Genomic DNA, 64,017 nt, shown 5'->3' with positions numbered 1-64,017 from the left:
TTCAATGTCTGTTCTCTAGCAACTGAATCAAATCATACTGTATCTTCATATATTGTAGCCCTTTTCCAAAGTGATATGCATTCAGATTTTTATTTAATGAATAAAATGACAGGTTTGGATTGAAATGCCTCTTTAAGGCATACACCTCTGAGGTAAAGGTAATTAGAGCATGAAAGCCCTGCTGTATTGTGGGATAGATGGGGGTTGCTGCCACTCACCAATCAAGAGGAAGCTCTCCTAACTGCTTTAATTGACTGTTCTTCACAGGTCAAGCTTACCAAACGAAGGCCTGTCCACTTTGATTTCCGCCAGGCCTGTTCCAGCAGTTTCACTGGATTGGAGGAAAAGGAAGTGCTCAGTGGACTGCTCTCATCATGTTGGCATGTTTGGGAATACAAACTATTAACTCAATTCAGCTCTGCCTATCTTTTTTTGCTGCAGATGTGTTCAAAGGAGTGAGATGATAGGTGACATTACAGTCTCATTAACTAATAAACCTGTATATTCATGTGAATCGTCATACATTTAAAGTAAGTAGCAGTGAAAGTAGGCCTACAGCTCCACATAGTATTATGCATGCTTTACTCTTTCATATATTTATATGCAATTCTTCCCTGTCCGAAGGTGGAAAGGAAAAGGAATTGACCCCCCCTCCCCGTCTAAGAGACATCAACTACCCTGTGAAAAACAACTCCTGGGATGGACATTCTTTCAGTTGGATATTAGGGGTGACAGGTGGGGGGGGACGCGAGTTAATTTTGGCACAAATCTTCCACTAGCATGTTGTATACAATAGATATAATATTTTTCACCTTTAAACACCCATAATATCATTTGGTTACCAAGTGGCCTTTTTGGAAACCTGCCTAGACAATGCAGAATGGTCATTTTTGGTGGTAATGTCGATTTTGAACCAGGATTTGCCCAGTATTGTGATTGTGGCTCCATTGTGTTTCTAAACCTACCAGTTAAATCTAAATTTCTTCCAGGAATATTTAAAGTAATTCTGACACCCAAGGGTTATCTTTCTGAAGAGACCAGGGTTATGCCTGCAGTCAAAAGGGTTCATGATTTATTTTGGGTATGTCATTTTCAGGCAGTTTAACTGCAGGGGTTAAACCACTGGTGCCCCATTACAGGAGGAAACTCTTGATCCACCTCTGAGGCAGGTAACTACTACTATAGAGCAGTAATAAATAGCTAGCACAACTAAACAATTAAATGCGACTGTGTTTTTGCTTTACAAGCACAGTTTGGTGAGTTCAGAAAATTCCAAAATAAACACAACAAACAGTGTTTGTGAAGAAAAAAGTAATCCCAACATTTATTTTCTGGTCAAAGTTACACACACACACACACACACTCACACACACACACACTCACACACATATACGCACACACACGTACACGCATACACAACGTGTCAGTTAATTGTTCCGCCTTTCTCAAAGACAATCAGCAGTAAATCGCAGACAATCTATCGCTAATTTTTTCTTTTTAAAATTTGGGAGCTCTAGCTTTCAGACGAACGCTCTTAGGATCCCCCAATACATGTTCCTATCATGCACCCACATTTCAAACTCATGAGATCATAGAGGTCTGATGCTATGTTGGGCCCTGTACAAAATGATGTTTCCTGTCTATCTGACTTGAGACACTCCTACTTGAAGCTCAATAACTCATTAAGGATGGCTGATACCATATTTACTTAAAAATGTACATAAAGAACAGCATCAGTTTACATTTGAATGTAGTGAATACAGTATAGACCTAGAGCATCAGAATATGATTGGTTGGGGATCATTTTTAATCAAATGATAATTTAACTAAAGAAACTTGTACATATGATCATAAACAACGTACAGGTTTGGTGACACGTATTATAACTTGCAACATCTTCACTCAGGAAGTGAGTCAGTGTAGTACAGCACTGCAGTTGTGAAAATGGTATAATCACAGGGTGAAATCATCAGTGTTTATGTTTGCCTTTAGGCAATTTTATGAAAAAATAAAAAATCCTATGCCTTCAGCGAAATGTAAATGTATATTTCATAACACCCAATCCCCCCCCTTCCCCTGCCCAAAACACACACACGTGCATGCATGCACACACACACACTATATGTGCTATACATTTACATTTTATAGAAAAAGTATTTTGCTGCTATGAAGGGGTATGTGAAGCTGTGGTCATATACAGATATTTTGTGCATATTCTATTTCAGATGTAGTCCAGGAAGAAAGCAGATACTTTAAAACCTTATACTTTAATGCAATTTCACCATAGGTTGACAATAATTTAGTGTGGTCCAGCTCGAGGGTACAATACAACACAGTCCACAACACACATGCAATACTCAGTCATACAAGACAATACTAAGAAATATGCAGTAGAATGCCCATGAAAAAGATGATGCTCATAATTCATCCACATTGTAACAACTCAAATAATTGTTAAAATTTCAGGACCAGTTTGAGTAATATTAATATGACAACTGAGTGTACACAATCTCAGGTCAGGCTACAATCCTTAAACGAGTTTAGAATTAATTTTTAATTCCTTGCACACCATGAAACACTGTGCTGAGCCTACCCATATCTGCAGAAAACCATATTTGAGTAAGGTCTGCAAACCCTGGACCTGCCTTACTGTGGTCTTTAGAGATCCCATGGCTCTTATCGCAAACAGTATAAGTGTTTCCTTGGTTCTTTGCCAAATTCTCAATCTGGTCCACTGAGTCTGCCCATATAATCACCTCCAGTTCTTGCAGCATAATAAGTCTCTGCCTCTCCACAGCTACTTATGTGTGGTGAGTGCTCTTGTCTATGTGACTGATACACATTGGTGTCAAATGAGGGAAATCCAGAATAGTTCCATGTGTGGAGACAATTATATATATATAAATACCCGCTATTCACTTTTTCATATACTGTAACTTGATAGTGTACCTGAAAGAATATATATTTTAGCAGCATGCAAGGGGCAAATGGGGAGAAACTTCTCGAGTCCTTCTCTTGTTTCCTCTTTCAAGTTCAAAGAACGCAGAACAATTTCCTCGGCCAACTGTAATATAATGTACCATTTTGTTTGCATTAAGCTAATTTGCTAAGTTTAGATATCAAGGAAAATGTTCTTTATTTTAAAGTGCATATTCAGGGTTAAGCCATGAAATAAGGATACCGATGAGACCAGAGTTTTAATTAGCTTAAAGGTGCACGTCATGTATTCCGCTGTCCGGTGTGCTCCTTCCACACAGAACCACCACAGGTTTTGAATACTCCCACGGTCTGAATATCGATGATTTCCTGGCGCATGCTCGAAAGACAGGGTTCATGCAGCTTTCACGGTCTGTGTGGGTGTGGTGGTCGTCCTCCTCCAGGGTAAAAAAAGAAAAAAAAGTAGCCAATTTATGGGCACACTTCATACGCTGCACAGTAAAACAAGCATAAGGGAAGAGAAGTCATTGCATCGACGTCAGTTCGGTGATTTCCTCAATTTCGCAGGAAGCAGAAATAACCTATATATTGTTTCATTGCAGCAGTGGTTCACATGTATGACACTGGGCGGTGTGGAAACGGTGTTGATCCTCGTGGTACTCGGCTTTATTACAAAGCATTCATTGGTTGTCTTCGTACTGTATAAAAACGCGGCTTTGCAGTTACTTGCTTAAAATCAGTGATCTCTTCAATTAACGACCGTCATGAGCGAGAAAACAATTCGCGAAAAGAAAAGATGGACCAGAGCGACAGTGGGACTGTTGCTTGTAACTTTATTAAATGTGTCGTTTTGTATAGCAGAAGAAGCGTCTTGCCACGGAGCCTTTGATCTATATTTTGTGTTAGACAAGTAAGTACAAAACCCACGTGTTGCTTTGTTGAAAAACAACGTTATGTTAGAAACCGATTGTGTTAGATTACAAATTCATATTAGTAATATGTTTTATATTTTGAACACCTCAAGGCTATAAGCATTAGTGTTTGGAATTTTCGCTGATAATATTCTTTACTTCCACTGCCTTGTATGTCATTGTTGCTTCAGCAGAGAAAAGGTTAAGCCTGAACAGCATTGACTTCCGAATGCCCGGATATGCTAGTTCAATTAAATTAGACGTTCAATACGTCATTGTTAAATGGAAGAGGATGCTGAAGTTCTAGTTCATGTTGCGGTCGAGGGGAAGTTAAGAATAGAAGTACAGCCAGTAATAAACAATTAATTAATTAATTAATTAAAATAATATTAATTCCTTCGTTAGTTTGTCTAACCAGACCGTAACATTACTTATGCTGCTGTTGATGATGATGATGCTGATGATGATGATGCTGATGATGATTATGATGATGATGATGATGATGATTATTATTATTATTGTAGACCAATATTACCCCAGTAAACTAATTTCTAACATTATGTGGGCTGTAGGGCTACTTCGTGCATATTTCATCCATATAGAAGCTCTCCATATAGATCATAGTTATCCTTACTGTATGTTGCTTCAGAAAAATTGCTTTTATAACCCTAACAGATACTAAATGCACGAGAGGTTATGGTCTTCATGATCTTCTAGTTATGAACTTCTAGATTGTCCATGTCTTTTTGCTGTTCAAAAAATATGATTTTGTAGATTTGATAGATTTTGTACAAGGTATGGAATACCATTAAAAAGTAAGCTTAGAAATATATATTGTCCAAATGACTTAGACATACTTTATTGTTCATCAAGCCATTGTTACTCATTTTATTAACCCCAATATCATATTTGATATGCAATTCCCTGTGTAGCACCCTGTGACTAATGGAGTTATGAGTGTGACAAGCTATTTCAACAGCACCTAACCTGTCTGTTGAGATAATAACATTGCTTCACAGCCCTGCAATGCTTTCTTATGGCATTCATTCAGTATTTTACAAATTATTTGAATGAGTGCCGTTTCTTTTCCGGTACCAGGCTTAGCAGCAGTGCATGCAGGTGTTTGTTTTAATACTTAACAGGTGTAAAGTCAGGTGTACCAAAATCATTCTGAAGCCAAATGTGAAATAGCACCCTTAGCACTTAGCACCCTTCAGCTTGTCACTGTACAGGACTGGACCAAACACTGATTCCTGTGGGTGTCCTTTGGAATGACAATGTGAAGCTGAAATTGAGCCATGCCTGGTTATCTGATTGTAATACCCCTAGATCTATGATGAGATTGAGTTGAAGGCAGTAACCCTGATCTCTGTGCTCTATCTGAGATGATAAGAGGACCTCCTGGTTAACTGTGTTGAATATACTATGCAGGCAGTAATGGGTAAATCTTGTCCTGCCAAGACATGGGGTGTGCTAAATTGTTTTCACCTTAAAATTGGCCACCGATTTCGATCCTAGAAACCAGGTCAGTTGAATTAACTGTGTCAGTATTAACTGCTTTAAGTAAAGGACACTTTGAAAGTCTTTTTTCTTTTAGAAAGTCAGTGCACTTCAAATAGAAACCACATTTGATTGGTTATTGCTTGTATGTATGTGTAGCAATGTAAATATAGCTTAAATTGTACCTTTTAAAAAAGGCTGTCATGCTCAGCAAAACCAGTCTTCCAATTTGGAATAGTAATTCAGTTTCCATCAAGCGTTTAAAACCAACATATCATAGGCTTGATAATAAATGGCTTTGCAATGAACCATGGGAACTTGAGGAAAGGAAACAGAAATGCCTGTGTAGGCTTTCCTTCCAGAGTTTTATCGATTGTTTTGACAGAGGACAAATTCATGTAAAATAGATTATTTATTTGTAAATTGTGGCCAAATAGCTGGTTGCATGACTGTTGACGTCAATTTTTTTCTATTAAATGGGTGCAGAGATCTTTCCACTGACGACATCAGGAATAATTTGTCTCGTCTTGTCAAACAGGATATTACACGTTTTGTGCTCTGAGTGTTGGTCTTGACATCTGCAGATAGAGCAGCAATTGCTCAGCACATTATTTCATTTAATGCACAACAAACTGTAAAAGTTTCTTCTGTATGCTCTCCCAGAGTAAGAGAAGTACATTCGGATTTGGATTGGATTTAGCAATCTGTAACACACAGTCTGTCTCTAAGAAAATCTTTGAACAAAATATAGTTCAGGTCAAGCCTCCCATTGTGTCACACACTCTGTATGACAGTATCAATGTTTTCCAGGTCTGGAAGTGTTACAAACAACTGGGGGGAAATATATGGATTTGTTGAGCAGCTGACCAATCGGTTTGTGAGGTAAGCGTCTTCCATTTTGAACAGGTACAGGTGCCCGTTCTGAGACATTATTTGGAAAGTACTATTTCCATGTGAGACATTCTATACTATTAAATGTGTTGATTCTGTGTGGACAGAAAAGATGGTGACCACAAATAATAATAATTTTAAAAAGTTATGTTATTTTTTAAGGTAGTCATTTGTACCAGGGGCACATCCCATCTACAGTACCAGGACAGTTACAATACATTCTTGAACCCAGTAATCTCTTCATTTTTAGTGTTTGGATTGAGTATTCCAGCATAAATTAAATAGCTTTGTGGTTTGTAATTTTTCTGTTTTTGTGTCACACAAATGTACGCAAATAAATAAATAAATAAATAAATAAACAAACCTTGACTACTGAGTGAACTGTTTTCACCTTTTGCCAAACAGAAGCTGTCTTTGTAGTTCTCCTGTGCATTTAATTGAATTCAGGTATTGCACAATAACGATAATAAATGTCTAATTGCTTCCCACTGAATGATGTACATGTGCTTGTTTTATTTTCCAGCCCCAGGATGAGAGTTTCTTTTATAGTTTTTTCAGTTAGTGCAGAGGTGATGCTGCCTTTAACCGGAGACAGGTACTGAAAAGATTTCCTTTTGTTTATTTGTCTGATGTTTCTGCCATGTTTGATCACGTATCGTAACAATGGAGCGCACCAATTGAATTGAATGTTAAATGTTGCCTTTGCAACACCTAAGGCGGAACAGTTTTTGCCCGTTTAATCTGGGAAAGTAATGACTATTTCGCAGTGCCTGAATTCCAGTATCAACCGGTTGCTTGATTAAATGTGATTTAGCCAGTGTTCATTTATTATGCTGTTGCACCTCTGTGTTCTGCAGTTATGAAATAGAGCAAGGCCTAAAGCGACTGCGTGACGTCAGACCAACGAGTGAGACATACATGCATGAAGGATTTAAGAAGGTAGGCCACCAATTGCGGCGAACAATTCTAATTACGATTCTAATTATGTAAACTCTAATCACACTTGAAATTTTTTGTTTCTTGTTTAGGCAACAGAGCAAATTGAAGAACAAAAAAAAAGATCCTCAAGATCATCAAGCATCATCATAGCCTTGACTGATGGACGTCTGGAAGGATATCTCTTTCTATACACAGTAAAGGAGGTACGGGCATGCATAATACTAGTCTGATACGTTTTTGTATGCTTTATGCATTCATTTTGTGACTTGACTGTGCATTTTTATCCGTGTGTCTTCCATGCACTATAGGCAAACGTTGCAAGACAACTGGGTGCACGAGTGTACTGTGTTGGTGTAAACAACTTTGACGAGAAAGAGGCAAGAGACCTTCCAGAGTTTTCATGTTTTATCATCTGTCATTTACTACTGCAAAGGCCGCATGTTTGAATGTTTAAAAAAAAATAATATATATATATATATATATATATATATGACACTGTATATATGATGAGGGATTCCTGTCTGCCCCTTTTGTGAAGGGAGTATCTGTCATTCAGGCTGGTTGTTTATCTGGGTCGTACCATCTACACTTCCTGTTAGTGTTGCATTAATTTGATTAAAGATTTAGATTCCGGACAGGAAGTTGTTATGTAGATTTCAGGAAGTCTCAATAGCACTTTTCTTGCTTTGGCAAAAGTTCTAATGCAGGTCATCTGAAATATTTCATTTTGTTCTTAGTTTTTAAGGCTAATATTTAAATATTCACTTTTCTACAGCTTGCAGCGATTGCTGACAATAAGGATCAAGTATTCCCCGTTTTAGGTGGATTTCAAGCTCTCAGAAGCATAGTAAATTCGGTAAGCATATACAAGATCCTCCATTCGCACATTTAATACTGCATAGTTAACTAATTCTGAAGAGTTTGTTGACATCATGCATGTTGTTGTACTCTACATCACATTATTAGTTAAACACATCTACAGTCACTTAACCTGAAACAGATCTTTTTTAAGTTTATGTTTTCTCTGGGCAGTACTTTAAGATGTTGCAGAAGGCACAACGCATAAGGAAAAAAGGTCATTGCCCTGCAGTTTATTTTTGTTCTAAAATAGATTTTATTACCTTTAATCTACCTTCATCTTTAAATGAGTTTACAGGTAGACTCTCTCACAGCTTTTGAATATGGGTTTATGATTTATTAAAATGAACAAATCTATAAAAATGAATAGTCTTGGATTATACACTTTTTCCATCCTATTTGATCCATGGGGCCTCCTCCTGGCCATTGTTGCTCTGCTTGTCAGTTTTTATAAATTTCCCTTAGTGCAGATTAATCACTTAGGCATTGTTCTCTCAGTTTTTTCAAGCATGTCATAAGGTTAATCTACAATAGAGTCCTGCAATGGAGACCTGCTGCAGATTTGCATTCAAAGGTTAAACTTATTCTGCTGAGAGTGGGAACTGGAAGCAAAATAATACTTCAGAGAAGTCTTGGCAAAATAAATTCTGCAATGTATACAGTGGATATCAGTGGAATTATATCTTGTAATAATATTGCTTCTTCCTTCATCTTTGATCAATCAGGGTAACCTACATTGTGTGTTGTTATGTAGTCTCTTAATGTAGTTGAACCATATCTTTTTATACATTCATGAAAAATTATATGTTTGCCAAATTCAAGTATGTTCGATACTGCTGAACATAAAGTCAAAACCACAAAACTAAATTGTTTTGGTCCAACACTGTGATGCCCGTTGGGCTCCTTATTTTAATATGGGAGTATATCAAGACTGCATTGCCCAAATATCCATAGAAGTAGCGAGTAATTATTAGAAATGTATCTTTGCTGGGATGGAGATGTAGTGCAGTGGGAATATTTAGCAAAATTCTTTAGACGCAGGTGGGAGCAGGACACATTTTCAGGCCAGGCAGATGATGGAGTGGTCTGGGTGTAAGGCTGAAAAAATGTCCTCAGGGCTCGACTGTATGCCCTATTGCCCACAGAACTCTATATGTACAGTCAGAATAAAGATTAACTCTGGCATAGAGTAGCATTCACAATGTTGTATTAAAATTACCATTTTCCAGCGTAGGTCCTTCAAAAGCTCAGAAATTTTTTTTTTAAAATCAACACCTGTATGATTGATTGGTTTTTCAGTTTAGATTTTTTCAAACTTTTTTTTCCATGTTATGCTCTTTAAATACTTACACTTTTTCATGGCACACCATTGATTTATACAGTACATTGAGTGCTAACTGTGCACATGGGGCAGTGCAAGGCAGCCATAAACGTTGTTAATACACATTCCCTAGAGGTAGGCAGTAAAGACCCCACTAGTCATACTGAAAAACATCGCTGAACTTGCACACAAGCACCCAGTGTTTACAGTGACTCTAACTGAATTAAAATCTGCTACAATTCTGTGTGGTAGCCAAACGCATTGCAAGCAGGGAAATTATACATCCGGTTGATGATACACTAAGGTTTGCAATGCTATGATCCTGCTCAGATTGCTATATTCTGTGAGAAAGGCATTTCACTCATGCAGACAAAAGTTTACAAAATACAGCTTTCATGCTCTTAGTTAGCATATGGTATCATTTTACATGGAAGCTAATATAACATACAGTATAGTGTTTGCTGAACCTGTGACTATTTCAGAGCTGAGGTTAATGATCATAAAGTTATACAGTAGGGTTGCAGACCTTGATCCCATGCTTGATTGTCTCCCTACTGATAACAAGGTAATGGACAGTAATTAAGCAGTGATGAATTAGGATAGATCAGACATAATGAGTTTTGTATGGTTTAATAAATTATCTTGTTGACTGGACTGGGTAAGGGATTTTTGACCGTGGTATGTAGTTGACAAGGGTGTTTTTTGTTTGTTTTTTTAAAGTGGATATCCTTAATTTTTCCATTTTGAGGGATTTGGCAACATCTGTGGTGGTAACAAAAGTTAGTTTTCACTCTCCAGATATCAGAGTTCCACTCAAAACAGTGCTGTTATGAATGCATTGAGTGCTAATGGTTTAGGAGGTTGAGTTGATGGCATTGTTTGTCTGGATGTGACCTCGATTGACCCACCCAAGTCAGTCTTAAATCTCAGTGGAGAAGCACCCTGTTAATCAGGAGGTGGATTGCACTCCGGGCCCCATTTATTCTTGAGCAAAGCATGTTATTTAAGTCTGAAATGAATGCAAGGCGTGTTCTCTGTGTCAGAGGCAAAATAATTCAGTCTTAAAGTGATTATTGAAATGCCAGCACCAGAACTAACTGTTGAAAGATTAGGTTGGAAGGTTCAGAGGGAGTGTGTCTGATTCAGATCCCTAGAGATCACATCTGTTTCAGCCTCATTGAACAATGTGATTTGCTTTAACTTCAGACACAAACGAGTTTTTCCAGACTTTTTAAATCTTGAAATTTTGCTATGACAGATGTACCCAGGAAAGGGCATCTAAAGTATAGACACCATCTAGTTCGTGCATATTTATTATGAAGATAAATAAGAATGTATATGTTTTTTGACCCTTTACCAAAAAGCACATGTATCTGATTAAGACTAATATTGAGTGCATGCTCACTTGGTAATTTATCACTTTGTGGATGAGTTTCCAGGATTTGAGATCATTTATGGGCAAGTGTACTGTAATACTTGTACATGAGATATGACCTTACATTTCTGTCTGTTTGATTATTACAGAGTATTTCAGTTACTTTAGTTCATTACAAATTATCAGCCTGGATTTAGTTAGTATATGTCTTTATCTTGAGAATAAATAATATTCTGTCTCTTTCTCACAGTTCTATCAAGGTGCATGAAAAAAGGCATTAGTCCAAACACAATGATTCACTTAATGTAAATGCAAGTTTCACTTAAATACATGTGTTTGTTTCAGTGTAAAGGCAATTGTTTTCAGTGCTTATTTACACCTTTAAAAAGGCTCTTTTCAGCTGTCTGGCTTAATGCTCTCCAAGGCCTCATTAGGGATATTCAAACATGTAGGTAACAAATGTACCACACACACACACACACACACACACTCAAGATCATATGCTTTTTATTGTAATATTACTTGATGTTTTACTTCCTCTTTCCATCTCTGCTCTCATAGATTTTAAAGAAGTCTTGTACAGAAATCTTAAAAGTGGAGCCCTCCAGCATCTGTGTGAATGGTATGTAAAAAAAAAAAGCTGTGATTCTTTCAAAGTTATTCATATTTCTACAAATAGTAGATCCTAAAGTTTGGGTATTTGTTATGTTTTCATCCTGCAGAAACCTTTGAAATTGTGCTGAGAGGAAATGGATTTACACTGGGCAATGGCACAGAGGGAGTGGTCTGCAGCTTCATCATCAACGAACAGACCTACCGTAAGCAATTTGCTTATATGGACTGGCCCAGATTCATTCTAACTGTAGTGTATTCTGTCATTACACTTGTGACTTACACAAGTATTGCAACAAGTGTTTTGTTGTAAAAATGAAAAAAAAAAAAGCCATTTGGAAAAGTAAGCCATTTGAAAAATAAACCGTTTTTATAGATATTATTTTAGAACATGGACTGATTAGTGTGTATGGGCCAGCTTGTTGGGTTCAAAAATGCCCACCCATCCTGGATGCCTTCTTTATTAGTACATGATAGGCTAGTGTATTTGTGTAATCATGTTGTTATGCCATTACTGTTACTAGCGAATGTTTATTTTAATCAAGAATTCCGAGTCTACTTCAAAATGGGTCTTATAATGTACAGTGTCTTGAAAGATGACCCGCGTAGTTTGGTATAGTAGACAAAACTGCTTTACCTCATTGCTTGGCATGAATTTCCTTCCCTATAAAAATAAAATTAGACCATTGAAAGGTGCAGGCATTTGATTTATTTTGGACTTGGGCTTATTATTGCTCTTAAAATAAATAAAAATAGCTCACTTTTAACTATTTCATTAGAAGACCACATGAAACATGGACATTGATCCAGATGTCTTTCTTTTAATTCTATGTGGTCCCACAGCCTGTGTTTTAGATGCTAAAAACAGCCTGTCTGCTTGTGCCCGCATGGGTGTAGGGATCCTCCCTGGATTTGTGGTTTTGAGGGTTCCTTATAATTGTGGACAGGCCACACTGTAACTGTTAAACAAAAAAAAAAAAGTTTTTTAAAATTGCAATGTGGTGATACGTGTGGCATGGGGCAGCTGACTTCTAGGAGGGTGGGGGTGCAGTCCCTGCTATGGCACATTCTCAGCTTTGGCACTTTCTCTGTTACCTTCTCTGCTCTCTGTCTCTGTCTGAAAAAAAGCAAAAACATATGAAAGGAAATATGAAAGGACTGTCCCACCCTTTAAAAAAATATTGCATTATATGAGGAGCATTTTTTTTTTCACTTTTCATTGGAACCATTCCTCGAAAGAGTCCACAGCACTGAAAGAAAAAAAAAACCCTGGCAGGTCTGCTGGGAAGGGGGTGTCTACTTGAACCTGCGGATTTATTCTTGGAGTGCTCTCATTATTTGCATTATGTACGTCAGCACTGTGCCACGGTTGACTGGCCCTTACTCGTGACGAGGTTCTCAGCTGTTTATACGTGTGGGAAGGTGACTCATTAGGCAGTGAGGCACATGGAGCCCATCTGATCTCTTATTTTCCAGATGAGAAGCCACGCGTGGTACAGGACGATTACCTGCTGTGTCCGGCACCTGTGCTGCATGAAGTCGGACAGTGAGTACCCATTGAGACCTCTGTTTCTATGGCTGTTACTGGGTGGATGTCACAGAGTATCTGAGTGGCAGCTGTGCAGGCCCTGGACCACAGTCATGACATGTTTCCCCAAATAGCCGACCACGTGCACCACTTCCTTCCTCTGAACCAACAGACTGTGATGGAAAATGACCATAATGGGAGCATTGAGCCCTTCAAACAGACACTTTTTCATTGCATGTCCCATTAAATATATGACCTTTACTGACCCGTGGTGTGTTCTGGTGGATTTATTCCTCAAGCTGAGCACTACTACAGTGCTCGGGTGAAAACTGGACAGCGCAAACGCTTGCTGATTTGATTTAGTGCAACATCGTAATCTGAAACATCAAGTCGAAACATGATGCGGTGGTTGAGGTCGTTTCAAAAGATTTCCTCTGTAAGCGTTCGATGTGATCTTTTCTGCTCACTGCTTGCCTGCTTTCTTGGCACAGGACCCGGCTATAAAGGTTTTGCCAGAGCGGTAATTACACAGAGAATGACCCACTTAAAAGACTCCCCTCTTGATCAGGCACTCCAAACATTATTTTACCTGCCGTTATTTGTGATTCCTTTATTCCCCCAAATTCGGCAATGCTGTCTCAATTTGGAACGTCCAGTTTGCGAACTGTGGCTAAGCATGCTCATGCACGCCCCCTGCTGCTGGCTTGGGAGATTGAAGACGGCTCACGGTTCTCCTCCGAAACTCGTTCGCATTCCCCGACAGCCGCTTCCTTTCACACCGCAGCCACAAGCCGCGCGCGTGCAGAGCGGGGGCGGTGGAGACCCAATCGTACGTGTGCCCAGAGAATAAACTACAGGTGCCCAGACCTCCGACAAGGGTCGCTCGAGCAATGAACACTGCCGTCGGCTAAATCCCTCTCATGTATCCCTTGGGCAATGCAAAGCTAACTGTCCGCCACCCCAGGGCTGCCGGCTACAGTAGGCACTGGTCAGATTCAATCCGAAACCACGGTGCTAACTCATGCACCGCAAATGGCACTTTTACCAAATGAGTTATTGTTTAGGTTGGATTTCTATGCCAAGTTGCTAACGCAAGACTTTGATGTACTATAGCTGCATAATGCTAATCTGTCTTTTGTGCCACAGTGCTTGAACAGTGCATGTAAAGCATAGGCACATTTTGCAGAGTGTCTTTTTCTGAGATGTGTTTGTTTTCTTTCGTGCTTTTTGAACCTCATTCACGTGGGTAGCATCCTCATAGCGGCTAAGCTTAGCAAAGAGCCTTTCAGTTCTGTCACACGTAGAAGCTGCCGTCAGATGTGGATAACATTTCTCATCTCTATTCACATCTCTATTCACTTAGAAAATATCTTCTGTTTGTTACGTCATTTTACATCTGTTTTGGTTTTCAGTGCTTCAATCTAGGCTACAGATTATTCTCAAATGATTCCATCCAGGAATAGAATGAGGTATACATCACACTATGAATGTTCTGGAATGGGATCCTCCCCGTAAATTTGTTAAGCAGTGCACATCACATATCTCTGTCTGTGCTGACTGCTGCTGAATCACTTTAGGGCAGGGGTGTCAAACTGAATCCCAAGGGGGCCACAGTGTCTGTGGATTTATTGTGGTTTCCTGTTAGTCAGTAGCCAGTTAAAGCCTTGAAAACAAGGTGTATGGGGTCCATAGCTCATCAATGACTTGAATGAAACACTACACCCCAAAAATTCCAAGATCACCCCGAAGACCTGCAGACACTACGGCCCTCCAGGACACCGGTTTGACACCTGTGCTTTAGGGTCTCAGCCATGTTGTTGGCACCATCTGTCCACAGATTATGAAATTTGCACTCCTTTAAAAAAAGAAAACAAAAAAAAAAAAACAAAGTTTTCCAACATTTCTTCCCCTCAAAATTATTACAGCAGTTGTGCCCCTCAGGTAATCTGAGAAGAGTTGCATCTCTCACTGCTGATAGCCTGTGGGTACATTACTTTTTTGTTTTGTTGCAGAAATAGCCATTCCTGTACACCTTCTTCGATTCCATCCAGATTTTTCATTTTGTCACGTTTCTTCATGTACAGCATATAAACTCCCTCCATACCAATGTAACATTATATCTGAGGATACCTTCTGTGATTCATTATATGCACCGTGTGCATTATATCATTAAGCTAATCTTATATTTAAGTGTTCCAATAGAAGGGGGCATTAAATCTCTCCTGTGTCCCTGCCTGTTTTTTTTATTTTTATTATTGTGTCTGGGATTTGGAGTGTTCCACTGCTTATTAAAGGTCCATTTATGGCCTGTTCCTCTCAGACTTCATTCCTTTCTTATGGTACTGGTGACCCACCATTTCAAGCAGAAAGTCACGTTGTTATACTGGATGGTTTTTTTACTATATAGAATACTGTATCATAAAAGGGAATTTAGACAGGCATTGTCCACAGTGAATAGTGTCATCTTATTAGACTTAGCAATAGATTGTTTTGAAAGCTATTAATATTAGTCAGTGTGTTTAAAGATTACAGCTGGTTGACTGTCTTTGTGGCCTCTGTTGCCATGCAGGTGGTTGGATGACTGACTCCCGATCAGTCCTTGACCCCAGTGCATCAGTTTATCACCAACCATTATCACTACGCAAACAAATGCTGAACAAGAAAGTCTAGGCTTTGGACTCACCTATTTGTGATGTTGTGTTCCTGGTGGTACCTTCAGTGTGTTGACTCGAGGACAGTCCAGTCATAGCTGTTTGCTTACCAAAGCTGGTGTGAGAAAGTTCCAGTTAATCACTTTGCCATGTCATCTTGACATAGAGTGGAAGATACAAGTTGGATTTACATGTGCAGTTATTGCCAGGAAACCACATAAACCATAAAATCCAGTGATGCAGGCCAGGTATTAAGCTATACACTTCATCTGCCACTGAGCAAGCCCACTGTTGGGGAACATTGTTTGCAGTGATGAAGTGCACTTACAGCACTGTCCTTATTTGTGAAAAATAATAGAACAGGTGATATATGTATTTTTAAAAAGGTTTTGAACAACCAAATGCAGGAACCTCTTATCCATCTGTTTCAAATGGACCTCTTCCATCATCCAATAATGAGGGTCTCTTACATAGAATGCTGGGATACAGAACTAGAGTACGAACTAAGTGCTTCCTATAATAACCTGGAATACAGTAGTATGAACATTTTCATTTACTCGCTGTATGTTTTTCAAAGTAATTTCAAAGTATGTACTGTTTTCTCACATTCAATAGGTCAGTGGATGTTCTGATCAGCTTGAACAATGGCCAGTCCTTCATCACGAGTCCCGTTACCATTTCTGCCACGGCATGCGTAAGTGATGCACATGATCTTCCTGTATTTGATGGTAATGACTTCATTTCCTGTTGTGCTCGCCTTGCAGTGAGACTGTGGAGGTCTGGTGTCTGTCCTGTGCCAATGTGACCTGTCGTTCTCTCTCTCTCTCTCTGGTGTCAGTCAGACGGCACAGTGGTGATAATCGTGTTCCTGGTGCTGCTCCTGCTCCTGGGTCTGGCTCTCATGTGGTGGTTTTGGCCACTCTGCTGCACCGTGGTAAGTGTGTCACTCGGTCATGGGGGTGGGGGAACCGTGGCAACCCACACCGACACGCCCATCTCTCAGCCCTCCTCTAGTTTCGGAGTGCTCCCTGGATTTCCATCTCCATTTTTTTTTTTTTGCCTCTGCATCTGGTACGAATTCTTACATATTTTAACATGCATTTCCTATCTTTTTGTTTATATTTGGTCTCCTTTCTACATACATCTCGTTTTGCAATGTCCTGACCTGGAAATGCTCCCAGTTGTTTCGAAACTTGCCAAACTCAGTACTTTTGACTTTACTTTCACGTCAAAAACGAACGTGAAAATAGAATAAACAGTTTTGACCTAAAGTTCACGATCAGGACGCTGCACATAAAAAGCCCATAAGGACATGTCTTCCTCTGGCTACACCCTACGCAAGCTTCGCCTCAGTCTGCAGTGTGATAAGAAGTAGTAGTGACACCAGTCAAAGGAGAACTGTGGATGCATAAACTTTCTGAGTTGCCTGTGGGGTTTTGAACCTGAACCTGGCTGCAGTTGCAGATAATGGGGAATTCTAATATTAGAGTGGGAAGTTGTTAAATGTAGCCTGGTGTTGGGTGCCAAAAAAAAAAGATTTTGGGACAGTTTTTTTATGATGGTTTGGCATAGTGTTTAAGACAAAGGATCAGGCTCCATGAAGACAAGGACATGGCTCTTAGAGCATTTTCCCTGTGATTCTATTTTGTCTGGATTTAATCATGAACCCAATATAAATTCAACACCTCTTAAGTCGGACAACTTTACGAGCCACCAAGGAATTGAAATAGCCAATGTGAGAGGAAACAAATACAATAGCATTTTGGCCTATTGAAAATTTGTATATGCAGTATGTTACATTGCACATGTGGATTCTTAATCTCAGGAAAGAACAGAATTCTTAGCATTTAATATTTGTCAGAATTTTAAATAGTGAGAATAAATAACTAATGAAATTGCTGAAACTGTTCTGAAAATGTTTTTTGACACTAGTCGTTTTTGAAATCCCTGTAATCGTGTCCGTTCATCATTAAATCTCAAAAAGGATTGACGAGGGTGCACATAAGGAAAGACTTAAGGAGTAGCCATAGTAACCACCCTCACTTTTTGGTGTGTCTTTATTAGATTACAATTTTGGCAAGGATAACCTGAAGGAATCATGTGAAAAGTGAGGACTTGCTGTCTGGAGAGCTCAATTTTAGCATATGTACCTGATGCAATCGATCATTTGGTGTCATTGGGATTTTCCTAGATAAAACTTTTAAAAAAGTTGAAAAAGTCCTTGGCTAAGTTTAATCACAGTTACTAAGTTTAATCATTGTTACTCTTCTCCAAGTAAAAGTTCATTGTATGAGTTTTGAAATATGTCAAATATTTCAAAATGTCTGCATGTGTAATAGAAACAACTTTAAGGGATTGTGTATTGAATTTTTGACAGTGGCTGCATAGAAAAGGGTATCAGCTCAAACAATTAATAGTCCAATGTTGTGTGCAGCTCTGTACGGGTTCTTGCCACCTGTGCGCATTAGGAAAGGAGATGTAATGCAGATAACATTTTATGTATCTTAAAATATGTCCTGGTGATTTGACTCAGCTGTTTAGTTACTTTAAACAGGAAATTTTTCAGCTGAACAGTTGACTAAGAGTGCTAATGTGGATCAATTTGCTGAGCATCAGCTGGAAGTCAAATTAATTCTCTAACTGATAATTCTCTATTATTATAATATACATTATAACAGCAATATATCAGGGGTGTGACAGGATCCCCATTCTTTAATGTGAATGAAACAGCTGTTCTGCCTATGATATGTGCTCATTCTCTGCCAGTTTCAGGAAACTAATTTAGCAAATGCACACCTCAAACTGATGGAATATTCATCTTTCACCAATAAAGAACTGCATCTCATCTGTGAGTGCTTTTCCGGAAAGTCGGGGATCAAAAGATATCGCCAGGCCATCTATATGAGAAGCAGTTCTGTTGAACGTAGTAATGCTGCAGTGTAAATCACAGGATTAAGTGTGCTGAGTATGTAACATTAGTACGGATAATAATTGCTGTATCCATTTCTCCATCTTAAATCAAAGACATTATCTTCGCCCTTAATGATACTATACCTTAGTTTTTTATGGCAGCAGGGTCATTTTGTGGTCAGGAGACTGGGCCAAAAAGTTGCAGGTTTGATCATTAGGTAGGATTAGAACTGCTGTAGAGATCACTGATGCTCTTGAGCTTGGTGCTTAAGGTTCTTTAATTATTATCCGTTTGGGTAAAATTGAATTGCCCTGGACAAAGATGTCTGCTAAACACAGGAATAATGTAACAGCTCTGTGCTACTAGGAATCCCACCAGTGCTGTTCGTGACTTTGTAGCCTTAAATAAATGAACAGTTTACTTACAATGTCAGGGGGCAGTACACACAGTGCATGCAAGTCTGAAAATAGATTTTATGGATATTACATTGGATGAGTGTAAGGACCCTGGTAGAGAACCAGTTATTTAGCTGGCCTTTTGGTCCTATCAGGCAAGGTGTTCTTACCACAATGGAGCATGTGATTGCAGAGAAAAACCCAAGCCCCTCCTCCATAGCTGATTAAGGCTAAATATCTCCTTTGGATGGAAACAGTGATTCTGGTCCAGTTATTTAATGATTCAAATGGACTGCGAAGTTTGCCCTGCAGAATTCGCCCACAACAAATGCTGGCTGGCTTCTGTTCTCTCAATGGGGGCCCAGTGTAACTGTACTGTACCATTAGCTCTGTGTTATCCAGCTTCACTCACTGCTTCCAGTTGTTACAGTGTCCAGGCCCCTTAAGGCAGTCATCACTATTGAAAAATGCAGATTAAGTTAATAGTTTTAAGATTGCGGTTTAAAAACACAGGCAAAGCATTTACATGTTTTTCAGAAGTCACATGTGTCGCTTTTTACAATAGAATGTGCAGCAGATTGTTGATAACATCCCGGGATCATACATTACCAGAATAGGCACAGAAGGCTGACATGAATTCTGAGGTATATGGATATCTTTACATAGACACAAAATTCACTAACGACTCACACATTACTTCACAAGATGGTATAAAATGCACTTGTTGACGACATTCTCTTCAAATTTATTTCTTTTGCCTCTCAAAATTGAAAAAGAATTGCAGAATCACTACCCAAGCAATGCGGTCTAAATAGCTTTGACCAGTAAAGCAGGTTCAGGAGACAATCATAGAGAATAGCTTCTTGCCATATTTGTTGTTCTAGCGTTCTGCATTATTCGTGATTATTGATCCTGTTTTTTTTTGTTTTCCAGGTTATCAAAGACCCACCTCCCCCACCCCCGCCCGCCCCAGAACCCGTAAGTAGACCGGAATCCTGGTTTTCATTTTTACATTACATTTATTTGGCAGACGCTTTTTTCCAAAGCGACGTAGAAAAAGTGCATTTCGTGGTCATAGACAACTACTAAACACAGGTTCAATAAGATACAATACTTATTTTGTACAGCTATTTCTAGCCAAGAACACAGTTTAATTCACACAGTGAACACTATTCTGACCTAACCTCTGCAAAGCCAACTAGGCAGAAGAATAAGGTACAGTGTTAGGACAAATACAAATTACCAAAAAGTGCTGGAATGGGGCAACAAGTGTAACAAGTGTCATAAAAAGAGGGGGGGGGGGGGTGGATTTAGAGTGAAATATACAGCGTGGTGGTAGTTAGTCCGTTTTCCCATCGCAGCTGTGGCTGAAATCTCCTTTTTGCGCTTCCTCTGCTGTTGACTTCAACTCTTATTTGGGACGAAAATCACTCCGGAATCCCCATTCCCCATTGTCTAAGCCGCGTAGCTTTTTCCATCTGACGCACAAGGCGGCTATTCATCTGCCGGGCCTCAGGCACTTCAGCTCAGGCTGCTCGGGCAGACAAGTTCAGACCGTTTTCCGTGGACCTCCGAGGAATCCCGTCCCAGCCTCGTGTTTCAGCTCTGTGTTTACTCCATGTCTCTGTGACATTAGACCCCGTGCAACCAAAATCGCCATTTTAATAGATACACATAAAGAGCCAAGCAGGGTTTTCTCAGTATGAAACATTCTGGGGGGGCTGATATCAAAAAACCAATATCTGTCTTGCCATATTGGGCAGTGCTTATGCTTCTGTGATTTACATTATAGTGCAAATTCCAACTGCAGGCAAGTAACAGAAAGCAAATAAAGCTAATGCACTTCCCACTACAGGAGGATTTGGTTTTGATAATCTCTGGGAAACAATGTTACATACGTGATTTGCATTTTAACCAATCTGCAATGCAACCATTGTGTGGGTTGGGTCACAATTTAACTAACAGTGCTGGAACAGTGCCATTTCAGACTTTCAGATATGATGTTTTAGGAGCTGATAATCGTATGTTTCTCACACATTTTCATCTTCATCGTGAAGGGCATTAAGATTCCATTTCATTATCTTTAACTGAAGGAGCCTGAGGAGGACTCTCTACCTAAGAAGAAATGGCCCACTGTGGATGCTTCATACTATGGGGGAAGGGGAGCAGGAGGAATCAAGCGCATGGAGGTGAAGCCCCGTGTGTGTGTGTGTGTGTGAATGTACTATACCGTACAGTACAGTACAGGCCAAAAATATTTTTAAAAACTTCAAGTAGAGAAGAATTCAGTTAATTCATGACTGTTTATTGAATAACAAACCAAAGTATGGCCTTTTTCCATTTCTACCAACAATAACACAAAAAGATGAGATTGACTTTTTCCTCAATTTTCCTCAAAATAAGCCTTTAATTTCACTTAGAAACGAACAAACCACTTGTTTTTCTCCTCCGGCTGGCATAGCTCATAGCGTCAAAGAGATACACAAGCCTCCTGATCACAACAGGGCGAGAGTCTACCAGGAGGAAAATCTGAGCTATCTACAAAAATAGAAAATCAAATCATAAACGATTTGCAATAATATGGTGTCCTCTGTCGCTATCACAGTGTCCTTTATGCAAGCGTTTGCCGATAAACAAACTAAGCTCCGATAAACAGTCATAAAGTGTGCGCTAAGCTGCCACTCGTGCGCTAGGCAAAACCGCAAAGTGAAAGTAATTGGGTACGCGGCAGAATAGCTAAACTGTAAATTCAGCTAGAACAAAGCCGTAAACTACGTTCGAAAGCTATGTAAATGAGTTGGAAGAACACAAGGGTTATACGGGGTTTCCCCCCAGGCACACAGCAAGGTCTGTATAGAAACGGTTTTGTCGAGATCGCTGTGAAAGAACTTGACTGGCCTGCACAGAGCCCTGATCCAAAACCTTTGGAATCAATTGGAAAGCCAAATGTGAGCCAGGCCTAATCGTCCAATCCATGCCCGACCTCACTTAATGCTATTCTGGCTGAATGGAAGCAAATCCCTGCAGCAAAGCTCCAACATTCAGTACTATAAAAAGCCATTCCAGAAGAGTGGAGGTTGTTATAGCAGCAATGGGTGGACCAACTCCATATTAATGCCCATCATTTTGGATAAGATGTTGGATATCAGGTGCCCACATACTTGGCTATGTAGTGTATATATGTATGTATATATGTATATCTGCACAGTGCTGAAATTCCCATTTGTCGAGTTTTTATGCTGTCCGGACAAAGTTAGGCTAAAAGCAAAAAGGAAAACAACAAAAAACTTCCACCTGTTACAGTGTAAGTGGTGTTGAAAGGTAAACTTTGGCCTCAGGGTCCAAACCGTTAAGTATTTCAAAGCTATGCTGCTGCAGCTGTGGTCTTTGATGATGGGTGGCATCAAGGCACAGCGAGGATGAAAGATTGCAATGGCTCCATAGCTAGCTTAATGAATTCAGTTTTACAACTGTCACTTCTCAGTCCAGACAACTCTTCTGGCTCCTGACCACAAAGAGCATCAAATCTAAGCAGTCATTCATCTGTTGTTCCACCCGTCCCCATCCCAACTGGCATTGTTAGGACTTTGAGGACTCTAAGAACAAAAGCCCCCAAGTTTTCCCACCAGTTTTTTTTTAAATAAAACTTGACACCAGTATGAATTTAGAATTTTTAATAAAGCAGTTATGTTGTTCATGAATTATTATTATTATTATTATTATTATTATTATTATTAATAGGAAGAGAAATGAGCCATAAAGCATTTGTGATCGTCTCCTGTTCCCTGGGCACCATGGCAGGTCCGTTGGGGAGATAAGGGCTCTACAGAAGAAGGAGCGAGGCTGGAGATGGCCAAAAATGCTGTGGTCTCAATACCAGAGGATGTGGAGGAGCCCATGATAAGCCGGCCTAAACCTAAACCAACACCTATCTACCAACACCATGAGTCCAAATGGTACACACCCATTAAGGTGAGTCCCAGTGCCATACCTCTGCTTACTGTACCAATGAATCTCATTTGAGTCCAAATTGTATACCCTAGTTAGGCTGAATCCAGATAGTGTACTTTTCAAGTAAAGACTTCAAAAATATTTTTTCAGTATTTTCAGGTTATTAAATTCTTAAAATGTCACCCCCTCTTGAACTAGTGGTGTGTTTTTGTTGTCAGGGACGCCTTGATGCACTTGGGGCTTTGCTACGACGCCAGTATGACCGAGTTTCTGTCATGAGACCAACAGGAGAAGACAAGGTGAGCCACTTGAACATGGTGCTCAATGTTAGTTAGTCTGGGAGCGAGCACTCTTCAGTATCCTCCTGAGCCATGTGATGGCACATAAGCAATCATGCACACAAATACCTACCGTGAGAGACTGGAAGAAAAAGGGGAACACACTGTTGACATGTCAAAACACCGCTCTTCAGCATGTGCGCTGCGAATGACTGCATTTTAATTTTCGGTAAGAGCAGCCTGGATGTGTGCGCTCAGGCAGAGCTCCCTGCAGTGTCTGAAAACTGCAGAGCCCAGGCCTTCACCAGCAGCGCTGTCATGCCTTCATAACTCTTTTAATAGTCCTGCAGCCAGCAGCTGGAAAGGCTCACCACACGGTGTGGCAGGCAGGACCTAATATGGGGGTGGAGACCTTGTCCTCGGGAGTAGCCAAAACATGATTGCCGCAGCCTTATCGGTGCCATGAAAGGGAGCGGTAACGCTGAGGCACTGTGTGGCCTCCTGAATGAAAGGTGGAACACTGTGGTCTCAATGACATCCAGCTCCACAGGGTGAAAAACCCGCAGAGCAGGAGCAGTGGGCAGCATGCTCTCTGTAAGACAATAATAGTAATAATATTAATAATACCAATGATAATAATAATAATAACAATAATAATCAAAGTGGTATTATTGTACTGTTTCTTATTGCATCAAAATAAAAATGAATTGTCTGTCCTCAGTATGAGCCCACCTTTTTTGATGTGAGCACAAATTTAAATATTTATAAACCGCTACTCCAGTTAGCTCAGCACAGGCCATGTAAGTGTCGGAGGGCTCCCGTGGGTTCCCCAAAGCCGAGCCAGGGCAGGCTGGCGCGAGAGCTCCAGCTGAGGGGGTGGGGGGGGGGGGGGGGGGTGCCTGCAGTGGCAGACAGGCCCCCCCCCCAGGGTCATGAATATTTCAGCGGCCGAGCCGCGACGCTACATGCGCTCGTACAGGTGTAGGGAAGCGGAGCGCTGCGGACATCTGTTCCTGGCGGAGCCCCCGGGGGGGGGAGGAGTGGGGGGGCGGGGGGCAGGGGGGTGAGGTCCTGGCGCAGCCCGCAGCCAGACTAGTGGATCGTCAGCAGACACGCCCTGGAGCCGCGGAACGTTCCGGGCCTCCCGTTCACTGCCTCGGGGCTCGCCACACCAGAGGCAGAGCAGCGGGCAGACGCAGCTGCGCAGCCAAACTCGCCCCGGGGCACGGATGAAGAGATCCAATGGGCTTTGACCGTGGGAGGTTGGGGGAGGGGGGAGACTGAGATGGAGTGGCGGAGGGGGCGGGTCTTGGGGCGGGGATGGGGCTGGGGGTACCGCAGAACCAGGCAGCATGTGCTTCCCTGCTTCCAGGCAGCAGGTGTAGACAGCAGGTAGGGAAGGTGCAGGCAGGGAGGCAGATTAACAGAGACCCTATTGAAGGCTGTGGGGGTTTTTTTTTTTTTTTTGCATGGCATCTCAACGCAGCCTGCCAAGTGGCTCAGCGGGAAGTGCTATTGCTTGACAATGGAGCCAACTGCAAATTGTGCTAACAAGCCAATTTATAAGTGATACATTATCATACATTTACTCTCTGTGCCTTTGTGGAACAGCAGGGAGCAGAGGTAGGATGGAGAAGAGCGTCCTAGCCTGTATGAGTGGTCAGAGGGGTTTCTTTTGTGCCTCTGGGTTTGTCTTTTAAGGCCTGAGGTTTGTGTGAAAGGCATAATATTGTGATCTGATTGATCTGATGCTGATACAATCATTGCTGGATCCTGCATATGTGTGAAATCTTTAAGAAACAAGTTTTATTGTCAATGGGGAAAACTGCTTGAAGAAGTAATAATTGAAACAATAAAACTTAAAAGAATTTACCCAATCCAGCTCCAAGGCAATGCAGTTGGATTGTAAATAATTTATTTTCATGGCCTTAGAATGTATTTCAGGCGGTGTTGCTATCTGTTAGATCTTATGAGATAGACAATCCTTAGCACATTGACAAATTATTCAGATGATTGAAGTTTGGTGACTGATTCAGGAAATGATGTATTTACTTTGCTCTTGTTTACCTCTGTGTGCGCACACTGGTTAGTCTGAATTACCCCAGCTATAAACTCGTAGTCCTGTCTCCGGAGTGTGCAGAAGGTGTGTGTGTGTGTGTGTGTGTGTGTGTGTGTTGGGGCGGGGTGAATCAGACTATGGACACTGTAGCCTTTGTGCAGCGGGTTGTCTATTGATTGTGGAGTACCTTGTCCCTCCGCACAAAGTATGAGGTAATAGTCTCCCAATGTTTGTTTTCCTTCCCCTGAAGGGCGTGTTGAGATTGAGTGTGGACTAAGTGAGGGCAGCTCTGAAAGACGCGTAGGGTGTTTCTGAACGGTGGAAACTCCCTCCGCAGGCGAATAAAAGCACGTCGGATGTTATCCTGCTGTGTGCTTCCTCCAGATTTTGTTTGGCTTGCAGATTTAAAAGGTAGATGTCATCGGCCACACCCCCTGTATTGTAGAAGCACTCGGAAGCCCTTCCCCTGTCTGCTCCAGGACAGTGCTGCTGCAAGGGGCAGACAGGGTGGCACCCAGGGACAGAATGTAGGGCAGAGGGTGGAGGGGGAGGGTTTGTGAGGCGGTGATAGACTTGTCCTGGCAGTGTGCCCTGCGTCGGGCCACATGCTCTGGAAGGTTGCCATTGCTGGGCCCATGGCCCACAAACTTTTTCTTGGTCTTTTTGACACACCTAACATGTCACCGTGTCAGTACGTCTAATCTGTTTCTTAATGTTGAAGGAATTTCCCTAATTTTTGTTTAGATTTTTTTTGTATTCGTCTGAATTTCAGGCTTCAGCCTGTGATGCAACAACATATCTTGCATGTGTTGCAATTTGTTTTATGTCAATAACAGGATGAAGGTTGTGTTTCGTGAGAAGTGTATATGAGTCAGTATTATTTTTATTATTTTGCAACTCAGTGATACGCTCTGTAGTCTGTGCTCTGATTCATGTTTTAATGAGGTATCTTATCTGCAGTATATTATTTTGTTGAGGTTGATGAGTGGGTGATCAGTAGTCAATGGGTTAGGCTAGTCGTGGAGAAAAAGAAGCTTCTTATACATCCAGTTTGCACACAGGTCCTTCTTATGGTTTTTGTTGAGGTCATAATTTCTTGCATTGTGTTTCTTTAAAATAATTATATTAGTTGTGTTAGTTATGGCATCCTGCTGTCTTTCATTTAATAATAATTTCAGTAATAGGGGCTATTATTGTGGAGGTAGACAGGTTTCCTGATGATTGTCATCATACATTTGTTTTGCTAAAGTTAGTCCTATGCACCTCATTGGCCAATCACAGAGGGGGCTTGGGGTTCGCCCAATAAGCCGAAAGTGGGCAGTTCAGTTGGGCCCTTCTCTCCCCAGAGGGCACGTGACAGCTTTAGCTGTCTACTCGAGTCCCTGCCGATTTATGCAGTGGCCCTGTGCTCTTAACCAGATTAGTTCCCGTTATATTAGCTGCTGAGAGCGGTGCAGATGTCCATATGCCCAGCTTGTAAATTTAGTAAAATACGCTGTGTTAATCTGTCAGGCTCCCCAAACAGCCAGGCCCTCTGGTAACAGGATTACATTCACTGGTCGACAGTGACAGGTGTGCGAAAGTGAGCAGGGGTGGGTGATGCGTTGGAGATGCAGTCTAGTTGTGAAGTCCGCAGCGAATCACATTATTCAGAAGAGGTTCTTGTAATATCAATGCAGAATGATACCTGTTTCTGCGATGTTATTCTGCCTGTCGTTTTCCCTTTGGGGAGTTTAGATGACAGCCTTGTCATTCCATTTCCTTTTCCATGCATGCAGTCAATGTAGCTGGTACCTGCACCCTGATCAGGCTGTTTGTATGGAAGTATTGTTGGTTCTTTATGGATATTTATACATAAAAAAATTTTGTCACATTTTTGTTCAATGCAGTCATCCCGATTTTCCTTGGATATATAGTACAGTATATTCTCCATTCTGCTTCTGTATTCTGTTCCTTTCAGGGATGGCATTTAAAAAGCACGTAGGCATCGTTTGATAAGCATACAAACCGCACAAATCAATCTTGCTGCATCAACACTAAGACTACCCACTTTTTTGTCTTTCTTCCTGGTTCTGGGAGAATTAAAAACGTACTCTTTAATGGGTATATTATATATAAGGTGTTGTATTCTGACTGAAGGGCTATATTGCAGATGGGAGTAGCACTGATTAACTTGCACATAACTTATAAAAGCGGTTTTGCACTCTTGACACTTCCCCTGCGCTGACAGCGGCCCTCGTTTAGATGTGAAACCGTCGGCGGCGGGGTTTCTGTCACCGGCTGATGGAAAGCACAGAGAATGGAGTCAGCGATGACACCCGGCGCTGTCGCAGAGGATGATGCAAACTGCTGCTAATGAAGGCAGGGGACCCAGACAGGAAGGGGTGGGGGGGACCAGCCAGCGGACAGGCAGGGGGGAGAGAGACATGGGGGTGGGGGTCCCATCAGCACACTGGCAACTGGGCAGGTCACCACGGATAGGCAGGCGAGAGAGGACATGGGTACAGGTAAGGCCATCACCTGGCCCCCCCCAAGTGCGCCGTCTAATATAGTGACTGTTTGATAAATGGTAAATGGACTGCATTTATATAGCGCTTTTATCCAAAGCGCTTTACAATTGATGCCTCTCATTCACCCATTCACACACACACCAACAGTGAAAGGCTGCCATGCAAGGTACCAATCAGCTCGTTGGGAGCAATTAGGGGTTAGGTGTCTTGCTCAGGGACACTTCGACACACCCAGGGCGGGGGATCGAACTGGCAACCCTCCGACTGCCAGACAACCGCTCTTACTCCTGAGCTATGTCGCTTTACGTCGCCTCTTTAATCTGTAAAGAGAGGTAGACTGTGAGAAGGAATTCTGCAATGCATTAAACCTTGTGCCTATGTTTATAAAATAAGCTTAATGTAAAGATGTCATACACTAGTTGAGTTTTTCTCACCCGACAGTCTTTAGTGACCCCGGGGTACAGTTAAAATGAAGAGGCCATGCGTGCCAATGAGCAGGTGATATTAAGGTGAGCTCCTCCGCTGCTCGGAGGCGGGCATCGCCTCCCTCTCTGGAGCAGGGTAGCGTCCCAGCAGCCCTCGGGAGACGCTCTGAGCTTCAGGCCCGGTCCACCTGGGAGGGAGGGAGACGGCCGCTGTGGCTGAGCCCAGCTCCTGTCAGCGCTAATAACGCGCGTGTGAAGCCTCGTCCCAGCCGCTCCCCTTTATTCCCATCCGCCGCATTCCTGACCGATTACTCCGCGTCAGCCTGCATTCCGCGCGCCTTCGCACAGCGCACTGCCACCCGCCAGGGCGTCAAAGCCTGAGTCTACTTGACACTCGCCTGCGGCTAAATGAGTAGCGTTTATGCAATTTAAACATGGTGGAAATGAATGGGGGGGGGGCGGGGGAGAGAGGCTTGCTCTGGTACACACGCATCGATATAAAGTGAGGCAAAAGCCAGTCATCGAAGGCCTTTCTTTTACACGTTCTTCATTGACATTTTTGTGATTACTTTGACATGTAATCACTAAAGTGTTCCTTGTGTAATATGAACAGCATTGTTTTCCCTGCCTTTGGGAGGCAGAAAGTTCCATGCTGTAATGTTCCCAGTATTTACCTTCTTAAGATACTAGGAAATGGCTTTCAGTTCTGCAAAAGCAATGGGAGACCTAACTCACACTGACAACGAACCGCCCCCCCCCCGCCTTGACGAAATGTCTTTTTAATAGAAATTATAATAGAAAGAGGGGTGTGTGCCCATTCTGGGGCACTGGGGAACTGAAGCGCTGCAAAAAGCCAGTTTGGGTTGAGATCATGGGTCTCTCATGAGAGCCAAGGCCAGTGCAGTCAGGGCTGGTGTCAGCACACAGAGACGCTCTCCTGTCCTCACCCTCCAGAAATGAAACACTGCCTGGAGTCGTGCCCGCGCTGTGTTTCGGAACGCATTCCAGGAGTGACTAATCGCTGCCTGTTTTTCATAAGGACCCAAACCCACCGCGGTGGGGTCCCAGTGGCCCAGCACACACGCAGCTTCGCAGCTTCGGGCCAAGTCCGTGCATTCTGGGAAATGTTTTCAGGCCTGGTGAAAATCCAAGGTTTGGCCTGATGCAAACAGATATGCAAATATTTAACTTTTTACGGTATTGAAACACATTTCATTCTTCACATGGTTATTTACGGTACATCCAACACACAAGGAAATAATTCGTGTTCAGCGCAAAAATCCGTATCCAAACAGCTTGTATCCATTTAAAAGGAAAGCAGAATTAGTTACAAAGAGTTAAGGTCGTGAAAGGCCATACAGATTAGTTGATGTCTGTGGACCTGTTTTATACTAGAAAGAAAAAACATTATAATGACCTTTCCCAGCATGTCTCTGATAATTTATTGCATATTTCCTTCACTGTACATAACAACATGAGTCGCAGAGTGTGCTGCATGTTTACATTTGTATGTATATGTATTTTATAGCATAGCATAAATGCATTTTTCTCTGCTGAAATTCAAAGTTTGAAGTGTACCTTAAGAAGATATCACTGCAATAAATCACAGGGCATATGTATAAAATAGGAAGTACTGTATGCATTTTTTATTTTGTTGGGGTAATTCAGTGGAAGTAGTTCTCGGTGAAACCGTGCATAAGTTACCCTCTGTGGATGTTCATGAGTAACCATGGCATTATATTTGGAAAGAGCATAGCTCTGAGTTTTTCTAATGTAAATTGTTGGCGCTCAGAGTGCCACAGAAATATGGGTCCCTTGAGGTTCGTTGTCTCAGGATGAGCTTCAGCGGATATCTAGAAAACTCATAAAATCTCACGGCTATTTGGATAGTACTCTGAGTAAGTGGAAACATACCTCCAATTCGTTTTTGGGTGAACTACCCTCTCCTTTAAGCCGCAACTGTGTTGATTGAAACGTTTTACTATTTTACCACTGGTAGTCTAAATGACAGTGTACACTAAAATATACTCCTCCTAGCCTGTTGAAAAGTCAAGTTGGCTAGTCAAGAAAGAAATACTCCTGGATTATACAAGAGTCCACTGGATAGACTGTTTGTGTTGGGTATTCGGAAGAGGTGACCTCACTTAACTGCCCCTGTTTGAAATCAGACAGTTACAAGTTGGTATAGCTGCTACAGGGCTTATGTTCACTTATGTGGAGTCATGCATCCTCAGAGAACATGTAGATGCCGTGAGTGCATGATGTCTGCTTCTAAAAGCTGCAACTACCCCCTTGCTTATTTAACCTGTGACAGACATCCCAGGGCAGTGCATCTACAGTATGTTATATTCAGAGGATATACTGGATGAGGGCAGACTAACCTGTCTGGCTTTCTTCCCTCTCCATGCTTAATGGTTCACTTAATGGTGAACGTGGTGAAAAGGCATCGTACTGCCTAAGCCAGTCTTTGACCGTAATGCAATTTCATTGCCAGGTCTGTTTACATTTATTTATAGCCATCTCTTGCGCAGTAATCTGTGAATCATCAGCTTCATTGCGGCGGATATAGGGCAAGTTCTTTACTGCTGAACACGATCTGGCCTTGAGATGCCCTCCATTTTAAAAGGGCTTAGTTGTAATTACAACGTCATTCTGGGGGATTTTACATCCCGGTAAAGTACGAGTGGGGCTGGCTGTGTACTTTTGACTTAAATTAATATTGGTTGGCAACTGTTTAATTGATTCGTAAATTTAAACCTTAGCCGCCTTGAAAAAGTGGGGAAAAAATAAGGTCGCCACGAGCCATATGATTGTGCTCCACAACCTCTCCCCCCATTCTATTCTGTGTAATAATAGAGAATGGATTAAACTGAGAATATATTAACTAGATTAATACATGGAATGTTCATTTTAATTAGTAAGATGCTGCCATATAGAGGATGATGCAGATAGCAGCACTAGGTTAACTCAATGGTGATATTATTAATATAAGCTGGAATTCAGGCAGGTTATTATACCCAAATATATGCAGCCTGAAGGTTGTACTCACTCAGATTTGGAGGGTGTCTGGGTGAAAGGAGGAGTGGGTAGATGTATTAAAAGATGTTAAAATGGCCACTGATTTATCCAGTTTGTAACTAAAGATGCGGGCAAATTCATAAAATAATTTTAATTTGTGAGGCACCTACTAGGTGACATTGAAAAGATAAAGAATGTCCTCTGTATTGTATTGATAGTAGATATTGATCATTCAGTGTGAGACAGCACCACAGTACATTTCCTTCACTGGGAAATGCCCTTTTCATCCCAATGCGAGACTTCAAAGCATGGTGAAAAGGAATACATAAGTGATTATTATGTGAGCTGTTGTGCCTTCAAAATCAGCTGGTTGTGTCGTGGAATGTCACTTTCAGTCACAGGATGGAAATCTACTTTGATTGACCTTTAGATCTTGCTTTGATGTGTATGTCGCTGAACCAATCAGGACAAGTAAAGAAAATTAAGAGAAGCTCAAATGGAAGTTATAATATTTGTTTTTTTCAGACCTGCTTTGTTTAACTGTGTATGGTGTAGCTGTGTCAAACAGTCTTTTGGCTACAAGGATTGTTTTCCTTTGGTGCCAGTCTGGAGCTGCCACTAATAGGTTTTTATTGTGAATGTTCTTTCCTTCTTTTATTTCAGGGACGATGCATGAACTTCAGCCGGGTCCAGAACCATTAGGACACTCACAATGTGGCCTTTGAAATACCAAGTGTACTGTAACTTCCTACTGATGACAACTGAAGAATCGCAAGTTCTGGAAGAACTCAGCCTTAACAAGCACTATACATTTTCTTATATCGGTTTTATACACTAGTAGTGGAAGCCCTTTACCAGAGGATGTAGTTTGCTTTTCTTTTTTTTTTAGCTATAGTAGCACATTAAAGCCTTTCTCGTCAGACTTAAACTGATCAAGCTGTGTGGCAAAAGCGAAATAGATGTGTTTTCACTATGCTTCCAAGACAAAATAAGATTTTCTTCTATGAGACAGCCGAAGATCCACAAAAGTTTTGAATGATTGGTGCTTCTAGAGAAAAATCTAGTTACTGTTTTTTATTTTATTTTATTTTTTGTCAGTGTTAATTTTTGTTTTGTTACTATATTGTTCTTTGTGTTCTCTGTCTAGTTCTATTTATGAACCTGTCATTGTAAGTGTAGTGTACAACACACACATCTCAATACCTACTATAAAAATCTCCTAAGCTTCCTTTAACTTTAGTAACTCTCAGAATTGATTCACTATTATTAAAAGAAACAACCCCCAGAAACCTGTACTTTTTGGCTGGACCGCAACAGCGGGGCCAGCCCTACAAACGCGAATGTCTGTGACTGAGTGATGAAGTTACACCATTGGTCGGCCGGATTAAGTGTGTTAGGTCCAGTCATGTACTAGGTTTTGACCAGGTCTTGTTATTATAATTTTGGGTAGATGTCAGTCAACAACCTATAGAGATGTCGTATAACTATAAACATCTGCGCGGGTGGATGTGATTACAGTGAAGCCATCACATCTCTGAGGCAGGATGACGTTGCTAAGATTGGCAAGCTACATTCTCATGAGAGATGTGCTGATGTCACTGCCTTCTGCACACTAAATTATAGTTTGAGCTTTTTCAGGACCCTACCCATTTTTTCCCCCAAAAATTCAATTCCAGCACAGGGCATGTACAGGACATCCTGAAAGTATATCATTTATTGCACGTATAAAAACACTGCACTGTGCACCCAGGTTTCTCATTTCCATGTTAGGAGAGGCATCTCAGCCTGGCAGAATGTTTATTTGCCTGTTCCTGCCTGCTGGCCGTAGCAAACAAATGAAGGAATATCTTTCCAGTTCCACACTGAACTAAGCACTGGAATGGTATTGTCATGTACTGCTCTCCCTTTACAGTTAATGAAGTGGTTAAATCATGCAAGGAATCACTTTGTTTTTGTTGTAAAGACAGCTTATACGTTCTAAGGGATACTTAAATCTGTATTTATACCCTAACATGTGAATGTGAACTGGTACATTTCTCTGCATTAATAGTATGTACACCCTGGAATATATAAATGGTTTACCGTTAACACCTTGTACCATTTAATAACGTGTTAGTCTTTATGTGCTGATATTCAACTTGAATGATTATGTTGTTTCCTAATTTGGGTGTTGTTTATTGTACGAAACGGTCATGTATGTATATATAACACAGCATATATTATCTTTGTCACTTCATCATGATGATTCATACAGTAGATAAGCAGATTTAAAAAGACTACGCAGTCGACCATTTTGCACAGCTTAAGAACACGTACAGTAATATTTTAAAGCTGCCTTTTCATATGCTTTTTAATCTTTGTTCAGCAAAGCAGTTTATCTCTTTGCCTACTATCTCTCAGTATCCTCTTCAGTCATTTTAATGGGCATAAATCTGTCATAAATACTTCTCGACAAAAAATAAAACCCACTGGTTTATACCGTGGATAAACCACGAGCGGCATGTGTGTATTACCATTTATACATGTATGTACAGTACACATTACATTACAGGCATTTAGCAGACGCTCTTATCCAGAGCGACTTACACAACTTTTACATAGCATTTTACATTGTATCCATTTATACAGCTGGATATATACTGAAGCAATTCTGGTTAAGTACCTTGCTCAAGGGTACAACGGCAGTGTCCTTACCCGGGAATCGAACCTGCAACCTTTCGGTTACAAGCCCAGTTCCTTACCCACTGTGCTACACTCCGTCACAATGTACACTGCATAGTTGTTGACAGCTGAACATTTCTTACACATAAGGTGTTTGTTAGACCACTGCTAAAATCTATTAAGGACTGAGTCATGCGCATCGGATTGTGAAGAGAGGGTTTGGGTTTTGATAATTATCCTCACTCTAAAAGAGCACTTTTCAAGATGTGGATGCTCTGGAAGTGTCTGCCTTTATTTTAAAAGCATAAACTGGCTGGAGAGTGGCTTAGAAGCGATAAGTGCCTTATTCAGATTTATTTATTATTTATTCTTACACCCAGCCTTTAGCTGCTGAGAGTAGACCATGTTGACATAAATGTTACGAGGTTTGAGTTTAATGCATACTTGTCATCCAATTTTTATACACATATTTCTATATTTAAAAATAATTTTTTTGCAATTAATAATTTGTCTTTAATGAAGCAATTCAGTCCCTGGATGGGCGCTGGTTTTTATTTTATTCCAGTTTTAAAATGCTTTAGTAAAATCATTATTTGCATAAATTAGGCAACTCTCTTTGTAAAATGCGATGGCTGAATAGACAGATAATTAAGGAAGCACGATTCTTGTATACTTTTTTTTCCATACCACTTCAATGTATCTCCACTGATGTATTGTCTGTGAGATTCAAAAGTACACATCTTTTTCATAAATATGTTGTGCTGTATTTGCTCACCCATACATTTAGGTCCACCGTCTTCAACTCCGGAGGACTTCCTAAGTCACTGCCAAAATTCTGCCCAGAGGTTTTTTTTAAACTGATGCTGTGCCTTAAATTAATTAGATTTTACACTCAATATGCATTTTGAAGAAGACATCAGGAGATTCACACTTCTAATTATTGTACTTTCGATTGTATTGATTGTCATTTGGAACAGTAGAATACAGTTCAGTATTAGACACCGATAGCAGTAGTTACTAAGTTGGTTTGAAACACACCATAACATTTTCATTTTACATCATGAGATGGGTTTGGCAGCATCCTCTTCAGCCGCAAATGTATATTTTAACAATTTGAAGTGCAGTCAAATTTCCTGTTCCTACAGACAGTTAAGTGCATGCGGTTTAGATAAAAACATGGCAATCATCCTGTCTTGCAAACAATCCCCTGACGTTTTCCTTGTGGTTCAGCAGTGCTGGATCGCCAGTGTAAACCGTGATGCATGTAATAGTAAATGGTCCTGAGTAGTTCACTCAGCATTATAATAGAGTTGCTGTGTTTTTACAGCAGCTCAAATCCATAGACAGTTATGCTTGTATTGCTTGTCTTACTTCAGGGGTTTACAAATGCTATGGACACCTCTTAAGACCATCTGAGAAAATAATTAATAATTGGTGAAAAATCTATTGTCATTGCAAAAGAATGAAAACGACCCCTTGAGTTCATCTGTAGGGAGCTCATATTGCAGAAATGTATGCGTGAGGATCAATGAGGAACATTCAGTCTCTTCTTCATTCTAAGAACAACCCCCTCAATGAATATCAAATTAAATATCACACGGATGTGTCAGTTAGGCCCAAAGGACCTTTTGGAGGCAGGAACACTCCAGAATTTGTGGAAATATGTGACCCAGGGTGAACAAATAGAATGATATAAAAGAGGTCTCAAGACTTCCACTGCATCTGTATTGGACGAGAGAAATTATCTTGGACATCGCAATTTGCATCTTTCATCTGCAATCAGAAAGAGACCCATCATGCTCTGCATTTTGCTTCCTTCCTTCCTTCATAGTTCAAAGGCTGCAGAAATAAGCAATTAGGACATCTTCCCCTGATGCGCATGGAAGGGACTGAGTTTAAGACCGATTTGAGAATTCAACCCTTTTCTCCCTTGACAGTGAATTGGATCTGTCACATCCTAAACGGTGCCGTTTGTAATCATTTACACAGAGGTGTACAAAGAGCTACCCACTGATAATGTGCCCATGGAGAACACCAGAGGAAGTGCTATTTTCCTGTCCTATGGAGAAGGCTAAAGGCAAAAACTAGGATTGAGATGTTAACTCTGGACAGCTGGTGCCTTTCTTTACTTACCTCTTAGACATTGTGGCTTATCATTTCGCAGTTACTCTAGTGATTATAAGTCATTTTTAGTAAGCATTGACCTCCTTTTCTTTATTTTAAATTTGGAACAAACTTTATATAGCAGCCAATTGCCTCCAAAAAATCCAGAGCCTTATTAAAACATATGATTTATGGTTTGTTACTGAATTTTGAGGTTTTAATCTCAGCCAACAACTTCAACTGCCTGGGTATTTTAGACAAAACCATCCCAGAGAGGATAACGTAGCAGTGTGTGCATTCTGACCTGCTTTCACAATACTTTGACCACAAATCCATGACTCAAGCCCTTCAACCACCAAAATATATAGCAGTACTTTCTGACCTGTACTGTGTCCCCCAGTATATTTTTTTCTGTTGCTAAGTATTATTAGCTGGTCGGGACTTTTACAGATGGGATTATTACAAAGCTGTAAAGTCACTGCATTCTTTTTTCTTTTCTTTTTCTCCTGCTCTGACGGTTTTAAGTAATGTGAATTTAATCGCTACTGCTTTGTCCTAATGAAGGAGATAAATGTAAATGATTTCTTTTCAGAAAAAAAAGTGATTGGACCCAATAAAGATTGGCCCCATTTATAATATGTGTGAAGTTTAGTAAATATGAGATGCATTTACAATGCCAGTGGATCTACAATGTGGGAATTAATATGAGTTTAGACACAATCATTTTTGCTCAAGCTCATGCCTTATTTAAATCTAGGCCCCTTCCCTAGCCTCATCCAGCACTGTACAGGTAATGAACACAAACAGAAACGATGTTCAGTCACTGAAGAGTATATTGAGACACCATGAGTGGCCAGTCTAACCTGCATGTAGCGCTGGCATACAGTCTATGGAATAGGCCTGAAATAAAACTTTCTACTTCTAATAATTTTCAATGTTTTCTGAAACAGAATGATATATACTAGAGAAATAGAGTAATGAAAACCAGATGTACTGCCCTGGCTCGCATGAACAGTGGCCTACCTGTTCAGGCATTCTTCTCATTTAACAGTTGTTCATTTTTTATTTTCTTCTGGTGCAGTACAAAATAAGGTTAGAAAGCATTCTCTTAGGTTTCAAGATAAAAAAGAATTTATCTTTAAGCTGCATATGTTACACATTAAATGTGGGCTATCCCAGATTCCCCTAGCATGCGTTTGTCATTACGTGTTTTATCCACATCAGTTTGAGATCAGTCCCTGCCTTGTGTGCATGTGAAGCGGGTCTGTCACAGAGGTTCAGAATATTCATTCCTCAGTGTCATCCTGCAGTGAGAGGTCATTCTTCACCTCATTGCATCACTGGGGTCGGGGAGTCTTGACAGTCGCAGGACCACGCCTCAGAAAATGAGGGTGATGACAACACAGCCTCAAAACCTTGTCTAAACAATGAATGAATGCTCTAATAACAATAATGGAAAACAGCTGGGATACAGATGCTACACCCGCATCTTAAAAGTGGCATTGATGATAAATGATAATGCTGACTTGGCTAGCAGCCCTGTGTTGTTGCATCATGCTTTGGAGATGGTGGCCAAGATGATGCATTCTGTTCTTCTAAAGACTCTGGCAACACACTTGACTCCTAGGAAGGATCTATCGTACTGAAGCTCTAACAATACTGCCAATTTATTTATTTATTTATTTCCCTTTTTGGCCAGTAAGCTTAGATCAGGGGTGGCCAACCCAGGTCCTGGAGAGCCGCAGGGTCTGCTGGCTTTTGTTTTTACTTGGCACTTAATTGATCAATTAAAGCAGTTGATTACACAGGTTACTCACCTCACCTGGTTTATTTTGTGTAAGTGGTTGTTGTATTTAAGGTCAAAACAAAAACCAGCAGACCCTGCGGCTCCCCAGGACCGGAGTTGGCCACCCCTGGCTTAAATGATTCTAATTACGCTGCCCACTGGTAGAGTCTTACTGCTGCATGAACCCCACCCTGCCCCACCCCATTACCTATGCAATATCATTACCCATTGCAGAAGAAATGTATGCTCCTGCCCCTACTTTATATGAGCAGTGATACTCAATCCTGTTTTTTTCTTATGATCGGCTACAAATTCAGTCCCAAGAAATTAGGTGACATGCGTTAACAGTGTAATCAACTGATAAACTGATGTGCTACTCATGTTCTGAGTAATAACAAAATTAAGCAGAGCCTTTGGCTTTCCAGGACCAGGAGTGAGGACCACTGGCTCAAACATATGTTTTTTCATAGCATTTAAACTTCCAGCCATGTTCACTTTCCGTCTTGACTGTACCCCAAAAGAGATCAACAAATTGTTTATTAAAATCTCAATTAGAAACTCAGTTGTATGAATAGTCACTTAACTGTGCTGTTCAAGTACCTATGGTGATCTTTTGAGGATAAACATTGAAATACAAGTTTAAGTCCCTGCAAGTCACATGGTGATGACAAGCTGGTGGCCTCAACTATACTGTATGATCTATGCAGGACAAAGCTTTGAACCATATTCTTTAGTGCAGATGAATCGGTGCACTTGTAATACTTAGGGATAATGTCTTATGGAATAAACCAAAAGTTAAGTGTATCACATGCTCCTTACTGTAGGTTTGACAAGGTTGAAACTGTGTTATGCTGTTGCTCTATAAACATCTTGTACAAAAACTCTCAATTCATATTTACTTAACCATGACTTTCAGGACAGAATGTACACCCCTCATGAATTCCTCCGGTATGAAATAATTATACCCTTCATCATTGCTACAATCAATCAATTCTGTCCATGTTTCAAACAGTATGGTGCCCTGTACACAAGGGATGATGCATAGCTAGCAGACTGGTGCTTACATGCATGAAGGCTGTAATATAGTGATGGATTTATGACTGTGGTTCATGGAACAGCAAATAATACTAGAAGCTACAATTTTTCTACACAGCCAGCCCGAAAGCATAATATCATTCAATACTGATATGCACAGAAAAACAACTGTATTTTAGTGTTAATTCCACACTTGTATTGTTCTTTAGAAAGTTACAGGCATTTTTAATGCATGCTCAGTATTTGGCCTGTACCCAAACCACATTTGTTATCTTTGACTTTGAAATAAAAAATAATAATAAAAAAATAAACAAAGTTCATTTAGGTTATTCTTGACCTCACAAAACTGTTTGCGGTGGAAACATTTGCGGGGAATGTGAGAGAGGGACTATTCACTTTAAGTGGACTTGTGACAGAAACATTTACTGTTTGAAAACATATTCTAAAATTAATAAACTTAGGCTTTCAGAAAAATGTCTGGATAAATAAATGAGCAAGTTAATGAAACTCCCTTTCATTTTTCTATGATTATTCATGACTTATTCTTCTTGTAGTAAGCAACATTTGCCAACAGTTGTACTATTTTTCCACTTTATTATTATTTATTTATGATATTTCATTATTTTGCCATTCCTAACTAAAGTGGTACGTCATTGTGTTGCAAAAGCCTTAAGTAGGATTTTTCATTGGATTGGGTTTCCAGAGGGCTCATTAGTATCCTGGAATACGTTTGACTGGCACATTGCAGACCTGCCTTCCAAAGCTTTTATCCTTAAAAGAACATGCTGTAGTGTGTCTTTCTGAATAATGCTGGCGTGCATCCTTACTGTGGTCACATTTTTGTAGGATAGAATATGGCAAGATGCACCTAAATGGTACAATGGACTGCATTTTGTAAAATGGACTGCATCCAAAGTGCTTTACAATTGATGCCTCTCATTGACCACAGTTTCTACCTGGTGATGAGTTAAACAGAGAGTCACTCTGCCTTCATTTGTCTGAAGTTAGTGTCCAAATTCTGGTTTCCTGAGTTAAACCGTTTTCACATGAGAGTGTTATTTTTTTTTTTAATTTTTAGGGGGCTGTTGAGAACAGATGGTTTATTTTACTTTTCTGCATCAAATATGATTATTTCCTGGAGCCAAAAAACACCTGCTGTTTCTTGGACTGTGCTGTGATTACGGATGTTGCTAATGCGCTGCAGGACTTGTTATCAGTTGGTTGGCGTCTAAATAAAGGATGGCGCATCCAGCATATTGACATTGTGGTCAATGGGAATATTTGGTCTTGGTTGAAGTGCTTAAGGATGCGCTGATGCAGAACAGGTTCTTTGCCAACGGCTCGAGCCTGATCTCATCTTCATCCTCTGCCACGTTTTCCCACCGCCTGGATCCTCGAGATCATTTTTTTATTTTTTTATTCATTCCTGTTCCGTGGGGTCATGTGATCATACAGGTATCATAAAATCAGCTGTGAAATGTTTCTGCCCTTCAAATGCATTAGTTATTCAAGTAGAAAAAAATACAGAGAGTAAGGTTATCTAGAAAATCAAGATCAATCAATCTTCAAAATTGAGGTTAGAGGGTCAACATGTTTCCCTCTGAATCCAAATTTAAGTGTAAACACCTTGTGTGTTTACAAGCCAATTTTATAAGAATCCATGTGATGGGATAGAAATGCGATCTATAAAGTGTTGGAAACAGGATAATATTCACCAGAAACAACATAAACGGAAAACGCAACCATAAAAGTGACAAAGTAACCAAGAAATATATAGCTTAGTTACACTGATATCACAATTGCAACCTCCCCTTTGATGAAGAGGGCATGTCTCTATCTGGAGCTGAGAAAAGAACATTTGGGACCTTATGTGCCAGTTGAATATTTTTTCATTTTTTGTAAAATAAATACCTATATTTAGATCTACCGTAACACCGATTCCATGTGTACAGGGCATTATACTGTAAACCATTTTCATTATATCAGGTAAAGATCAGTCAGTGGATTTAGAACATTTTTCCTGAAGCAGCCTCTTAGTGGGGTCTTCTCTTATCTCTTCAGAGGCATTAATCACTGAATATCCATCCCATTCAATCAGCATCTGTCCTTAACCTTAGAAGAAGTTTAGTACTCTTAAAACCTTTTCTGTTTTTGTTATTCAGAGCCATTTTTGTCTAAAAATGTATTCAAAATAGTTATCTTAGTTATAGTTATAGTTATCGAACACAAGTGCTACCTGTAACAACATTGTGACCAAGTTAAAATAAAGTACAAATACAAGTCAAAAAAGAAAAAATGGTTTTATTTGCATGAATATAATCAATTTATGTAGAAAAATACTGGACAAAAAATACATGTTCAAGCTGATTATAAAATTTCCAATAGTAAGAGGTGTTGGATTGCTCAATTATGTACTGTCTGTAGGTATGAATTCATACATATAGGAAAGTTTAATAATAATTACTTGTCTAACACAAAAGCAAATTTTTTCTTCATTTTAGTTTTATGTTGATATTACATTTTTACAAATTATATTTATTATGCCAGAAATAGAAATTGGCACAAAACATTGCATTGATCAGTCTGTTTATAAATGCAGTGTTTCCATATTTTGTTATAGTTTTGTTTTCTGAAAGAAATGCAATTCAAGCTCAACAATACCTAAATGAAAAGGGAAACATGTTTGTTTTAATAGATTACTTTGTAAGCGATGAGCTAAAATCAAATTCATTAAGTGGTCTATTTCTTTGTCAAATCTCTGCTTTTTTATTTTTATTCTGTCCTATGACCGTCATTCAGCACAAAAGCATGATTTGACTCAATGCGAGTTCCTTACCACATCACACAAAACTCGTAATTGATTTTTAAAAATGTAAGTGGCTTAATGTATGATGAAAAATACCATGAATATCACCCTATGCTGAATCAAGGTTTCTTGTGGTTGTGAATATTAATGAGAGAGTACGAGTAAACTCACTGCTGTTGCAATAAACAGGATAACGTCTTGGTGCATAACTTAGTATAACCTTCTGCTGAGTTGCAGTCCTTCAGTCTGATGGCTTATAACAAAGCAGATGATTTGGAAATCTAGTAAAACCATCACAATGTGATTTATTAGCACATTGAGAAAATTGCCCTTGTCCTCAGTGCTTGATGCACATTACACTTCATCTATATGCTACAGACACACAGCTCAATAATAAAAATTGTTGTAATAAACTTGCATAGACTGTCTCATCCTGGCTGTTGCAAAACACTGTGTCCTCCTTAAATAACTATTTAACAAGTTCTCTCTGTTCTATGTTAATACACCCAAGATAATATACTAAAACAAGATGCCTGCATTGCAATGGTTCACAAATTAACTGATTTGTTAATCATTTTCATAACTCACTGATTCAAATAATGCATTTTACAGGGTCAGAGTTAAAAAATATTTTGTAATACTCCAATGCAGACTGAGGACATTCCTCTTCAGATTTCACCACGGCTCTCCTTTAGATAACCACTTTTTCTCTTTCATTCTTTGGGTTTCCTTTTGGATAATGTTATGTAATAGCTGTGAAATGATCTGTAATACTTTGCTTAGTTATAATACAAATTGTAGTATTGGGCTATGTATTAAAAGTGCTGTCATTTCTACATGGGGGAACAAAAATGTTTAAAAATGCAAGCTTAGCATCTGCACTTTAACCATGTGGGAATACTTTTAAAAAAATCTAAAATAATGTATATGATATACGATATATGGTATAGCAGATAATAAAAATCTACAAATGAAAAGTGAATCAATAACATACCATATGCAGTGCAATAAATGAATTACAGCTTGGCAATGACATGGTATGTAACATCTACAAGGTCTGGTGTTTTGACTCCAGCTACACCTGACTGCAGAATTGTTTATGGGTGTGTGGTAGGGGAAAAATCCTTTGTTTATTTCTTTTTTGTTGTTGTTGCTGTTGTTGTTGTTGTTTTTGGCCTGTATGGCTATCCCCAGAAGGGTGGCGAAGCTGAATAAAGGCTTGCAGTGTGTGTGGAAATGGACAATGAGTCGTGGAGGGGGAGCAGGTGATAATATCAGCTCGGAAGGGGGGGCTGACATTCCCCTGACAGCAGCCAAGAGAAAGGGGGATGTTCATAAACAGTCTTTAAACAATCTGCCTCTCTCCAGTAGGTTTTAGGATTACTTCTCAGGCCAAAATCAAACATCTGTCATGTTAAAATATACAAATTAATTATGCAGCTTTTGCCCATCAAGTCCAATAAAACATGACACTGGGCTCCTGCCCTCTGGGGGGTAAATAGAAGGGAAAACAAGAGGGTTTGATTTTTGGTTTGTAAATGAAAAACCTTCCCCAACGGACATCTGGCCACACTTCATTTGTTGCAATGGAATCCGCTTGATTCTGTTGCATGACAGGCTTTTGAACTAGTTTTTGGCTCTTGTATAATAGTATTGCTTTCACTGAATGAGTGAGCATCTAAATACAAATGCAGTATTGTTAGAGGGAAGCCTTATGTTTGCAAAACCTCTCACATGCTACATACTGCATTGTATACCACCGATCCATTTAATAGTTAATGAAAACACTGCCTCGTGTACCAGTGTGCACGTGAGATTTATTTTATTCACCTAGAAGTTTCTTTAGTTTTAGATTCATGATAAGAGGGCAGTTTCGTAGTGAGTTTCTGAAGAACATGTTGTATAGCTCTGCACACGTTGACAAGTCGAGTTCTGAGGCTCAATGGTTGTTGGATGTGTCTGGTACACTGGTCAGGGTCAGCACCTCAGACCAGGATACACTTCTCACCTCTATGTTCAAGATTAAAATTTAAATATCAGTCAATTTTGATCTATTAAATACACCATGCAGGTTCAGAATATTCTTCTGTGGACATTCTCTTTTTAATAAGGTACATATTTGTTGTACCAATACATTTTTGTCTGCCAACAACTCTGTCAAGAAGATAATGTTTTATGCTCACCATACAAGATTCAAATTATATGTGGGCTACAGCAGCTTTGCTTTGCAGTTAGATTTTTCAAATGATTTACATGTCTTTCAATATATGCCATCGCAGGTGGAATTTATGAAATAAATAAGTATAATGTTTTTTTGTCTTCATTCCTGGACTAGATAACTATACTATGTCCAAGAATCAAGAGGTCCATCTAATGCATTAATTCTTTAATGCAGGTGTTACACTTTCAAGTTATATTATCAGAGACTGTTGTTGTTAAATTAAGTGTAACCAATCAGTACCTCTTACAACTGACATTTACCTGCAGGTTCTAAAGAACTGTGCAGAACATTAAGTTTGGGATTGAGTCCTGATGTATTTAGCTACAGATAATGAAGGTTATAAGGAGCATACTGATTCTTCAGAGGGAATTTCACTCAAATAACTTTTTTTTCCAGTTTTTATGATTAGATTTCTGTAAGATGTCAAATTATTAGGGCTGAAGTATATATTTTTAGTTTGATCTATTCAAAATGTTTATATTTGATATATGATACTTTCTTTCCCCAAGTGTGGCAAATCTCATTGACATTCTCATATTCCCATTGTTTTTCAGCCTTTGAGCAATGTGTTTGTCTGATTCATTATTTAATTATAATTGGCCATTTCAGCCAATCTGCAATGGACTTCATCAGCTTCTGCTTATCTGTGAAATGCTGTGGGCTTAGGTGTAATGTACAGTTATGTAAGCAAGTGTTGCTGTTCACTGTTGGTGTTCTTCTGTGCTGAACTGCCCATACCAGATTGCTACAATTGGCTCATAACCCATGGCCAAAGTGTTCAAAAGTGACTGAACTGTTTCCATGAGAAAAAAGTGCACAGTCCAATTATCTTTTCTTATTTGGGCTGGAGTAAAGATCCGTCTTGTGGTTTATGAAATTTTGATTCCTTCAAAAAGAAAAAAAAAATACAAAAAAAATGTTTTTTAAATAATATATATTATATATATATATATATATATATATATATATATATATATGGCCCAATCTCAATTTCCAGCATTGTTGAATGGATGAATAGACCTTTAATCTTCAAAGAAAACATTGTATATACAGGTACTAGTATGTACAGTAAGTGCATATGAATATGTGCATCCATTGTGTTTGAAATCTGTGTAATTATGCGCTTGTATGTGTGTGTGCGTGTGTGCGCATGCGTGCATGTGCGTGTGTGTGTGTGCGTGGTGTTGGTGTGTGCGTGCGTGTGTGTGTTCATGTGTGCGTGTGTGTGTGTGTGGACAGCTGTCATTAAATCAGAGATAGCAGAATAGGCCGATCGCCTGTACACTTGTGCCATGTCCCTGCAGTGCCACCGAGCTGAGGGAGAGCTGCTCCTCTAGTCTTTCTGCTAGCATATGCACTGACAGGCCCTGCACTCCATCTCCCAGCTGCCTCTCTGCTCTGCATGCAGCCCTGTACCTTAACCCTTTCTTAACTCCTCATCTCAGAGTTGTGCGATTCTACAACAAGCGGTTTACCCTTGCATGGTGGTTGAAGCTATGGTCATGAATAAATTGAAACCACAGAATGACCATGTAACTTCTAAAATATAAGGCAATTCTCCAAAAAGCTGAAAAAGGGAAGAGATTTATCACCTGTGTATGTAGAAAGGGGAAAGATTGTGATCAACTTTATGTGTTCCATCTGTAAAAATTACTGCAGATATACTGAAGTTATAATCATGTATGAGGTAATCAGAAGTATAGGAGCACGCATCCTGTACCCGTTTCTCCTGGTCAGAGTTACGGTGGGTGCTGGAGCCTATTCCACCTATTTATTTATTTATTTATTCATTCATTTATTCATTTATTTAATTATATATTTTTGGAGTGGCATCAAATACAATTTCTCAAGAAGTGAAGACCATAAATGGGATTTTAATATATTACGGTTATGCACAGAATGTCAGTGGGTAATAAAAGGCTTTATACCAACTTTTATGGTTCTCAATCTGTCGCCCTGGTTCGGTTTCACATGTTATGTTTAACTTGAGAGTTTTTCAGTGTCTTTCAATGGAGGATATGCTACCGTGGCACTTTCTCATAGAATTCCTGATTAAGAAATTTAGGGATTTAGACTGACCTTTCATGCACACATCCATAATAAGGAATTTTATTATATTTCAGCATTGTGTCATCTCAATATGAAGCAGACATTGGCGTCTTCCATTGCGCAAAACGAAAAAGTTTTCTTGATCAGCTAAAGTTCCAAAGTAGGCCATTATACAGCATTTGACTAAGAGTGTGATTCCATCCCCCCATTCTGGTCTTCAGTTCTTTAGTTCTTTAGTTACAACACAGTTCCTGCACCCTGTGCATAGAAGAATGTAGTAGCACATGTACTGCCATAAAGACCATAAATTCTATTGTCCTTCTGCATGTTCATTTTTATGCTCAAATTGAGGATTTTGTGTAATTCTTAAACTGTGCTAGTTGACAGCCACAATCATTTTACTTTCCTGAGAAACAAGCAGAATATATACTGTTTGACACTCTCTCAGTAGTCATTTTCTACTTTGCGTCATTTGGATTTATAGTATTGAAATCTGCTTTCACTTAGCAGGTGGCAGTTTAGTAGAATGTAATATGATACATCTTAATTGGATCATTATTGTGAGGTAGCATTATTTAATATTTCGTATGTCCATTTAAGGAAATGCTCAGGTTTCAGCTGTCAGCCACAAAGCCTCATCCAAAAAGGTGTCTGCTCAGGCACCGCCATTCAATCCACCTTCATTTCTCATCCAAAATGGCTTCCTACCTCAGCCAATAAGCTTTTGCTTCATAGACCCTCATATGAAGCCATTTTGTGGCTGACGGCTTCAGTCAGTCCTAATGTGAACACAGCAGCAGTTTGAGGGGATCTTTTCAGTTATCTAATGCACAATCTTTGTTTAACCCAGAGTGGGCTTATGAATCCCAACAGCCCACTTTAAAGATAACCCTTCCCCAATGTAATCCCCATCTGATTATACTCTTAAGTTATCAAATAGATAAAATATGCATTAGAGAATATCATTTTTTTCTGCTTGATTAGTAAAGGCATAAACCTGTCAAATCGAAATCTCTTCTCCTCTGAAGTACAATCTGCATTTCAATAAGACCTTTAGGGAAATTCATCCATTTGTACAAGCTAAGTTTAGGTATTTTCATTGAAATAAAATCTGTTTACACAATATCAGACTAATGTAATGGATGAAATTTCTTAGCACAGTTATAACATGTTTCACTGTTATGTACTTAGGTAGTAAGACTGCACCAGGCAAGATCAAAAGAGCACAGAAATGTATTTGAATCCAAAACAAATACGTATTTGACCCAGGCCTGAAAGGTACATAATTCATCTTATTTTTACTGAGATCTGTTTTACATATAAATACAATACATTTACATATTTACATATAAATACAATTAATACATATTTTTTCATTCTCTGTGACAACCACTCTCATAATCATTTTAACTAAATGGACATTTACCCAAAGATCTAATTCTCATATTTTTAATCAACACATTAAAGAAGTCTGAAAACAAACATTGGATACAACATTAAGTCCACCATGTCCTGTGAGTAATTTCTGAGTTCACAGAAGGAACCTGTCATCACTGTTCTAAAGAAACAAGGAATTGAATGGCTGTTCTGCTTTTTTACTTTTTCTCTGTTGCAAATTTGGAGAGTCTAGTGGCATGTGCGTTATGTTATTTACATCATAACTGCAACGTAAATATTTAGATACGGATACTGATTCATGATGTTCTTATCCGTGGTGTGGTTGTGGGTATGACAGAACAAAATGCACTATGGGATATGAATATAAATAAATGCTTGAAGTTTTTAATGAATTAAATCAAGAAGCGATTAAACTGACACAGTTTAATAGCCTTCTGATTTAATCTGCATATAATATTAACAAATTTTCTTTCACACACTGCCGTGATGCAGTACAGGCTCATGGGGAAGAATATTACTGAAACAGCTTGCCATAAAATATATCTCAAATGAATCACCTTGCTTTTCCCACAGTCTTTATTGTTTGCAGTGTAAGACTGGACTCACCAAGCTTCTTATGAAAAGCAGAGGAAGTGTTCAATGGCGTTTTTCTCACAGTCTTCTTGCTGTGATGTCTCAGTGCTATTGTATGTACAGTAGTTCCAGTTCTCCTATTTTATTTTAGGTTTTTAGGTTTTGTAATTCTGCCTCAATGTGATGAAATGGCTGCATTGCTACTAAGCAACCAGCAGTCTTTGACTCCTGTTTATCACTGGGTGCTTCGGATTGTCTAGGGAAGTTCAAGAGTTCAAAAGGTCATTGAAACAGAGATGTGATTAAATGAGAGATACAGTGACAGTCACGTCCCCTTCTCTCTCGCCCTGGACTCTCTTCATCCATCAGCCTGCATGCGGTTCCAGCACTGTCGACCCAGGGATCCATCCGGTAGACCTATTGGCAGTTACCGTGAGATTATGATATCAAACCTCTCTTTGGTTTTGGTCCAGCTGGTTTGGAAATAATCTGAGGGTTACCCTCTATTAACTGACCGAACTGTGTAGTTTTGCCCTGCGGAAGGAATCTTGCAGTGGCTAACATCCCTGTATATGAACTGTTTCTCTATCATTTTAACACATTCAAAACATGATTCCCCTGCTTTTAGCTTTTTTGTGATGTAGTCAAGAATTTTTTTAGTTAATTACGTTTTGTTTTAAAAATTCATTTCATAATAATAACTAGAAGAGGACATTGACCTAAATTACATATTCAAAGTTGACATCATACTAATTTGTACATTGAATTAAAAACATTGTATTTATTTAGCATTTGTACAGAGTAATTTCATTTACGTTAAAATATTATCATGGCACATTCAGTAATTTAATTTAAAAAAAGAAATGCTCAGTGATCTGATGTTGCAGTAAGTGCATCAACTACATAAATACAATAAATGCAACAGTAAAACTACATTTTTTATTTGAGGATCAAATGCTGTCCAATGTAATTTCACAGAGCCATTTCATGGATATCCTATTTAACAACATAGCTGTAAAATGGCTGAAGCAGTAAATACAATAATTGAAGGGTATTTCCTTTCTGAATAAGTCATCTTTGTGTGTGATCTTTACAAGGCAATTGGCATCGCAAGCTCTACAGGAGAGCACGAGCCTGTCTGAACTCTCGCAGGGTAACGAAGGTGGTCACAGTGACGAGTGCTGACCAAAATGTGACTAGCCATTCCAGTCCATTTTTCTTGTTAAATTTTGCACGAGGTTAACATAAAAGGAAAAGATGGTGAAAGCGACTTCCCCCCATGTGACAGAATACACCCGAGTCTTACCAAATCCGGATGGAAAGATGGCTGAACAAAGTTCATGTGACCGATCTCAGATGAGTTCTTATGCTTGATCATAGCTGAGTGTTTCAGGATTTCATGAGCGCTTTTTAAAATCTCTTGTGCATAGGACCTCAAGAATAGAGACTTGTGTATCATAAACAGGTTTTTTTGGCCTTTCATTTTGACAAAATAATCAGTATGACTACAATTTGTACAGGAAATAAAATTATATTTAAATGCAGTTTTTCAGTTTATGGTGGAGTGGGCAGTTGTGTAATGGTGTAATAGTTACAACAAAATGAGTAGACATGAATATGGCATGGACATGAACATAATTTCTTCACCTGAACGATGTAAAATACCTTAATACAAGTGCATTGAATTGCTTATAAATGAATGATGCATTTTTATGTACCATGTAAATCAGTGGTAACCAACCCTGTTCCTGGAGATCTACCGTCCTGTTGGTTTTCATTTCAACCATAATTTGGCACACCTGACTCTACTAATTAGTAGCTCAACAAGACCTCTAGCTGTTGAATGAATTGCGCTTTGTTAGGGTTGGAGTGAAAATCTACAGGATGGTAGATCTCCAGGAGCAGGGTTGGTTACCACTGATTTTAATTATAAAGACTGATATTCACCTTGTCATGAGAAAAGTAAAAGAGAAAGTGTAATACTACAGAACACCTTTTGGGGAACAAGGTTCTGATCAGGAGGGTTCCTGCAGACCTTCAGTTGCGTCAATAAAATTTCCACATTATTCGAATCATCTTCTTATAGTCCAGTGTAGTGAGTTTAAGGTTCATCATGCACATCAATGTGATCTGAGAAGAATGGCTGCCTGGATTTGTCCAAAGAAAAGCATTCTGCAGCAGTGGCAGTCCATGGATGTGTTCTGTGGTGCAGCAGTATTACCCAAAGTCAGAAGCGTGGGTAATCGCAGTCAGGAGGTTGTAATGTGACCATCTGCCAGGCAGTGCATTAGCCAGGGCAGATCAGTGCAACACGCGGTTGCTGTGTCCTGGTGTTGTAGGTTCTTGAATGGGGTTAGTTGTACTGTAAGTGTTGTGGGTTTCTGATGTCATTGTCAGCACAGAGGCACCCATAACGAATAAGTTACTAATGAATAGAATAAAATACACAACAATGTATTTCGCATAGTTACTGATTTTCCACTTATAGAGTCTTTTTTTTTTTTTTTTAAACAAAATAAAAAAACAAATGAAAGCGGGCCATTTATGAGTCACTACCATACAAATCACAAATTGCTTCAGTTCCATCTACCAGGATTGATCATGCTTAGAATGATCAGATTCTGCTCAGACAGCTCCATGAATCTAGAGGCAGAAGTCCAAACACACTGACCCAGGAAGTGAGTGTGAGAATGACAATTATGACACATGGAGTAGTGATGGACAGTGATGAAGTTTTCATAATGCCAGTTAACCTATTACATTGACTGTCTATAAATCTTATCGATACATTGCATTGTTGTTACATTGTTATTGCCCTCTCCATTATTAATCCACAATCACTGTTAGTTCTTGCACTTAGATAGAGGTCCTAACCAGCAAAATACTGATCACAAATTTGGCTTTTCTCTAGTCTTCTCAACCCCATGTTCTTCACAGATCACTACTAATGATGTCATTATCTCCCATTGGCATCTGGAAGCAGGGTGACTCAGTAACATCGCTCAAAGCCAAGTGTACAGATGTTTCTAATTGCTTACCATTACCAAGAAAAACAGCTGTTTACATCTATCAGTAAAAAAATATCTGTAAAATCACAACAACTATGCCGTATTAACATACAGTAACGTATCCTATGCTTTCAGCTTTCAGCTGAACTGTGGTGCCAACGATCTATTTTTGAAGCCGCAAGCTATTCTATACTTCATCCAGGTCTGTGATGTGTGACCTGCCTTTTCCTGACAATGAAAGCAAACGGGACCAGGACTTTGTTATTCAGGAATTCATTTATTACATTCTTGAATGTTTCAGAAAGAGTCTTTTGCTGGAAAGATACATTTCTGTGTTTGGTTTTGGTTTGAGAGAGGATATAATGCACATGCATTTACTGCTCAGTCCTTTTACATTGTCATATAATGAGTTGTTCACCTAGCATAAAAGGGATGTTATTGTTTCAGTTTGCGTTTCTATTTATGATCGCTTCCATCTGCATTAAGTTAAGCTACTTTAGATAGTTTAATCATTTCGCGGAAAGCGGGTAATGGAAAAGACCATTTTCCTTTAACACCTTTAACATTATTCAAATGAAATAAAAGGTGTATTATTAAACTATAGGTTATTGTGTAAAAGCAGATGATGGCATTGGTCTCTAAATGGTCAATGTTTATAATCTGAAGACTGTTATTGCTGAGAAATTCATTTATTCTTTAACAAGTTTCTTGCTGGGGTATAATGCTTGTCCCGTGTAGGCCGAGCAAAGTCACACCACATCTGAACCATCTGCTGAACCGCGACCATGTCCAAGACAGCCGTGTGGCCAAGTGTCCTGACAAGCAGAGACACCAGCTGAAACGTGTGAACCATGGACCTGATTAGGAGAGTGTTCATTTTACAAGGGCTTTAAAATCACACACACACACACACACACACACACCACCCACATGCAAAGTTTTCTAGCCGAAAAGGCCACTTCTTGCTGTGAAACCTGATCAGTCAGTCAGCATATAAAAGTGATATTCTTGGACATAAGACTACGTGGCTCAGAATATCCATCCATTGGCAGTAAACAGTATTTACAGTATATGCATTATCATTGTGTACTAACTTACTCTTGGCATTTATACCTTCTCAAAAAAAAAATTTTTCAGTATATTTTATTGTCTCTTTTTTTGGGCAATTGGTTTTGGGAGCAGTATGAATACACGTACATACATATCACACACATAGTTCTGCAGTGAATAATATTGGTCTGATATAGATAAATAAAACAAAACATTAAATGTATTATAATAAAAAATAGCAGCGAGTATTTTAAACTAAAAAAAAAAGTAAATATTCATCAAAACATGATAAAGGATGGATAGTTAATTTTTATAATGAGTAAAGATATTGCCTTGCTTATAAAGGCAAACTGGGCTCTGAATTGTACCATAAGGGTGATTAAAACCCATGCTGCAGAAACACATTAAGCAGCATTTCGTGTTTTTTTTTTTTTTCCTATAAACTGGGCTAAATGTGTGTATCACAGACCAGGATTCCAAAACATTGCTTGGTCTGTGCAGTAATCACCACAAGTAATGAGATATATTTTTTAAATACACTGAAAAGTAACACAGTTTTTTAATCCAGACTTAAATGTATGAAATATCTGGAACTTGTAAAATGAGTCTCCCTGGTCATAGGATAATTTTACATTGCTTCTGGGTAGAACTTTGTGAAAAAGCTCTTTCTTTCCCAACCAGCTGCTCAGTTTATCATCTTCAGTGTATTCTGTAAAAAAAAAAAAACAGCTAAGAGACTAATCTCCCCCAGTATTCAGAAGAATAGCACATAAATACACTTTGCTATTTGCCAACGTAATTGCAGTTACTAATGTAGAGTGTTTAGCCCTTGCTAATATTAGTTGCATGTCCTTAAATACCTTATGGCAAATGACAGAACACTATTTTTTCCTTTTTCAGCAGGTTCATGTTAGGCTAATGGTGACTGTGTATGGTACCTATCTAGAGGGCCATTATGCTAGTACTGTATAACTTGTAAATCTTAAATTACTGTAATACTACTCTTTATAGGTGGAGACATCTGTGGTCATACGATCTGTTCTGTAGGTCGATATGCTACTTTGATTACCATGACGTTTTGAGCATAAAAGTTTTTTTTTTTTTTTTTAATGAATGACATACAGGTTCCCCAGAGCTAAATTGTCTGACATTATTGTTCATAATTTCAAATTGATTTAAATCAATATTCTGCAGTAAGTAATCCCTGATAATTTCATTCTCAGCATATTGTATGCTTAGAAAGAATCTAAAGGGAACTAGATGTAGTTTCGGATGAAGGTGAAAGAAACCGTGCTAGTTATCCAATATTAGGACACATCTGTGTGTACCATACATCAACACCCAATTTGGCCTAATTAAATGTACTTCTCTCATAACGCAGCTGGTTCCCACAATGGTACTCCTGCGCTGATGGGGTGAAATAGGCAAGATGTTCATTTTAAACAAACTCATTTAAATCTTAATCTTCCCTTTGCCCTGTAGTAGCATGTCGTTCATGGCATGGCATCTTCCGGAAGGTTCTTGCCTCCGTTATGACAGCATATTGGGGCAGCGCTTGCCAGCTGCCAATTGCCTGGGCCTTCTGCCGCCATTATCGCGAGGAACCTCCCTGCCTTATGGCCAGGCAAGCTGTGAAGGGGGCAAGTCCACAACCAAGGGTGCCTTTTCTATTCAGGGAATGGAAAAAAAAAGAGGATTCATCTGCTAATTTGTGACATATACCATGCATTTGCAGGATTGGCTCGCCCTCTGTGCCAGCACCCTCACCATAGATCTGTAATACTTTCTGACCTCGTGTGCCAGTGATGCCTCTGTCACGCATGCTCATTTTGGTTGTTCCCTGGTCTATTTGGGAAGCTTGAACAATGCACATGCATGAGGGTAGTCAAGACTGGGGCGGATTGTTAAAGATTTTCTTGTTAAGTTTATGTTTTTAAAGGCTCCCTTTGAATTTCCAAGATTACATCGCACATTTATGCCATGCATACTGAATGATTACAGGGAACAAGGGACCCCTACTGTACCCCTTTTTCAGACAATGTGTACTTGTTACCGAGAAACATCTTGAGAAAATCATTGTGAACTTTACATTGTGTGTATGTGTGCACGATAGTGCATGTGTGTGTTCAAATCCATGCGTGTGTGTGTGTTTACATATTCATATATACAGTAGTGTTCCAAGTTGAGACCAAAAGCACATTTAGTTTCAATGTATGTGTTTTGCATGACACTCATTCTCAATGATTTCATTTGCAGCTGACAATGCTTTCTGTGGGGGTCTGTGGAGTTGTCGGGTAAGGCTAGCAGATATTTCCTGCACTATGACAAAGTGTTAACCTGCTGACAACTGCCACATTGCACTTTTCGTGATCTCTTCTGCATGTCCCAGAGGGAGTCTATGGAGTACTCCATCACTGACTGGATATGCCGTTAAATGCTAAATCCTAAGGTGTGAAATAAAATCACACAAATCATATCTTAGTACATATGAGAGAATGAAAAGTTGCATGATTTCAGTTCCAAGTGTTGTGTAATTTTGGTGAAAAGGTTTGGCTTTGTGGTGTATGCTTTGAGTGGTGGTGGTGTGATGTTAACAGGACTGATCGGATCTTTCATGCTTATTTTCAGACATGGCCTATAGTGCATATGGGGCTTTGGCATCCACTGGGCCTGTGTTACTTCCATAAATGCAATGCCACCCAGAGAGTCCATGTGAGAGAACTCAGCTAAGAGTTAGGTGAGAAAAAATAACTGCACCAACATGTTGAATCAAGGGGGAAAAGCCTTTGTCCCAAACATTATGGAGCTCACTGTACCTTGGTAAACTGCAAAAGAAATTTGAAACAGCTAAACAAGAACTCCTGAAGGTGGTATTAGGGTTGTGGTGAGGACACACATTCCATTACCCATTTATTACTCGACTTGAAGTGATTTATGTCTGAGTTTATAAAATCTGGAAGCTGGGAATGAGCCATGTTGTATATCTGAACATCTGGCTTAGAATATGAACAGTAAAATATTTATATGCCCTCATTATGTATTATTGGACTTCCACATACACAGGACAATTTGTGTCACAAGAATTAAACATATTTGTATTTAGATACTTCGACTTTGTGATGAAAATCGCTGTTAAGCCTGAAATTTCTCTGTGCTCTGCTCATAGAATATCCTGCAGTGACAGTCAATGTCTCATACAGTACTTCTTTTTGGAGATTTATTTCCATTTCTCTACTGTCAAATTCAGCTTGTGTATTATAGTAAACATCAAAGTGAAATCTAAGCTACACAAGTTATTTTTTGCAGTAGTATGGGAAAAGTGGTAGCAGTGCCTCATAAATGTCATGTACACGTACAGTGCATACTGCTTCAATATTGTGTGGAAACATACAGGAAAAAAATGTATATGTTTATTTTATTTTTAAAGACAAATATGAACAGTAATGTTCCATGAAATGTTGCTTCTTTTCAAGCAAGTTGCATGAACACATGGGTCAGATGGTTCTGTCACCTCCTCGTGTAGACCTGGTGGAGACAAGGCAGAGAGATCGAGGAGCAGAGCCTGACCTGTGCAACATCTGCGGTGTTCTCCCTCATTAGCCCCATCATTAGCCCTCATTAGCGATTAACAGGGACAGACACGCATCCAGCCACTTAACCTCCGCACATCCAGCTCAGGTGTGGGACCCACCGTCATTAATAGTCTGTAACCCATCTGAGTTTTGGAGTGGCACAGCGGTGCAGTGAACAGCTCTGTCACCTCACAGCAAGAAGGTACCGAGTCTGAGCCCCGACGAAGGGCCTTTTTGTGTGGAGTTGTGCATGCTCTCCCCGTGCCTGTGTGGGGTTTACACCAGGTACTCCAGTTTCCTCCCACAGTTCAGAGACATGCAGGTTAGGCTAACTGGAGAGTCTAAATTGCCTATAGGTATGAATGTGTGAGTGAATGGTGGGTCGGCCCTGCAATGGATTGGCGGCCTGTACAGGGTGTATTCCTGCCTCTCATCCACTACATGCTGGGATATGCCCCATGTTTTTCTGTTTTCACCTTCCTCTGACTTGAGTTTCCTCAGGTCAAAAAGGTACTCAGTCATCTTGCTTGTAATTTCATGAAGCACTTGTGCAAAAGTTGTGTCATTTCATGATCATGATCACTGATGAGCAATAACTTGACCAAACCAAATTGTTCCAGCCAAATATAATGCATGCCTAAAGAGAGCAATATATTGGGATTGATCTTCTGTGCAAAAAGGCATGCAATGAATGGATTGTACAGATGGGATGTTTAAACTAACAAATATATCTATTCCAGACGTTATTTATTTTTAAGTATATTGATTTATTTTGTCATTCCTGTATTTTATTATTCTGCTATTCATTTTCAGTAGTCCCTGCAACTTGTTAAACCTGTCTATTAACCATGAATGATTGTTCAATTCATTATTCAAACATTCTCTTTCAGTAGAATATGGCAATATCTTTGCTGATGTATTCAACAAACTGCATTGTTCCAGTAAAGCTTATGACTATCTGTATTTTACAGCATCACATGTACAGTAGTTCTGTTTATAGTCGGTAATAAAAAACAATTAAATATAAAACCTTTATCAAAACTTTTGGGAAATGAAAACACCTCACTGAAGCACAGAACCAAGATTCAGTACTTTAATTTAGTAGAAAAAACGTGAGCTCCATTCTCCTGATGCCAATGCCCATGCCAGGCATTACGGGGTACCTGCTGCCAAGCTCCCTCCAGCAGCTGTGTCCTCGTAGGGTACTGCTTCTAGTTCTGGGTCAAACATCGTTCAGCAGGATTATCAGCTAGCAAACGTGCAGGCCACCAGGTAAGAGATGTCCCGTGCTGTATAAATACGGAGGCCCGTTTTCTCCCGGGGTGGGGGTACGGGGGATCAGGAAGCTTCACGCGGAGGAGATCAGAGATTCACGCCTGGCCCTGTCTCCAGAAGAGCGGGCGAGGGAGGATGGAGCCTGGATCAGCTGGTGTGATATCTCCTGCTCGCGCCAAGCTGTCGGATTGGCTGCGGGGCTGGAGGGCCATCTTGCTTTCCTGGCAGCGGAGATGCTCAAACAGTTTGGTCAGGGGGGAAAAATTCACAGTAATAAGGAGAGGACATGTGTGGGTGAGTTGTGTGGTTATCGGCATGAGTGAGTTTTGGAAGGGAAAATGAATGTAAGAGACACAGAGGGTAGTTTTATTGAGGAATTGTCCGTGGAATAAAATGTTGCTACGCAGCCTCGCTTGGACAATTTTCCCTATCATTGAGATCATTTAGATTCATTTAGTCTCCTGATGATTTTGTCATCCCTGAAGCTTCCCTGAACATTGTTCTTTGTGAGACAGTGTTGAGCAGACACTGTTCTTGTTCCCTTCCAACTGCAAACATCAGAGTCCGCTCCTGCTGTAGGTTTCTGTAATCCAGGTGCCAATGTCTCCTACCCAGCCATTTGGCCCAGAATGGGATGGCTGGCCCTATGCAATTTGAGAAAGCCCAACAAGTTGTGTCACCAAAAATTAATGAATCACTGGCACATGTGAAAATGTTGATTTAACCCAAACCTTAGTGTCAGTTTGTACTAGCATTCAAAGGTTTGACTGCAATTAATGGGAAATATCTGGGCAAGCTCCAGCTAAACTATTTATATTATTAAATTATTATTATTAAATGTTGCAGGAATAAAAGCTGGGGTCTTAGTTTAGCGGATTTTTTAATGAATTTATTAATTCCAACTGGATATGTATATGTTCCTGATAAGCAATACATTTCTGCATTTATTTTATAAACAAAATTGGTATTGCCTTTCCAATGTTTTCAACATAATTGGTTACTGCTGTCCTCTGAACTGTGCTACTGTCAAAAATAATCATCAACCCTCCATGGGGCAATTGGGCGATTGTGACTCTAAGTATAAATGCTACGTTTCTTTTTCGGATAACGGACATTAAAACTCTCGATGCTTCGCATAGCACCTATCGGCGCTGTGAGAACTGCGGGCCGAGGGGAGGCTGGTGGAGGGAAAGTGAAGTTGTCACATGGAGACAGCGGAGGTGCACCCGCGGAATGGAGACAACACACCCCACGCCGTTTAGGTTCCAGACCATCTGCGGCCCCAGCTGGAGCACCAACGATGGTCTGGCACTTGTACCATACCATATTTACCGATCTAAATACAAACGGCCACCGCCTGATTGTTTCACAATTCATTAGTCCGACAAGCTCCCCTCTCCTGCTGGACCAGCTGTTACTGTGCAAACCTTTGTCACTCACTCGTGTTACTCGATGGGAAAATTAATGCTGTTGGTAAAACTTATTGATTTGTGGCAGGACCATTTTAAAGATAGGCGATAGCCAGACATCCATTTTAAATAAGAGCGCCGCGAGTGCTGGATTCAGCTGAGAAATTGCATCATAGAACCAAACTTCACGGAACAGGAATAGAAGACATTCATGGATGATCAGCAGACACTCGCATGGGTTTTATGGGTGACCTCTACAACAACCCTATTTCATTAAAGAATGAGACCAATTTGGGAAGCATGGTTCTATCACTTTTCTAATAAATCATGACAAACCTTCATATTCAATATTGGTGTGTGTGTGTGAGTGTGTGTGTGTGTGTGTGTGTGTGAGAGGGGGGGTCAGAAAACAGCTGATGAACACAGCTGATGAGAGAAAGAGGCAAAAAGCAAAATCATTAAATCGGGGTGCATATGGTTGCATATTGTAAGGGGACTTAATTGATCTGGCTGCACTGAGACCATAGATTGCGTTGGTTTTCTGTTATGCTCGGTCTCTATCAAGAGTATACTGTTCAGGCAGTTAGAAAGAGCAGCAAGCATATGGCTATGGTGGTACCTCTCTGCTGCTCTGATGAAGATTTCAGATTTCATTGTCAGAATGCTTAATAAAATGAATAAAAATAACCATCCAATCAAAGCATTTTACTGAAAGTGGCCAGTCCACTTGACAAGATTTATTCAGACATTTCTGACAAATTTGGCAGTTTATAGCATCATTCCACTAATATCAGTGATGTAACCAAGAAGCTATAACACATTTTGGGTAAATACAGTAAAAGCCCAGACAACAAGCTAATCAAGGCGCTCAAGCAAAATGCAGCTGGCCTCCTAGTTATTAAAGAGCAAGAAGAACACTCCTGCCTGGATTGGTAACAATGTGGTTAGGTTTGCCTTGCCCAAAGCAATGTTTTTCTTTAAAAAAAAAGGGGGGGGATACAATCATCTCCTATGCCTACACATGATCCCTATTAAATCATATTACATTTGCCAAGCTGAACATAAATTTCTAAGATTCTCATCAGGCTCTCTCACATTGAGGCCTCCTCTGACTGATATTGGCTCATCAGACTTAATCTAGGGTGAAATTCCCTTGTCTGTGTTAAATGGATTGCGGCCGTCACAGAAGTGGAGATATTTATTTTTCTCTGTGCTAATGACCTATCCCAAGGACCCGCCCACTGATGGCTATTTACTAGCGCCCAGATGCTCTGGCTCAAAAAGAGCTTTGATGTCAGTGGAGGGCTGTCCATCACCCGCATCCCTCACTGAATAGTGTGTGTCCTACTGATGTTGACACTGTGACTTTAGAAGCCATTAGCGACCAGGGGTTTAGCAGATGCTCTTATCCAGAGCAACTGACTCAACTTTTTACTTAGCGTTTACATTGTACCCATTCACAGCAGGATATATACTGAAGCAATTACTGAAATAACTATTCAAGTGAAGCAGTTAGCAAACCTTCATCAGCACCACCATCAAACAATCACTCCATTTATATTACATTTTATAACATAACGTAGCATAAAAAGAGGTTTGGCAGAAGTTTGTCTTTGCTTTTTATATTTTTTATTTCACCACCAGTAATCTGCTGTGCCATTCTACTAGATTCTGTTAATGATGTGTTATATCCTCTATGAAAATATTCAATGGTGCACTGTTGGGTGTCTGTAATACATTTTAAACAAGCACCACCCCCCCACCCTCCCATTTTCCTAACCCCCATAGGGAAATGAATCCTGAATGCATTATGTCCAGACGGACATATCAAGCACAAGATTAACATCCTCCTGAAATCACCCTCCTCCATCCTTTCTCCTCCCCTTCCAGGATAACGTTCATTTACATAAACAGATAATCTCAGATAAGAACTTCCATTAGCCAAAGGTGAAATGGATCAATTTTCTCTGCCAGGATAAATCTTACGCCTTACACCCACAGGGTCATTATACAAACCGCATTTCAGAAGTAATGTCTTTGAAAACCAGGCGACAGCAGCCATTTCCAGCTTTCCAATTAACTTTAAGAAAAAGCTTATTCTGTGGACAATCAAGCACATTATTGCACAATATGATACAGTCCATAAAGATCACAGTGGTTGATGAGGGTGTTGGAGAGAGCTCAGCATATTCAAAGAAATGTTGTAGCCTCTTGGTTACCGCTGAGACGTCCCTGTGACTGCCATGCAAGTGTGCCATTGAGGCCAGTCCAAACAATGAAAGTCCAGCTAAAAAGCAAACACATTTTCTCACTGAAAGGACACAGGGGTGTGAGAGCACAGGGTGTGAGAGTACAGTGTAACCCAGGCATGACGACAATGGGGAAATGATTATTGTTCTACCGCAATAAACAGGTTTGAGTTTGGGCAAAATCCTCGCTGAGTGTTTTGTTAACTTGACATTATTAGCAGCAGCAGCAGCAGCTGTAGCAGTGGCAGCATCAGTCACTCAACCAAAATTTATTCTCCATGGGGAATTCCTTCAAAATAAGTGTAAAAAAACATACAATGGTTTATTTCTCGGGTAAACTGGGAGAAAACCTGGATTCCTGATGACTGAAATGTGTAGTTCAGCATCATATTACTGTAAGCATAATTTTCATTACAGTATGTGCAACATGATGCTGGTTTACATGACAGTACTATGCACTTCAATTTTTTTAAGTAACATTTAAAATACATTTTACAGTATGGGCAGTCATTTTGTATAATTTGATTTTGCCAAATAAAAGTCATGTTATTTTGATGAATTCAATAAATTTTCTGTGTTTGAAGCCAAATATGCTGCACATGTCAAAAGTGGTATCAAAAGATACAAAACAGAAACCATTTGAAAAGACAAGTGTTATATCTTTTGCTGCCTCGACTGCATACATATAGCTTGTATATAGTGCCATTCATGAGAGGGATTTTATGTTGATAGGCTGCCGGAGAGAATAATTCCAGCTCAACAGTGTCAGTGAACTGATGTTGTTGGTAGCCAAAATGGCCACAGGGTGACACCTGCAGGATGAATATGTTCTCACAATCTGCCATCACAACGTCCATATTCACATTTGAGTGAAAGCTGTCAATTCATGAGAATTGGTGGGTAGAGTAAAATTGATGCATTGGGAAAGTGAAACCACATTCCCAATGCGTGACTATAATGCATGATTGTGAAAAGAGGTACAATTATCAATTTTCTCTTCTTAAAATTCTGACTTCAGAGGTAGTCCTATAGACTGTGGGTGGCCTACAGCAGATGGTATACTAATAAAATAAATAAACACATAAATAAATCCCTATCTTAAAATGTACAAATGGGAAGAGGAAATTAACTTTTTATTAAAAAGAAATTAATACAATGGCAATCAAAACTTGTGACAGAAGGGAAGCACTTGGACTAATGAAATAAAAATTAAATCACTAAGTGAACATGCAAAATTACTTAACCAATTATACAGGGCCATGAACAATAAATACTCCTTCTCTGCAGATGCAATAGCCACGTCATGACCCAGACATAGCATATATATTTCATCACACATCTCTTATTGATTTAATGAATAGCCTGCAAATCATGCATCAGTATCAGAAGTAAATGCAAAAAGCAAAAGAAGCAACCAAATTGGTTGACAAACTATGGTATACTCTTCAGAAAATCAAAATGTGTGTTTGCAGATGTACACTACATGACTGAAAGTATTGATAAAGCAAAGCATTCTGATGTACTGGCTTGTACAGTAATGGGATGATCATCTTGTGGAATTTTGGATTTGTCACATCCACTCCAGCTTCATCCCGAACAGCTGCCTTGTGTATGAATACATTTATGAATAAAAATGTAATCTTCACATATAAATGCATGAAATCGTGCGGGAATCAGGAACGCATTAAACCACTATTCCACTCCACATCAGTAGGTGGCGGTAGTGCAAGTTATTTACAATCCTGAAACACCATTGAAAAACACCATGGTCGTGTTGGCCAGTTTGCTTGCTAGCTAGTAGCTAGCTAGTGAGTTAGCTTAGTGTAGTTAGGGAGGATAAAGTTGTTTGAGTTAATAGTCAATTTATCAACCAGGTGTCTGGGAGTTATTAAATTATTTCGGGTCATACGTATACAAAGGCTACTGCATGTGCATACAGTTTGTACAGACTAAGTAAGGTAAGTTCATTCTTCTTCCAAAATCTGGTGATACAGGAAGATGCCACTGTGAGTTCTAGCTGGTTAGCAAACTAGACTAACGTTGGTTTCGTAGGTTTCTGTGGCATGGCAAGGCAACGAGAAGCCAGCCAGCTAATTATATAAGCTCGTCAAGCGAAGTAACGTCATTTAACTATATATATGTAACAAACTGTGCTGCTAGTTTGCCATATTTTGTCAACCCAATTATAGTTGCATACGCTGCTGCTCTTGTAAGCCAAGTATTGTAGGCTAACGTTGTGTTAGAAAAGAACATTATAACATTGTCTTTTTTAGAATCTTAGCTTGCTGGTTAGTAGGCTACCTGATCCCAACGTTATCGTTCATAACGTGCTTGCATCGAGACGACCGTAGTTAAGAGAAGAAGGGCTCGATCAGTTGCTCGGGTTGCTGATTGTCGCTTAGCTACATAGAGAATGAATGGACTTCCGGCAACTGGTCAACCAAATCGCTCACTGTGTTAACGGGGGTTAATTGTTTGAGATGCAAGTTGTGGAAAACGACGGTTTGATACCTTAGCTAGCGATTTTGCTATTGCTAGCATATCCATTAACATTGCGAACTTAACGTTACACTTTAAAGGTTTCACGCGAACAAGAAGGTGATTTTGGATCCTGTGTTTTATCACTTGTGTTTTCCAGCCCATCCGTGTGCCATACTGTAACTGACAGGTCGGATCACCATGCCTCAAAAGCTTTTGAAGAGTGCCCATTACATAGAGCTGGGAAGCTACCAATACTGGCCTGTGCTTGTTCCGCGGGGAATCCGTTTGTACACATACGAACAAATTCCGGTCTTCTTGAAAAGTAACCCCTACATCACAGATGGATACAGAGCTCACCTACCGTCAAAGCTTTGCATTAAAAGGTGAGTGATTATTATTATTATTATTATTATTATTATTTTCATTTAAATGCTTCTATAAATGTCCCCAATTTTTTTTGTTAACCAAAGAGCATCAAACAAAGACTGTGTCAGGTTATGTTGCCCTTGACCAAGGCACTGGCCTCTGGAATTGGAATTGTTCCCCGGACTCTGTATGCCCCCTACTCCTATGTGGCTAGGATGGGTCAAATGCAGAGGGAAAATTAGCCCACTGGGTCAATAAAGTATAACCTAACTAAAACAGAAGTTGCCAACTGTTGGCCAAAACTAATATAGTTAAGCAACTTTTCCCCATTTGCAGGTCTGTCTGGCATTCAGTTATTTTTCAGTGCATTTTGCAAATGCACTTTCAAGACAAAGCTAAGTCGCCCAAATATGTGACTACGTCTTCTTTGCATCCATGTTGGTTCAATTGTTGAAGCAATTAGTACTAGGGAAGATAAGGATTCTGCTCCTGAAATTATGATATTTCTTTCAATGATTTTGGGATAAGTGAGGTACTAATTTTGGGCTTTCTGCTTCTAGCCTGTTCATCCTGTCCAATGAAACGGTGAACATCTGGAGTCACCTGCTGGGCTTCATCCTCTTCTTTTCCCTGGGGCTGTACGACATGACCGCAGTGCTGCCTACAGCTGGGGCCTCCAGAGAGGACTACGTCATCTACTCCATAGGGCTCTTCTGCTTTCAGGTGTGGCCCTGCGCTGTGCACTGGGCCTTGCTTTGCATCGTGTTATTGTTTCCATGTTCCCTGAGGAGAACTGGTTTAATGCCATAAAGAGTACTTGGAAATTGGAGATAATGTATAAGTAGTCTTGTACACTGGCACATTATTTGTCTGCATGAGGTTGCGTATATTTACCATAGGTTGTC

General features: G+C 39.8%; 2 protein-coding genes across 2 annotated transcripts in view; both read left to right on the top strand.

Moving 5' to 3' along the window:
• The first annotated feature begins 3,387 nt into the window (after positions 1-3,387).
• On the top strand, positions 3,388-33,565 carry LOC135239120 (anthrax toxin receptor 2-like). Its single transcript, XM_064307552.1, has 17 exons — positions 3,388-3,847; positions 6,159-6,230; positions 6,763-6,834; positions 7,097-7,178; positions 7,268-7,381; positions 7,487-7,555; positions 7,954-8,034; positions 11,294-11,354; positions 11,455-11,550; positions 12,821-12,890; positions 16,139-16,217; positions 16,362-16,457; positions 19,763-19,807; positions 20,923-21,018; positions 22,631-22,801; positions 22,999-23,079; positions 31,734-33,565. The coding sequence occupies exons 1-17, from the start codon at positions 3,702-3,704 to the stop codon at positions 31,770-31,772; spliced, it is 1,470 nt and encodes a 489-aa protein (XP_064163622.1). The 5' UTR covers positions 3,388-3,701; the 3' UTR covers positions 31,773-33,565.
• Positions 33,566-62,025: 28,460 nt separating this feature from the next.
• LOC135239274 (progestin and adipoQ receptor family member 3-like) overlaps positions 62,026-64,017 on the top strand; it is a 7,065-nt gene continuing 5,073 nt past the window's right edge. The window contains exons 1-3 of the mRNA XM_064307825.1: positions 62,026-62,223; positions 62,904-63,129; positions 63,673-63,835. Coding sequence (XP_064163895.1) covers positions 62,945-63,129; positions 63,673-63,835 — 348 coding nt within the window. The 5' untranslated portion in view covers positions 62,026-62,223; positions 62,904-62,944. The remainder of the gene's footprint in view (positions 62,224-62,903; positions 63,130-63,672; positions 63,836-64,017) is intronic.

Source organism: Anguilla rostrata, chromosome 14, assembly GCF_018555375.3.
Source record: "Anguilla rostrata isolate EN2019 chromosome 14, ASM1855537v3, whole genome shotgun sequence".
NCBI classification, from domain to species: Eukaryota; Metazoa; Chordata; class Actinopteri; order Anguilliformes; family Anguillidae; genus Anguilla; species Anguilla rostrata.
This window is presented reverse-complemented; position numbering and strand designations above follow the sequence as displayed.

Coding starts and splice junctions, on each gene's coding strand:
- LOC135239120 (XM_064307552.1), top strand. CDS start 3,702: ATGAGCGAGAAAACAATTCGCGAAAAGAAAAGATGGACCAGAGCGACA. Junction 7,179..7,267: donor TGCATGAAGGATTTAAGAAG/GTAGGCCACCAA, acceptor TTTCTTGTTTAG/GCAACAGAGCAAATTGAAGA. Junction 7,556..7,953: donor ACAACTTTGACGAGAAAGAG/GCAAGAGACCTT, acceptor ACTTTTCTACAG/CTTGCAGCGATTGCTGACAA.